The sequence below is a fragment of the Rissa tridactyla genome, chromosome Z, assembly GCF_028500815.1.
Source record: "Rissa tridactyla isolate bRisTri1 chromosome Z, bRisTri1.patW.cur.20221130, whole genome shotgun sequence".
NCBI lineage: Eukaryota > Metazoa > Chordata > Aves > Charadriiformes > Laridae > Rissa > Rissa tridactyla.
Window position 1 is genome coordinate 614,657 of NC_071497.1, and position 69,725 is coordinate 684,381.

Genomic DNA, 69,725 nt, shown 5'->3' on the forward strand with positions numbered 1-69,725 from the left:
GCTGGAGCCCCTCTGCTGTGAGGACAGGCTGAGAGAGTTGGGGGGGTTCAGCCTGGGGAAGAGAAGGCTCCGGGGAGACCTTGGAGCCCCTTCCAGTCCCTCAAGGGGCTCCAGGAAAGCTGGGGAGGGACTCTGGAGCAGGGAGGGGAGCCATGGGACAAGGGGGAATAGTTTTACACTGAAGGAGGGGAGATTTAGGTGAGATATTGGGAAGAAATTCTTTGGTGTGAGGGTGGTGAGCCCCTGGCCCAGGGTGCCCAGAGAAGCTGTGGCTGCCCCATCCCTGGAGGGGTTCAAGGCCAGGTTGGCCGGGGCTTGGAGCAACCTGGGCTGGTGGGAGGTGTCCCTGCCCAGGGCAGGGGGTTAGAACTAGATGATCTTTAAGATGATTTTCTAACCCAAACCATTCTATGATTTTATGACAGCCTCCTAAATGCAGCATACCATCTGATGTCACGACTGACTGATACACATGACTTTATAAAACCTGGCTGCTGCAAGAAGAGTAGTCTGAGTGCAGTAGTCTGAAACTCCCTGGCCCTACATCCTCTGCTTGGAACAACAACCCATGCTCCCTGTTATCCACACAGCTCCTTTCTCTGTTAACCCTTCGTTTTGCCTCGCTCAGAGTTCCACCTGAGATCAGCTGAAATAGACTTCCAGCAATCTCAGTAAAAAGAACTGCTGATAGTGTAGCAGCAGTTTGGTTTCAGAAAAGGCACAAATGAATCTTTCTTCTTGCCCGTTCTCTGATTCCTATCACCAGATGTCATTCATTCACAACAAGGAATATTAGCAAAAAAAGTCAGGACGGTAGCCTACAAAGAGGAACCCTATTTCACACATCAGAGCCTGTAAGACAACTTGAATCAATTATCTCCCAGTTGTTTTTAGCTTAAAAAGAGGGAAGGAACAAGACATTTTAATTACCGTTTGTCCTTTCATAACATCAGTCCTGTGACCATAGGGAGGAGACAGTTATTCACAGAGAATGTGCTTCTCAACAGCGGCAGTTCGGGTATTTCAGGATACTTCTGTAGTCACTCCTGAAATTAAAGCTCAAAGAATGCCAACGCAAGCCAGCGTTCCAATTCTTCAGCCCTTGGGCTTTGCAGTTGTGATTGGTGATCTAAAACACACATCATGGTACTCATTAGCTAGACTGTTATCAATATGCCTCGTTCAATCAGCCCTTCCATCTTCTACCTTTATTTTAATTCAGACCAAGTTCCAGGCAGAAGCCAAATTCTCAGGGAAAAGTTTGTATTCAAACAACAAGCAAGTGATCAAAAAGCCAGAGCTCGCACAACCCTGCAGCGCTGCTGATACGCATCAGCTACAGCCCTTGGCGGCACTGCCGGCAGGCTTAGACGATTTACAGCTGATGTTTAGCAGACTCAAATTTCAACATGCAAAAAACAAACTGGAGTCTAATATTGCAGCTAGAGGAGTCAGGCACAGGAAGTACTTAAGTGCAGATAGGAGGATTTAAGCACTAATTTGTTAGAACAATAGGTCAGGTGTGCCTTTCTCAACCCAAACCCTTAATTCATGTGCCGGTCACACACACTTTTAACACCTCCTGCAGTGTCTGCACATCACCACTTACATTTCTACATTGTCCGTGAAGGGATGTCAGGAGCGTGGCTGCCTCCTCCAGCACACACAGTTGTGGGTCCCCCTGGCATCCCTACCCGGAGCAGACAGCCTTCCCAAAACGAACATTAGCACGTTCCACGCACCCTCATCAATTAGCGTGACCAACCAGGTCTGCCTCTCATACCATCCGTCAGCCACATTTGTGTCATTCTATGTTCCTGATCATGTTGTCCCTCTTTTCTCACTATCCTGTTCTGCATCTGAAAGGTTCTTGACCAGCCACTTAAAGGAGCAGCAGCCCTCTCCTTCCACATACCCCCGCAAACACTTCTGCCATTTCTTGACATTCACTAAAAATTTCCCAATTCCTTTACCTGCCTAGAGAGCAGCAAAGGGACAACTTGGCACTGGCAAAAAACGAGGGACGTGTCTACCTTGACCAGTAACTACTTTAACAAAGAAATCCTAGTTACGTTATCCCTCTAGTTAAATTAAGGGATAGTGAGCAAGCAGTTTTAACTAGCAGAGGTGGGGGTCGGGCTCTTCTCCCAAGGAACAGGCGATAGGACAAGAGGAAACAGCCTCAAGCTGCACCACGGGAGGTTTAGGACAGATATTAGGAAAAGTTTCTTCATGGAAAGAGTTGTCAAGGATTGGAAGAGGCTGCCCAGGGCAATGGTGGAGTCGCCATCCCTGGAGGGGCAAACGTGGTGCTGAGGGACATGGCTTAGTGGTAACTTGGCAGTGCTGGGTCAATGGTTGGACTCGATGATCTAAAGGTCTCTTCCAACCAAAACGATTCTATGACTGTCACTGGAAGCTTCCAACACCCCACTGTCCACCTACCCAGCCCTCCCATGGGTGAGCTTTAGGCTTTAGTTAAGGGGCAATAATGTGGGGTTTTCACACAGCCTACGTCATAGTTGCCTTCATGTACCTTAAGATGAACGTGCAGCACATTATCAACTTATCTAGGTATTACCGGACACCTTTGCACAGAGAAAGACTTCAACATATCTTCCCACTGCCGCTGCTTGGATTTATCCCAGTATCCCCGGCTACTGAAGCACGGCTAAAGGCATGAATAGGACAGACACCACCAGCGCTTGGCAGACACACACCTCTTCCCAAGGGGAAACCCTAACACCCCAAACAACTCTTACGTGCACTTACTAGTCCTGTATATTTCAAATTGTACTTTTTGTTCTGCGCCCGGTACCGTAAAGGTATCCCTCTGAGCTCCTTGTAGACAGCCGGGGTTACAAATGGCTTCTCCACTGACAACAGTTCAAAGGTGCTCTGGTTCCTAACACGACGTTCTGATGATCACTTAACACAAGAGCATCAGAAAGTACACACACTTGTTAAGCATCAGTGAGGCTTTGTAATGAGACACAGTAACGCTTTATATGGGATCATAGTTTAAATCCTAGCCCTCTTGACTTCACATTTATTGAAGACAGTCCCATTTTGTACAACACTGAGCATATAGTGTAACTCTGGGAACCACAGCTGTGACTTAGTTAATGATCTCAATAAATCCTACTTAAGCAGAGACAAGAAGAGAATTATGCAAATGACTATTTCTGTACCACACGTACTTGATAACTGAAGACATACCAAAATAAGCTGCTTCAGCATACAAACACCAATACTTTTTTAACCCGCATATGTGAAAAATACGCAAGAGGGGGAACAGCTTACAGAATTTTATTTCAGAAGAGTTGCACAACATTATTACAAAGTAATGTAAACATACAAAAGCCTCAAGTACAAAACTGCTGCTTCGTCAGCACATGCATCAGCCAGTCACAGCTGGCAGCTGGACAAAACGTCTTCCACCAGTCTCTTGTAGGCCCAGGCATCACCTTTAAGCCGTTGTCGCCTGATACCCACCAGTTCAGTTTTACTGAGCTGACACACTTCTAACTCAAACTTCATAGTGACTTCGCCAAAATCCGACCGCATTTGACATTTCAGGGTATAACTGTACAAAACAAAGGGAAAACAGAGTAATCGCTTAACTGTTTAATGTTTGTTTTGCAATGCAATTCTGAATTAATAAAAGCACTTTACAGAAATTATCCCATTGCTATTCAGAATATTGGGAAACAACACAGAATTTAGTGAACCAAGGCTTTGAGTTTTCAGTCAATATATTCACCAACGACATGGATGAGGGTACAGTGTCCCCTCGGCACGTTTGCTGATGACACAAAGCTGGGAGGAGTGACTGACACAGCAGAAGGCCGTGCTGCCATTCAGCGAGACCTGGACAGGCCAGAGAGCTGGGCGCAGAGGAACCTCATGGAGTTCAAAAAGGGCAAGTGCAGGGTCCTGCCCCTGGGGAGGAATAACCCCCCGCACCAGGACAGGTTGGGGCTGACCTGCCGGAGGAAAAGCTGAGGGACTTGGGTCTTGTCAGTCTGGAAAAAAGACAGCTGAGGGGGGATCTCATCAACGCTTATAAATACTGAAAGGGGGGTGTCAGGAGGATGGGGCCAGGCTCTTTTCAGTGGTGCCCACCAACAGGACAAGAGGTAACAGGCACAAACTTGAGCGTAGGAAGTTCCACCTAAACGTGAGGAGGAACTTCTTTCCTTTGAGGGTGGCAGAGCCCTGGCACAGGCTGCCCAGAGAGGTGGGGGAGTCTCCGTCTCTGGGGACATTCCAAACCCGCCTGGACGCGTTCCTGTGCCACCTGCTCTGGGTGACCCTGCTCTGGCAGGGGTTGGACTGGGTGATCTCCAGAGGTCCCTGCCAACCCCCATCATTCTGTGATTCTGTGACATGTAGCACCAACGTCCCACCCAGCCACAGGCCCTCATTCTCCAAGTGCAGAGCTGGAAGTCTGGAGACGTTCCCACAATTTTTCGTAGACAAAACTGCTCTCCTCTCTGCAGAGTCATGGCTGCCAAGAGGCTGGTTACAGCTCAGCTGGTGTGACGAGTGGAGAAACTGAATCTGAAGTTTAAATCATTACAACGGGAGGAGGCGCCTCTGTGGAGTTCAGTATCCTTCCAGATTTTGAGCTTGGAAATGCATCAGAGGTTAAAGTGTACTCTGACATTCTACAATGCCTATCACTCACATATTCAAGAACTTTAGAAAATGCATATTCGTAAGTGAGCACAAGAAGATCAGAACTAGGAACCAATCCTAGTCTCAGTACCTTACTCTAGTTAGTAGATGCTACAAGTTACAATAAGGTTAGACAAAGGTGTAGATTCTGTGCAGCTTTTAAAATATACTGATCTCTTGGCTAAATGTTTATGTGTTTTACCTGCCAAGAATGAAGGTTAGAGGTACTCGCATTATCTCCCAAAATCATCTGTTTTGGTCATGTGACTGTACCATAACAAACCTTTTGTATTTACAATTTCACAAGAGAGATAAAATTGACATCAGCCTTTCAGAGCCACCTCACTATTCCCAGCTGTCAGCTGCCAAGCTCTATTAGAGCTCACTTAACATTGCTTTGCATCGGGTGGAGAAGTCTTACGGCATACCTTCATTTAGCGCTTTGTACACTTTCCATAAAATTATTATATTTTACACTGCGAGGCTGAGAAAGTTTAAATACCTCACTTTATCAAGGATTGGAGTACTGATTATTTAGACAAATACAAGTTGAAGTCATCATGTTTTACACTTACCCCTTCTGAACATATTCCACATGCTTCCTTGCAAGAATAGCAATTATTTCGTTCAACAGTTGGTCTGGATTCAGCAGCTGAGTGGTGGTAACATTATAGTGAGCCTAAAAGTAGTCAGATCTTTAAAATAAGAGTCAAGGGAAAAAAAAAAAAAAAAATCTTTCTCCTAAAACTGAAGAAATTACAAAAAATTTTCATAAAGCAAGCTTTGGAGTAGCAAACTTGTGAAAAATGCTTCAACTTCCCAATATTATCATAACTAACACATTGCAGTAGCAGCAAGAACAGTAAAAAATTAATATTAAATCATGCCTAAACTACAATCCACCATAAAATCCGAAGTGGCAGCGGAGGGCTGGGGCAGACTGAGAAGGCAGACACACGACTGTGCCTCGGGCGCCCTCCTGCACGCTCCACAGCCAGGAGATTGCTGATGGTGCATCACCGAGCTGAGACCGAGCACTTCTGATGTGCAAGGAACAGGCACGGCGCCACGAGGCTTTTGCAGGACTAAACCATCGCCATATTTAAAGAGAAAAATGTAACTTACTACTCATAACTTTACTGTTAATTCTTTTTAAGTAAGATTTTTTCCAGCAACCTTACCTTAAGTTTCCTTGGACAATCTCTAGCGCATCGTTTCTTTTTGCTTGGTGTAAGCATTGTGATCACTTTATCTAGGCCTCTTTCAAGACTTCCGAATACTTTGGCTTTTCTCTTCTTTTGGCTGTGATTCACATGAGCAACGTTGAGATCTAATTCCCCTGAGTGACACCTGTTACATGAACAAAATTAATTAGCTATTTTTCCTCGGTGTTCAGAAATTAGTCATTTTGGATACATCACTAAAATATTACCAGACCTGTTGGAATGAAGAAAACCAAAGCAAGTGCAGTGTATTATGAGAGTTTCTGTTCGAAAGTCACTTGAGATTTAAACCCTGAGATGTATATAGAAACTGCAGCTCTCTGGGGAACTAGAATAAGAAGGAACTTATATTATGGAAAATAATATATTCTGAAGATAATTGAGACATAGTTTTAAAACTTTTCTCTGCCTTCAGTGTTTTCCAGTGAATGTAGAAAGGGTTTTAGGAAGGTTCTTACCAAGAGAATGGAAATAACTACTTGCTGTTGTAACAAGGCTCCCTAGGCAGTACATGGATTAAGGTAGTCCTGCTTTAAATCAGAAGTGTACACAAATAACTGGACATTTACCTCCTTTTGGGAAGAACCTCAGCTGCTGTCAATTCATCTGTGTTTGTTGGGTTTGTGGGTTTCTTAATTGGGGTGACTGCAGTGAACTGTCTCTCTGAAAGAAAGAATCCAAGCCAAAGCAGGTATGTTTTTGCATAAAGGATTTTCTTTTCTTCAGCAAGGATTTCTCATGATTAATAATTTATTTCTAAAATCGCCCCCCCTTTTCTATCTCAGGTCTGTATCTTCAGAATGATAAAATACGTTTTTAATATAACAATACTACCCCTACTTTACAAAGAAAAACTGTGACTGATTTCCCCAGGGCTCTACAAGTCAAGCCTTAGAGCGACCAATGCAGTTCAATATCAGAAATTTGGAAAGGAAGAGGATTAGAATTTCTTTCTTGCTCTGCCACTAGTCCTAGAATAAATAGTGAGCAATTCACTGCGTCAAATAGTTATGTTCTTCACCAAGCCATTTCCCTTATAGGAAGGGTGTGAGCTTGTACAGCCACGTTTAATAATACACTCTACGTAACAGCCTAACAAGTTCTACTAATCACACATTGACAGAGTTCTGCAGAGCATGGTTTTGAATGTGCAGAAGCAAACACCAAGTGAAACAATGAGTTGCTAAAATTAAATCCAACTTCAGCATTTAAAGTTTCAGCTCTCTGGAGAATTGCACCTGGCCCCAGACAATGATGATGTCAAAATTTCCAACAGATACTTCCACTTTTCCACCTCTAAGAAAATATTAATACTAACTTTCCTGACCCAAAAGTCTTTCAATGAAACAAAGAATTAGCTTTTCATTGTTTAATCCTCAGAAATATCTCACTAAAATGAGCAGAAACAGTGTTTCTGCATTTCCCACTTCAGAAAGAGCATCTACTTTTGTGAAGTCAAACTTCACAAGTTCTTCACATACAACCTTAAGAGAAAAGAAATAAAACTCATATAAACAACTAGTCTTTGCAGCGCACTTGCTTAAATGCTTTACAAAGGATGTCACTGAACAGCAGCATGTCCAAGATCCCTTGTAACTTGAATCAGCCTACAAGTACTTACTGTTTCTGAACAATGTTCCTTAGCATCTGGAACAGAAGAGTCTCCTACTGGAAAGAGTCCTTGGCATTTCAAGGACAGAGTTAGCATTTACGGTATCAACACCAAAACTTTTATGTTAATGGTTGAAAGGAACGGTAATGTGTATACAGGATCCACCCATTTTCATAAGAATGGACTAGACAGGCTGAGGACAGAAATTTCTGGTAACTCGGAAAAGCTAACACAATTTAGCCCGATTTCTGTGGTCCATCACGTAACTGTAAGATCTATACATCGTTAACGCAAGTGTTTTCACTGCCACAGCGGACTGTTACTATGAAAACACTGATATGCAAACACACAAAAAATTCTCTAAGCAGCAGTAAAAGCAGATTTGACTAAAAGTACGCCTTTATTTTCCACTCAAAGTAATATCAAAGAAAAAACAGAGTATTGAGGAAATTGTGTTCTCAGCCTTCGTGGAAGGGTGGAACCAGATACAAGTTTTAGGAACACATCACTTGGCTCCCTGTCAGAGCGCACCAAAAGGCATGCGCGTGTGTTACCGTAAGCAGCAGTGACTTCTGTAATTAACATACAAGTAACCTGCCCCGATGTATGGTTAAACCTCCTTCAGCACCTTACCGATGTACTAGAAGAACCAGGCTGGTGAATACAGCAAAAAAGGTTAAGTCTTCCAGAAACAGATGTTTTGGATACACAAGTATTGTGATCGTATTTTAATTTACAATAATTTCTAAGCGACATGTATGTTCTAAGTTTTCATTAGTTACATTCAACGTACCTTTGAAGACAGGTGCCTGAAAGGGTATGGTTTGTACTTGCGTCTCAATCTGACTCTTCGCAGAAGAAGTCGTTGGAGCAGGAAGCGCAAAGGGCATTTCATTTCTTAAAGCTGACTCTGTATCAACATTCTCTTTGTTTTCATGCTTCTCTGATGCCACTTTTCTTGTCACTGGAGTTGACAGTGTGAATTCTGTATCGTACAGTTGAGCATCATGCCTTGAATGCTACAAGAGATGTAACAAAAAGAAGACATCCTTTGCTGTATTCTGATCACATTCAGGAGTGTTACAGACAAGGAAATTATAAAATTGAAGCAGCTTAAAAATACCATACAATGCTTGCCTATCGAGCGAAATAGTTAAAAACTCTTCAATACTTCTGATTCCATCTATAACTTGCTAATAAACATCTCAAGTCATTTGCCAATTCTTTATCTGCTCTTCCACATTCTTCAGCTTGCACGTTTAAGACTATTCCTCACCAGCTCATCTAAACACAGCTAAGAATTTTCATTTGGTTTGATTGTGTAATTGTAATTGCTTCATTGGATTTTCTCGTCCGATACAGACAGGTGGAACTTCTTCAAAGACTTGTCCAGCTCTAGCCTGGCTCTGAGGTCTTGTTTGCTGTACCTTATTGTTTTCCTGTCCATTTTAAAATCCTCACTGCCTCATTTACTCATTCTCAGTTGAGATTCCACTGCACTACTAATAGCAAGATTTCATCAGAGAATTGTCACAAAATCTTACTTCTTTCTAAGTTCTTAATTATGGCTAATAGCTCATGGAAGTTCGCATGACAGAGACCTAAGTTTTATATGATTTTAACATTGTCATTATGGATTTATCATTTGTATCAAAAGCAGATGGGAAATTATTCTCAAGCGTTACAAAGTCATCTTTCATGATCTGCATCAAGAAGAGAAGTGACTCACAAAAAATACCTTCCTTTGATTTCAACACAAGCTCTTTGTAACAAAAGTCAAATAATAAGCTGGAAAGAAACCCAAGAGAAGAATGCAGTAAAATCTGAAAGGGGGACGGATAAAGGTAACACATTACAACCAAAACCTGTGATTATGTAATCTGCAACAGTACTTGAACTGGCATTCAGAAGCCTTCATGTAATTGCTAGCTCCAAAAAAAGATGTCGTTTCTTAAATCACAGGATTCATAACTTCAGCCAAGACTGCTACCCTTCATGGCTCACACCACATACAATCAGATGCGTACCACAGTACCCTTAGTTTCTAACACCTTTTGCTATTTTCAGGAAACTCTTCCCAAGGACCTGTTTCATACCACTTCAGCGAAATTGCAGGTATTCCAAATTATCAGTCCTCGGTTGGAATGGATCCCATTTTAGGAAGCTTTGCTCTGCTGGCAGGTAAGTTTCTCTTGCTCTATGATGAAGGATATTGAAATGATCAGATCTCTCATTACTACTGGAAAAGAAACAGAACTTCCTGGTATGCTACCAGACCTACTACGATGACTTACTAAAAAGGCCTTACCGGGGGCTCCTAGTACAGCAAGCAAGCTAGCAGCCCAATACTGTAGTTGAAATCACGTCCCATTACAATACGAATACCTGAACAGGATTCCTTGGCTACCCTGCTCCAGATGAAATTCAGGCCATGGTGAATTTTTTTGGAATATCCTTCTACATCAAATTGCTTGAAACAAGGCAGTACCACGTACAAGCTTGTGCCACCAAATTCAGAAACTGGCTAAGTTAAAGGTTATGTTTGCTTGGTTGTCTTCACATTAGACCAGCTCTAGCTAGAGAACTTTGCCAGTTGGGCATTTCAGCAAATTCAAGTGATACTCACTCACAGTATCTACACGCAGGTAAGTTAAATATGTCCTGAGAGCTGTAGGAGGACTACTGGATTGTTGTATTGTGTAGACATGGTTTTCACAATCATCTGTGAAGGCATAATGCGTATGTTAAATAGTAGCATTAGCCAGATGAATTTACCTAGGGCACCACTAAAGATGAAGTAACTTCACAGCATCAGCGCTACTGAACCTAGAGAACCTCCGACTTCAAATCATCTGAGTGTGGAAGACTAACCCACCATGATCATGGAAAGCACATTATGCATATTCATCAACACTTATGATTCATGATCTGTTATGCAGCCCTGGTAATCTTAGAATTCTCATCTGCGTTTCAAAGCAGTTGTATGAGTGAACTGAAACGATTTACATGCAATTGAATCGGGTGCATAAGAAAGTATTTATTCTGAGTGCTTGTCTCTATGTAGAGAATAGCACATTCAGATAGCTAGTTAACAATTTTACACCAATGTCTACAGTTCAAGGGGGAATGGTTAATAGGAAGTCTGCAATTTTATTGAATGTTTTTGAGTTTGTCAAATACAGACGAGCATCACTGACATCACATATAGCTGCATATTATATATGACATTGCAAGCAATTTAGCAACTGTAGAGTGGTTATGAAGTGCCCTATCTGCAATTTGCTACCAAACCACAGGAACTGAAATTACTGTAAGATATACAAGCCCACATGAGAATGCAATTAATCAGAAAAACATCAGCAACATTTTTCCTTTATTAAAAATAAACAGAATCCTCTCTGGGACTGTGTTCTGAAAGGAAACAGATGAGGAAGGAATGGGTCTCTCTCCTTTGATCATCATCAGCTCATGTAGTGTTCGTGTCATCTCAAAGTAGGCTGCCCAGATGACGCGCCAGGATATTTCAAAAGACCTTCCTTGCTAAGCCATGCTAAACGCAACTAGCAAGGTACAAAAATATTTACACACAAGTGTGAAAAAGCAGAGTAAGAAGTTAGGCATCACAGAGGAAAATCTGGAATGATCACGTAGGCCAGACACTGGGCAACTTTAGTCCATTTCTGTGAGTAGCCAAGGGGACGTTCTGTGCAGTACACATAACACACCACGTCCCCGCAGACAGTTATTCCAGTAATACCAACTCAAGAAGCAGCCCTGCTTTCAAAAACATGTTAATGAGGAGATTGAGCTGTTTAATGACCAAGACTTTGGCTGACTGCACACATGGTCTCTTACTGACATTGTCATGGTTTAACCCAAGCTGGCGACTAGGACCATGCAGCCACTTGCTCACCCCTCCTTCCCCCAAAAATGTTGCAGGGAGAAGAGAGAGAAAAGGAGGGGAAAGGGAAAAGGAAGGCAAAAAAAACCAAAACAAAACCCACACTCGTGAGTTGAAGTAGAGTTAAATAGAACAATATCAGAAAAGAAAAAAAAATACCAAAAAGGATAATAATAATAATAACAACAACAACAACAGAAGCCACTCTCACACCCTGGTGAACTGGTACCACCCCGCGCAGTGATTGCGGATCCCCCCTCCCACCCAACCCCCACTTATACACTGAGCATGCCGTCTGTGGTAGAGAATATTCCATCAGCCATTCCCTTGTTCTGTCTGTATTCCCTTCTCAGCTTCCATGGGAAGCTGAAGAGAGTCCTTGAAAAGCATAAACATCGCCTAGCAACAACTAAAACAATATGTATTGTTGACGTTCCCTTCACAGCAATCACTAGAAAGGAAATTAACTCTTTCCCGGCTAAAACCAGGGTGTAAGTTTAGGGCACCAGTCTGTTTTTCTAGGCACAGCTTTGTTAATGCAGAGCAGCATTTTAATCAGTACTTTGTCCTGTTGAATTCAAAAAACTTACCTCGAGGCCTGCGGCTTGTGATGTACTAACATATTCTGTTAGACATGGAACACTTAAGCGAATACTCTTGCCACGAGCCTTCTTGGACTGAAGCATGAGATACGTTGCTGACATCTGGTCATATTTCCACTAGGGGGGAAAAAAAAAAAATTAATCTCCTCTTTGGAAACATTAGGAGAACAAAGCAAGCTCAGCCTTCTGAAAATTTCTGCAAGATTTTCTACCTGATGTGCACCCTAATGTTTGATGACATAAGTGTACTTTCAGACTTCAGTTGGTTCACAATACATGTCTGAGATCAAGAAACAGGCTATGGTTGTCGTTCTTTGCACGTTACTCTGTAGTATGCTCACTAGCATGAAAACCAGTCCTGGGGCCAGAATCTATCTACTGAATAAATGGCAAAGCTATTAATTCAGTTTAGCCAATATTTCAAGCAGAGTCTCAATTTTTTGGAAGTCCCTCCTCGTTCTTCCTCCACGAGTGGCACCAACTTTTTGCATGATTTTTGGCAACTCTGCTTGTGTGAGAAACACGGGTACAAAGCTTGACAGGTCTGCAGCATAGCACAACTAGTTGGAATTAGTTATAAGGGATTAGGAGTACTGCCATAAAGGACTGTGCAAATAACACAAACCTACTTGGAAGGACTTTTCCCCTTGTAGACAGATTATTTCCTATAACTGAAGAACAAGTAGCACTAACTCCACAAATGCATCTTAAGTATCACACATATTTTAAGTCCGTTTCTACTACAGTTATGTGGAAACCCTGACAGTTTTTCCAAAATGAAGAACTATGTCACTGTTACCATGTATAAAAAAGGAAAAAATTTAACTTCCAGGACGAATTTTCCGATTCAGGGTAAAGCTGGAGTATGCATCACGTTTTAAGTCCCCTCTACAGCTTGCCATGTCATTGCATCTGAACATTTGTGCAATTCTTCTAGAACTCAGTTCAACATTTGTCATTTTTATTCCACTTTTAAAACCTGCGAATAGTAACTCTCAAAAATGTATTTTATAGTCTGTCTGGGTGATGCTCTGATATTTTTTTTTCTTTCTTTTTTTTTTTTTTCTCCTCTTCCTTATTGAACCATTTCAAAGCAAAAGCTAGCCCAGGAAATGGCATCTGTTTTTCAACTACGAATTTCTTTAAGTCTATTTTGACTTTAAAAGATTATGAAGGATTTTACCATGCGTAGAAATAACAGTAAGGTTTAGGAACTATCACGAGCACAATTAGAGGAAAAGAAAAAAAAAAGTTTGAACTTCAGAACTGTAATTATAAGCTACAGTTAGATTCTGGAGTTCGGCACGGGCTCCTTAATTCTGGAAAGTATTAAAAATTTCATAATTGAGAATGAGTGAGCATTAGCCTGTTAATACAGTAAGTTTATTTACTGTATTACTGTGTTTAATTACTGTAAATTACCAATATATACTTCTTACCTCTGATATTAATTTTGATATAGTCTCCCTGCTCTGTTTATGAAACACAGAAAGCTCTGTTACGCAGTCTTCATCAAGACGTCTCAGCTGCAAGAACATGACAGATATTGAAGCATGAGGCTTTCAAGTCGTCTCATAATCCATATCTGACTGTGATACTGCCGTGAAACTCAGTGGGCAGCTCAATAATCAACTATGATTTTAGACCTTGTATTTTAAATAGGTAGCATCACAGCTAAATACTGTAGGGAATGGACTGAAAAAGTCATACAAGTTCAACAACTTCACAGTCTGGCCCCTCCTTGGTGAGAGGTTGTGAATTCAAATAAGCCTGACAGCAGATGAGATTTTTACTTGAATGGAAGCTACACTTTCATCTCTCCTTAAATATTCAAAGCTATCAGACATGCACATCTTTTCTACAGCCCTTCAGAACTGATGCTGCAAGCACAGTACGGCTGCTCTTTATCCAGAGAAACAGTGGCATCCAGTGGCCAAAGGGAGGCACCGGCTGCAAACATGCAGGAACTTCTCAGTACTTACTACTGACAGCTAGATTATTTTGGTTTTTCCCCTCTCCATACTACCTTAGTCTCTCACACAAGTAAAACAAGTGATAGACAGGATGAACATACTTTCAATGAGGTCGAATTTTTATTCAATCTAGAAATTTTCAGTGCGGACTAGACACAAGATAAACCATAATCATAATGAACATGCTCTTGAGAACATTTGCCTTTTGCCCGTAAAGTATTGACCAACCAGCCTGGAGAATCAACTGGTCACTCACACGCAGAAATACTTCACATTTTTATGAGAAGTCAGTTATTTTGCGAATTAAGCATCAGTTGCAGAATGCAATGAAAACACATTTGAAATTCCTCCTCAAGGGAAATTTAGAGAGAGTAGCAACATTTTGACAGCAAGAGGAATCAGAATGGAACTATGGCCATCTCAAAATTCGTCTTTGGAGAAACATCTTCCCACCCCTGTACTGTGAGGATGGTACTAAGCCAGTAAAGATCACGTTAAATACTTAATTAAATCAAGTATTCATCTGACAAGTGTACTTACTGTGTATTTACTTTGCCACTGAACAGCATCAGAATAACCTTGCATGAGCCAAGGGTGACTTAATAGATGTTTAACCGTAATCCGCTTCTTTGGGTCCACCTAGTGGGCAATAAATATTAAGCTGATGCTTAAGTCATTGAGAAGAACTGAAGAAACGGTTTGTCTTCTACTCAGAATTTTAGGGTGGTTACAAGCTCAAACAGAAACCAATACTGCTTTGTAGCTTGAGCAAAAGGAAGGTCAAACACGTGCGCTGTGAAGAGCAGTCACAGAACCTACAGTTACAATAAATATTCCAGGAATATTTAGCACTAGCTAGATTGCTTATGTAGCCCAAATACATATCCAGTATGTTTAGCTTCATTTATAAAACAGATTATTTATAAAACACAATTAAGAACAACCAAATGCAGGCTGCTTGAAGACTGTGTTTGATTATTTGAACTTTGCTTAGTTATTTCTATACCAAATCATTCAACTCAAAGAGTTTTCAGCAGAAGACAACATTCACCTTCTCTTCAAAAATTATAAAACTTCAGGTTTAAACACTGAATATTTTAAAAATATTTCATCGATGTAATGTTTTGACCTATGCAATAGTACTTTATAGACCTGTTGAATAGAAGCAATTCCTTTACCTGCAGCATTTGGTTAATTAGTAGTGTACTGCCAGGAGAGAGCCACTTTGGAATACTGTATTTTCCCCTCTGCAGAAAAGAAGACTGAGAATGAACCTTGAACAGCTAGCTCAAAACGAACTGCTACATTACTTGGATTGTACCAACATCTATATTCAGTCAAAAAGGAAGAACAGCAGGCACATGCAAATGTAGCTTTAAGAATAACTTGAATAAATTAATGGTAGTACCAAAATCCAGATGTGTTAGTAAGGAGAATGCTACGTTTGAATTATCAGATGCAGTTTTCACCCACTCAGCTTGTGTGATGTCCCTCTCAGCCCATTTTTGCAGCTAACCTCCTCCTTACCTACTGCATCATTTCATCATATCAAATATGATGAAATGAAGTTTTAGAAGCGCAAACAATGTTGGAGCATGAATGACTGATATTAGCACTTTGAAATTGTAATGTTCATTGAAATCACTACTTTTCAGAACTAAAAATAACACATCCTCAACATTTAGCTATCTTTTTTTGAATAGGTCACATCTAATGCTACAGTTTTGATCTCTGCTCGTACCGCAGACAGGGAAAAGGTTACAGATCTAACAGGTAAGTTTCTTTCAATCAAATTATTTACTGGGGGTTTTTTAATTCTTGATTAGAAGAAAAGTGAAAATGGCTTTCAGATTTGAGGTAAAACAACAGTACCTAAAAAACAAACGAATTCACGATCAAGGATCATTTACTTGTCAATGAAAACGGAGAAAAAAAATAAATTAAAATCAGTAAACATTGTGAAGCAACATAACTATCAGTTTTTCACAGCAGTTTTCTTCCTACAAATAAATGCCTCAATAACAAAACAGGTGGTATTATATGCAACGTACATTTCTAAGGAGAGCATGCATTACTTTGACATCACAGGTTAAAGAAGTTAAGTTACATCTTTACAGACTACACTAATGTGCTATTTATGAAGAGTCTGTAGCCTGTTTCACAACACAGCTTTACTCTGAAACTAAGCCAAGTCAAACAAAACGTGTAATCTGCATTTTGTTTTTATTTTATTATTATGTTCTGTACATTACATTACATACAGAACATTATTATGTTCTGTATTGCTACAGAACATGAGACAAGGAAAAACGAAATCAGCATCTACTTGACTGTGGGCAATGGTGGAAGGTAAATAGGTTGCAATAGCTACCAGATGCAGAAAATCACACCAGAAATTGGTTGGTTTGGGGGACTTTTCGTTTTTTTTGCTTGCTTGTTTTTTTGTTTTTTGTTTTTTGTTTTTTTTTTTTACCAGAAGTTCCATCACATGCTTGATTTTTTCACTCAAAAATTAAAGGAGTTTATTGACGTATTCTCAAATTAAAAGTTGTGGAACATTCCAGGGAAAGAAACATTGCACATAAGTCATACGATCCTAATTAGATTCAAGTAGCAGATTATTACATTGCCTTGAAACAAGAGTTATGGGTTGAGATTACAATAAATTTCAGGTTCTATAATGTGTGAAATTAAATTCCACAATGGTGCATAAGTGTCCTCATTTCAAGCGATTTTCAGTTCACAACCATGTAAAATTAAGACAAATTCAGAGTGGAAATAGCAAGCCTGCATCTTAACACCTGTGACATGATCAGTTTCCAACTGCACCCAGACTGAGTTTTAAAACTTGTCTCTCGGTTCACTTAAATACGTTTTCACTGGCCAACATTCTGTCAGTCCAAACCGCTCAGCTCCTAGTTCCCGTTAGACAATTGTAACTATGCAGAAACTGCCTTTGATGATCTTAAGATCTCTGCTCACGTTTCAACTACTGACAAGTTTAAGAGAACGAATGCCTTAAGCACACTGATCACTGACCAAGTTCTGCATCCCGGCATAACGACCAGCATAAAGGATTTTCTGTCATCCTACAGAAGTACACTTAGAAATGGATGAGTTCTCCATGTATAGTGACTCAACGGTTCAACAACACAGTTCACACCCGAAGCAAGAGGGAAAGGTAGCTAAAGGCTGTCTGACAACCTAGTTGATTCCCATTTATAGCGATTTTACTGAGAAATTGCAAGCGCTTGCCAACACTATCTGGATGGACAAAGCTCTTACTCACACCATTTTAGGTAATCCTGCGAGGAGCAGGGAGTTGGACTCAATGATCTTTATGGGTCCCTTCCTACTCAAGATATTCTAGATTATTCAAGTAGGAAAGTCATACCATTTCAATGGTGACTCATCTGAATATCGGCACCTTTACGCGATCTCTTTGGATCAGTCAGCTATTGTTTTTTGGTTTGCTTGGTTGTTGGGTTTTTTTACAGTTCTTTACAAAGACTCATACTGAACTTCCTATATATCTTCTGTCAAGGTACTCAAGTCCACTCCAATTCCAGGCTAAAAAGCCACGCCCTTTGATGAACTGATCCTGCACCTTGTAGAGCCCTGATTGTTATGCCCCCTGAAAACACTCCCTGTGTAGATCAGCTGTCAGTTGCCTTCTGCCACAGCAGTCCTTGGACGCTCTGCTCTCAAGGAACTTTGGGTTGGGTTTTTTTTTGTTTGTTGTTTGTTTTTTGTTTTTTTTTGTTGTTGTGTTTTTTTTTTTTAAAGACACATCAGACTCTGGGTGAGTCTGATCGCAGCTGAGAAGTGGTTGGCAGAGGTGTATGTATGATGTGGAACAGCAGCTGTTTAGCTGCATCAGGAGGAAAATACAGGGAAACAGAACCAATCACTGAATTCTATTACTTACTATTTATTCAACTTTCTGTTGATTATCATGTCCTACATTTCCTCCTCATTTTGGAGGAGGAAAGCTTAACAACAGATGCAGAACCCTGCTTTTGGTAGACATGAGAACGGTCTTCTTCCACTTGGAAGACCATGGCATCTGTCAGCCTTGCACCCACCAGTTCTGATGCAGCTTCCCAGATGGATCTCTCACAGGAACATCCTGCCACACAGACGTCTGGCTGCAGGGTGCGCCCTGCTCTTACACTGGTGGCAGACAGCAGTGGTGGACACACCTCTAGGAGATGTGCCCAGGTAGAGGAGCTCCTCTGCTTAGTGATGGAGCTCAGGGGGGAGGTAAGCAGGTTAAGGACCATCAGGGAATGTGAGAGGAGAGAGAGATGCTTGGAGTCGCTCCCTGCCTCCCATGGCAGAAACCAAGCAGGCAGACAGAACCCCTGCTGCAGAGAACTCTGTCCTCTCTCCGCCCGACAATGTGGTGACTTGAACAATGGGAGACAATGGCAAGAAGTTCCTGCCCGGTGCAACAGGCACCACAGTCACATCTGCCCAGCGACTATCCCACCTTCCCAGGTGTCATTTTATAACAGGTACAGTGCTCCGTAAGGGAAACTGGACAATGATGAGCATGATAGTTCTTCCAGCTTGGAGGTGTCAGCAAGGTCTAGCCACATCACCCCCCGCATCAAAACCTCTGCAGTGAAGAAGAAGAAGAGACAGGTCATTGTCATAGGCGACTCACTACTGAAGGGAGCGGAAGGAAGGCCTGATACACAGAGCAGACCTACTATATAGGGAGGTCTGCTGCCTCCCTGGGGCCCAGGTTAAGGATGTGAAGAAGCAGCTTCCCTCCCTCGTATGGCCCTCAGATTATTACCCCCTTTTGATCTTTCAGGTAGGCAATGACAAGGTAGCGAGCAGTCTGAGGGCAACGAAGGGAGATTGCAGGACCTTGGGACGACTGGTCAAGGGATTGGGAGCGCAAGTTGTGTCCTCCTTTACCCCCTCCAGTTGCGGGGAGTGATGACAGGGTAAATAGGAAAAGCCAGCAGATGAATGCCTGGCTCCGAGCCGGGTGCTATTGGCAGGACTTTGGATTCTTTGACCACAGCTTGATTTACAAGACACCAGGCCTGCTGGTGGGAATAGCTTATCTTGCAGGGGGAAACAGTCCTAGGACAAGAGTTATCAGGGCTCATTGAGAGAGCTTTAAACTAGATTCGAAGGACGGAGGGGGATGCAACTGGGCTTGTCAATGAGGCACCTGGGCGTAGTAGCTCAGCACTTGTGGGACAGCATGCCAGTATTTTTTAGAACCAGAAGGCCCACCACCCCTCAAGGGTGAAAACTACACACAAAACTCCCTCTCTGAAATGCTGATACACCAATGCACACAGCGTGAGGAATAAGCAGGAAGAGCTGGAGATCTGTGTGCGGTGGCAGGGCCACGATCTCACTGCAATTACTGAGACATGGTGGGACAGCTCGCCTGACTGGAATGCTGTCATGGATGGCTATGTCCTTTTCAGGAAAGACAGACCAGCGAGGCAGGGTGGTGGAGTTGCACTTTATGCGAGAGAGCAACTGGAATGCACTGAGCTCTCCCTGGGGGTGGATGAAGAGAGGGCTGAGAGCTTGTGGGTAAGGATTAAGGGGCAGGCAAATATGAGGGACAGTGTTGTGGGTGTTTATTACAGGCCACCTGATCAGGATGGGGAAGCTGATGAGGCTTTCTACAGACAGCTGAAGGTAGCCTTGCAATCACAGGCCTTGGTTCTCATGGGGGACTTCAATCACCCTGATATCTGCTGGGAAGACCACGCAGCCAGGCACGCACAGTCCAGGAGGCTCCTCCAGTGTATTGATGACAGCTTTTTGACTCAGGTCATACAGGAGCCAACAAGGAGAGAAGCCCTCTTGGACCTGATACTGACAAACACAGAGGGACTGGTGGAGGACATTAAGGTTGGGGGCAGACTTGGCTGTAGTGATCATGAGAAGATAGAGTTCGGGGTCATGGGTAGTATCCACAAAACAAGCAGGACTGCAACCTTGGACTTCAGGAGGGCTAACTTTGACCTCTTCAAGAAACTTGGAGAGATCCCGTGGGCTAGGGCTCTGGAAGGTAGGGGCAGCTCAAGAGAGCTGGCTGATATTAAAATACCACTTTCTCCAAGCTCAGGATTGGTGCATCCCTAAGAGCAAGAAATCAGGCAAGGGAAGCAGGAGACTTGCATGGTTGGGCAGTGAGCTTCTGAAAAAGCTCAAGTGGAAGAAGGAAGCTTACAGCACATGGAAGAAGGGACTGACTGCTTGGGAAGAGTACAAGAATGCCATCAAGAGTATGCAGGGATTAAACGAGGAAAGCTAAGGCCTCCTGGGAATTAAACCTGGCAAGGGATGTCAAAGTCAACAGCAAGGCTTTCTTCAAGTATATTGTAGGCAAAAGGAAAACTAGAGAAAATGCGGGCCTGCTGTTGAATTAGACAGGAGCCATGGTGACAGAGGATGCAGAGAAGGCTAAGTTAGTGAATGCCGCCTTTACTTCAGTCTTCACTGCACAGGCCAGCCCCCAAAAGTCCCAGACTTTGGAGGTAAGAGGGAAAGTCTGGACAAAGGAAGACTTCCCATTTGTTGAGGGGAATTAAGTTAGAGATCAATTAAGTAAACTGGATATCCACAAGTCCATGGGTCCCAATGGGATGCACCCGAGAGTACTTAGGGAGCTGGAAGAAGTCATTGCTGGGCTGCTCTCCATCATCTTTGAAAGGTCCTGCAGTACAGGTGAGGCCGCACCTGGAGTGCTGTGTCCAGTTCTGGGCTCCCCAGTTTAAGAAGGACGGGGAACTGCTGGAGAGGGGACAGCAAAGGGCTACCAAGATGCTGAGGGGACTGGAACAACTCTCTGATGAAGAAAGGCTGAGAGATTTGGGTCTCTTCAGTCTGGAAAAAAGACGGCTGAGGGGGGACCTTATCAACACTTACAAATACTAAAAGGGGGGGTGTCAGCAGGATGGGGCCAGGCTCTTCTCAGTGGGGCCCAGGGACAGGACAAGAGGTAACAGGCACAAACTTGAGCATGGGAAGTTCCATCTCAACATGAGGAGGAACCTCCTTACTTTGAGGGTGGCAGAGCCCTGGCACAGGCTGCCCAGAGAGGTGGTGGAGTCTCCGTCTCTGGAGACATTCCAAACCCGCCTGGACGCGTTCCTGTGCCACCTGCTCGGGGTGACCCTGCTCTGGCAGGGGGGTGGACGGGATGATCTCCAGAGGTCCCTGCCAACCCCTGCTATTCTGGGATTCTGTGATGAGAATAGCTGACGTGCAAGAACATTATTTTTGGCAAATCAAATTACATAGTTGCAATTCTATTCCATACAATAAAGGGAGAAGCCAGATCAAGGCTCAGACACAAAAATCCAGCCCACCAGCAAGACAATGCTTCTCCTGAAATTCAGTTTCCTACCTTCTTACAGGACCCAGCTAGAGTACTGCAAAGGACAACTGAAGACAGAAACAAACGCACAAAATATTGATAGGAAAAGTAGCACAGTGTAACAAAATGCAGCAGCTATGCCTTTTCGCACGAGGCACAGCTCAACAGGTTCTGCCATCAGGAAAGCAAAGACCTCTTGTAATGCTTAGCAATGTCTGTTCCCAGCGTATTCCAGCACCAATACCTACCGTGATCTTCCTGTAGACTGCCATGAGGCTGTTATCATCAAAGGGGAGAAAGCCACACAGCAGAGCATACAGCAGGACTCCCATGCTCCAAATATCCGCCTACAAAATAAACGCAAGTGGAAGTTGCGAACATGATCTATCCAAAACAGGGTAGACAGGTAATATTGTCCCCCTTTGGCAAAGCCCACATACAGCTCATGTGAAGTAGGCTCCTTAATTCTGGACAGAATGCTTACATTCCAAGTGTGAGCGCGCAACCCAAACTCCATTTTCCATTCACTCAAGCTAGAGCACCAGTAAAACAAGTATCCTCCCCTCAGGTCACTAAATTGCTGCATTACCTTCAATCTACAAGGATTTCGCTGGCAAAAATGAAATCCAACTAGGAATCGCACGGGATTTCCTATGGTAACGTATTACGGATGACAGCCGCCGCCAGCACAGGTGCCATCAACCTGAAAGCCCTGCTGCTTCTTCTCTGCTCGTAGAGGCACGACAAGGTCCACATGCCTCATACCGCCTCATACTGTAATCCCCACTTAGACCATAGGTAAGGAGGCTCGCAAAGCACCAGACTTCACGCAAAACAAGAAAGAAAGCAGGAGTGAGAGGCTGAGGACAGTGGTGCAAACGTATGCAAAAGGAAAAAAGACCGACTCCATCCCACGGCCCAACAATTTAGGAAGTTTGAAGGGATTGCAACGACAACAGTTTGGATAGATGAACAAAGGCGAGTACCACGTTCTAGACATGGAATCAAAGCTGGATAAACTCCACGGTTTTTCTCTCTCAAATTTTACTACGCTGCACAGTATGAAGAGAGCAAGTTTCCATACACGAATTTCAAGCCAAAGACAGACCTGGTAAAGCACACAAAATACTGAAACTGCATAAAACTTGGCCACAAGAGCTGGATAATTAACAGAATAAATCACTGCTCCACAGAACGTGCAGCAGAAGGAAGGCATTTAAGTTACTGTTTTGTAGGGCACTAAAATACAGAGCAACAAATGGCGATAGCGAAGGACTAGTCAGAGACAAACCAGCCAGTGACACGACCTGCGGCCAAAAGCACTACGTGCTGTTCCAGGCTGTGACTGTTGAGGCCAGACACACAGCTTCCGAAAACGATCCAGGCAATGTTATCCAGTAGTAGTTGAGAGAGAAACCAAGTGAGCACAACTGAACTTCACCACCTTTAAATACTTAAATACCCGGCAGGGGGGCAGGGGGAGGTGGCGGAACCCCCCTAACCCAAACCGGTGCTCCATACCTCTGAGCCAATATAGGCTTTGCCCTGGATCAGCTCCGGTGCTGCATAAGCTGGGCTTCCGCAGGACGTGTTCAGACGGTTGTCAAGGCCACCCTAGAAGAACGCAGAAAAGCCATCACACAGAAGCATCGGCTTTAACACAGCGTAAGTCTTCCACCCATGCCATATTAGAGGCCTCAGAGGCTTCATCTTCCTCTGCCATGCATCTGCATCCACCTGACGTTCGCTTTGGTGCAATATACGCTTCAATAGCAAAGTTGTCTAAGAGCACGAGGACCCTATAATCATTCAGATCCCAAGCTGCTCATTCACCTATTATCCTAGCAGCCTTTTCCGCAGCTCCTCCTCTGGTAAGAATACTTTCCTTTGCAACTGCGGAGAGAAGAGAGATGGAACTTGGGAAGAAGTGATCCAAGAGCTACTGGGCATGAGGCCAGCTGGTTATTTATACCAATATTTAAGACAATAACTTCACGAAGAACAACTAAGACGACTTCCTTGTCAAAACCACATTATTACTTTGCCTGGGCTGTGTTCCAAGCAAGTCAGAATAAGATGACATGAGACCACCGAGATGGCGGTCTAACAGAGCATCTTGCAGGGAATCAAGACTAACTTGAGTTAAGTAACACGATCTGAGGACAAGCAACTGTCTTTGGATCTGTAAGACCTTCTTGCCACTAAACCATTGCTTAACAGCACCCAGCTTGCACGTTAAGCTGACAAATAGAAAGGCCTCCTAGAAACCGATTTTAAACTCGGGAAACTACTCAGCACAAGCACGTGGAACCAGAGGATTTGTAAGTGTAACTGGAATAAACTATTTGACTCGATCCACATCTCCATGTGCACACATATCTTTTGAAAAAGACATACACCGTTGAAACTCATTACAGAGAAATGCATGCCAACATCAGCTTTATATTATAGGTCTTTGCAGGGCACAGCAGTGCGATACGCACAAGATGATCTCTGCCTTAACTTATGATAAAATGGGAAATGTAAGAGGAGAAAATTATCTAACAGTTTGGTCGTAACACGCAGTTAACTGCTCTCTCACGCAGCTAGCGCCCTACCCCGTAATTAGTGACCGGACGACAACTACGCAAACAGCTTGAATTTAGGATCTTTGGGCGAGTCTCTGCATTGCCCTCTGAAGTCAAACGCGTGGTTTTTATGTGCGTGCAGCAGTTAATTTAGCTCTACTCTGTGAGAGCAACTGATACTCTTACCTTTGGCTTGGCACAAAGTCCGAAGTCTATCAGCTTCAAATTATGCTCCTTGTCAATCAGCAGATTTTCCTGGTAACAGAGAAAGCGGTAACGAATGCTTCTATAACCTAAGTATCCAAGGGAGCACGTTTTCTTTCACCTTATTGCTTCGTGTTGTTAGCAGCTAGAATTTACCTAAATCGCTCCTCTGGAGATTTTGATCGGTTGTTACCAAACATACCCCGTATTCCAGATGGGGAATCCCAGTTCCTACCTGCTGAGAAGGGTCTGGGGGGTGGGGCAGGGCTGATAGACAGCAACCTGGATGTGAGGCAGCAGCCTGCTCTGGCAGAAAAGGCAGTCGGCAATGTCACAGACTGTGTTCAAAGGAGCACAGCGAGTCGGCTGGCGGAGTCACTCCAGTCCTCCGTTCAGCACAGCGACAACAGCGCAACCAGCTTCTGCCCCCCGCGCAGGAAGGCCATACAACTGAAGTAAGCTCTGGGGATTGCCAGCAGTGTGCTCAGGGGGCTGGAGCGCTTGCTCAACGAGAGGCTGGGGGAAAGGTGTTCCTTCAGCCTGTAGACGAGCAAGCTTCAGCGGAGATGTCGTGGCAGCCTTTTAATACCTCCCCGGAGGGCAGGAAGACAGAACTCGCCTCTTCACAGCAGCGCACGGTGGGAGAATTGACAGACAACAGGCATGGAGAGAGGTTCAGACTGGAACTAAGGAAATGCCTTTCTCCTCATAAGGACAGTGAAGGGCTCAACAGATTGCCCAGAGAGATCGTGCTGCCTCATCCTTGGGAGAGGTCGAAGATGTGACACGGATAAGGCCCAAGAAGCTTGGTCAGACACTGCTTTGAGCGGAAGGTTCCAACAGAAGCCTCTAGAAGCCACTTCCCACCCAAGTTATCACACAAGCCTATGAATCCGTCCGCTCGCCAACTGCAAAGCCAGCTCCTTCACAAAGGTACATACGATGCTTTGTTTGGGGAGAAGTTCTTCGGAGGCAAAGATTTCAGGAGCTCTCTAGGAAAACGCTTGTGCGCTAAAACAGTTGCTTTTCTCAGAGATGCCAGCATCTGTAAAAATGCAAATTTCTAACCCCGTCAAGGAGAAAGGGACTCAGGTCTTCCATTACCTACACTGATGCTTAGGGATGATGATGCCCTAAACCCTGCAATGACAGCAAAGCCAGAGGATGGGTCCAGTCACCTGCAGCTCCCCCTGCACCTTCTGTCTAACCACCGCTTGTTTAAATTATCCGTGTCACTTTTTCCTTTGGGCATGCACATACAGCGGTTTGCACAACAAAAGGCACAACAAAAGGCATAACAAAAAGCGGTGGCACCATAAAGTCTCTCTACAGGTACAAGCTGCAACGAAGGGGAGAACAAAAACGTCTAAGTAACATTCCAAGTCAGATTCCTCTCTCCGCTCCACTCACAGCTGAAGCATGTTGTTCTGCTTCCCTTTCAGAGGAAGCTGAGGGAAGCTCCTTCCTCAGATACAGACACATCCAGCTCAGCTGAGGAACACAGTAGCAAGCTGAAACAATGCTCTTTCAGAAGACGCTAGATAAAGAGCTCTAAGCACCAGAGAACAGAGAAGGCATAACTTACTCCAGCTCCTAATGGAGAAATGAAAGCGAGGGTTCGTTATCACTCATGCAAATCTAGCTACTCTTCAGGCTTACTGGTTTGAGGTCCCTGTGGGCATATCCCTGGCTGTGAACATAAGCAATCGCCGAAACAATCTGCCGAAAAAACACACGAGCTTCCTCTTCTGAAAGGCGATCCTTAGAAATGATGTAATCAAAGAGCTCTCCTCCAGGACAGTACTGCACAAAGACAGGAAAAAGAGAATACCTTGAGAATACAGTAAGGAAATCCAAACAGCAGTGCGAGGACGCTCTTCCATCCCTCTGCGTTATCATGGTAGCGCCCAGGTGTCCCCCAAACGTGCCCTCAGCCGGCATCGCAGCAGACCAGAGCAGCCGAGGAGCCTGACTATTGCCTGATGCGCTGCGACAGATACATCACACTAATGGCACAGCCATACAAACTGCCCAGGAGGTGACAACCACGCCAGAGTTCCAGGGCCCTACGTACCCTCCTGGTGCTCTTTTAAAATAACTGAAGCACAAGGTAGCAATTACAGTTATTTCACTTCTTGTCAACAGCAAAGAGCGGCTTTTACAGGAAGAGAGAACATGCACATCATTCAGGTAACTTCCTAAGAATTGTTTCGTTTGAACTCTGTTATCAGCTACTGCTACAGCGAAAACCAGGAACCTTTGCCACAGGAGAAACACCGTTGCTTACCTCTAGGACCATGAACATTTTCTCAGATGTCTCTATCACGTGATACAACTGGCAAATATGCTGGTGCCTTAAATTCTTCATGGCATCAATTTCTATTTTAACACGAGGCAAGTCATCCTAAGAGACCACAACAGCAAGCCATGAAATTGCCAGCTACTGGGAAGGCTTGTCCATCACAGTAAGCACCAGACTACCGTGCAATACAAAGTTCCACAGCGCGAAGACGACAGCACCCAATTCAAGTGCCCAAATTCAACCCAGCAGCAGCTCTGCCGTTACTCTCCTACAATTCCGGCACATTGATCAGCCGAACCCAGAGGGGCAGCCGAAAAACAGCTAGTATTCTCACCAGCGTTCTGTTCAAATTACTGTAATAATCTGTAACTTCCTCAATTTTACAGCCAGAGAATGTCGCCCTCCCCACAAGAGGCCACGAGATTAATATTCTTTCAAGACTACAGCATCCACCAATAGCCCAAAGGGCAGGCAGGCTGCCTTTTGACACGTCGCACCCCTGTGTTCTCAAGAACTCCGCAAGGGCAGCGGAAGGTCCCACCAACTTGTAAGTATCTCATGGCTTACCCCCAGAGCAAGTTTGTCCATGATTTTTATGGCAACCTTCTCACCAGTGAGGAGATGGCGTGCGAGTTTCACCTTTGCAAACCCACCTAGGATTGGAAAAAGAGACGTTGAAAGCTCAGCGTGAGGACACGTTTTCTTGCCTATAATCTCACAGGGGCAGCGGATGTGTCACACACACCGCAGGCAGCGTCTTCACTAGAGCAAGAAGCGATCACTGACGCCAACTTTCAGTGACACTGCCAGAGCTCTGCCACGCAAAACACACAACAGAAACGTGCCCCGTGCCTTCGACAGCAACAGTTAACGTGTGCTTAGGGAAGCACGAGAGCGGTCAGACAGGGCGCGCGCATCGGGTTGTGCCCACGGATCAGGCCTACCTGTTCCAATCGTTTCACGTAATTCGTAGCACTTGAGAATTTCCTCATAATCACCTAAAGCCATTCTGAGAGGAACGGGGACCTGGCAATTCTTCTCAGCCCCTGTGAGGAGAAACTGCAGCCGGCCTTTGGGCTTCTCCACGCTGAGCAGACTCTGGAACGGAAAACGCATTTACTGCAGCCCAGCGCGGGCCGGGGCGGGGGGCGACCTGCGCTGATGACCAAGCGCTACACCCCCAGCGGGAAATTCACCAGACGGGGCAGCCCGAGCGCCCGCAGGCCCCGGGCACAGGCGGCTACCGTCTAACGGGGGCTCCTGGCTAACGCTTGCCAGCGAGAGCGGGCGACTGCGCTGCCGAAGAGGCAAGGACGCCCGACCCGGCGGTATCCTCCGCGGGGCAACGAACGAGACCCAAGGAGACGCCGCGGCGGCAGCCTCCTTTCGCGGGCCCGCCCGCGCGGCCCGGCGAAAGGCGCCCAGCCCCCACAGAGCCCTGCCGCCAGCAGACCCGCCGGGAGCCGCTAACGGGCAGCGGGGCCCGGAGGCTACACTCACCGGCTCGGCAGCCGCGTCCCGGTGCGGCCGTTGCCGTTCAAATCTCTTGCCGCGGCGCCCGCTTCCGGGTAGGACGCCCGAGAGGCCAATCACCGCGCGGCGCTGGGCCGGAACAGGCGGAGACGCGCGGTGCATGACGGGAGGAAGGTCGAGGAGGAGCTGGGCGTGCGGGCGCCGCCATGGCGGGAGGGTCTGCGCTGCCCAGGCACCCGGTCCCGACAGGTGACGGGGAACGGCGCCCGCTCCCCCCGGGAATGCTGCCGCTCCCTACAGCCGGTGGGGGCTGGCGTGGGAGCCGCGCCGCCGGGCCTGCCGCCGCGCACAAGATGGCGCCCGGCCTACCGCCCCGGGGAGACTACGGCTCCCAGAGCGCTCCGCGGGCCCGCCGTTCCCTGAGGGGAGGCCCTTCCCGCCGCCAGGCCCGGCCCCGCCCGCTCCGCTCACGGCACCGCCCGGCGCCGGCCCCGCTTCACCCGGGAGCAGCGTTGGGCAGGCGGGGAAAGCGAACAGAAGGACGGGGGTTGCTCTGTTGAGTCCGGGCGGGGGCTGACGGTCTGCCTTGGCTGCGGGCGGCCATTCCCTTGCCAGGTCTCTGACGTCCCTGCGTACAGGCGTGTCGGCCTAAAGCCACAAGCGGAACAGGAAGAAGAAAAAAATAAAAGAAGCCTGGTGGAACATGTGACTTCTGTAGAACGTTTGTCCTTTGGAATCCTCCCGGACACATTGCCTGTTTCCTGAAGAAAGACCTACATTTCTAAAAGAAAGTTTCAGTTCTCTCCCGAATAACAAAGGCGAAGGCGGCTGTTTCGGGGACAGAGAGAATGGGGCCATTCTTTTCGGGCAAGACAAATGGTATCTCTTCTAGATGGGGCAGAGCCAGCGGTACCCATCGCAGAGCACTCAGTGCGATGCTTTTTCCCTCCCTCTCTCTCTCGGCTACTTGGGAGCCCCTTCTTCCCGTCGGAGATGAGCGACTTTGTCCTCACCATCTTGAAAAACATGGCGGACCCCAGGGTCTCTGACACCCTGCTGGTTGCCAGGGTGCTGGAGCTGGTCTTGAGAGGCTCGTGCTCGGGGCTATACGGGGTAGGCAGTGTGCAGCCAGGTTGCCCTGTGTGCGTGGCACAGCTAGGCAGGGCAGCGCGTGCTGCTCGGCCCCGCAGCACGCAGGCAGGCCACCTGTCCCGGCCCTGCTGCCCTCGGAGTCCCCGCTCCCTGCCCGCCGCCCCTGGCCAGCTCAGCAGTGGGGAAGCTGATTAAACTGAGAGGATGATTGAGAAAAAGGAGAAACTGTTTGAGAAACCGTCTAGTATGGAAGAAACATCCCGCTTGTCACCTGCACGGACCCATGTCGCAGCCGTTAGGAGAAGATGCCCTCCTACGAGACCCACTTGGAAGAAAAAGAAGACGCTACGAGATACGTTGTGGTTTTACCTCTGTGACTAGGAGAAGACGCGAGTAAGTGGGATGAAGGACCTACCTCGGCCCAACAGGCACTAGTTGCAAGGTAAAACAGATAGAAGAAAGAATCATGAAGTTTCTGTGAATTCTTCCAGGAGGGTGGCTGCTCCAGTGCCCAGGGAGCAGTTCTGTAGTCCGGGTCGGAACTCATCTGCTAACTGTAGGTGTTGTCCTCAACATTAGAGGTGCCCTGCCTCCAGCCAGGAGGAGGAGAGGGATAACCGAGTTTATTGGGCTCTATGGATTCGATGTCCTCGCGTATTAGAGCCACAAAAGCATAAAGACATGGTGGACACCGGTGCGCAGTGTACCCTGTTGCCATTGAATCATAAAGGAACAAAATCTGTTGCTGTTTCTGGTGTGACAGGTCTCAAGAACTGACTGTAGTTCGGCCAAAGTGAGCCGGCCTGGGAATAAATGGCAGATGCACCCCGTTGTGACTGGCCCAGGCGCTCCGCGCATCCTTGGCGTAAACTATCTCAAGAGAGGGTATTTCAAAGACCCAAAAGTGTATGGGTGGGCTTTTGGTATGGCAGCTGGAGGGACTGAGGACATGACACAGCTGCCTGCCTTATCTGGTCTTTCAGCTGACCCTTCTGTGGCGGGACTGCTGAAGGTTAAAGAACAGGTTAAAGGTTAAAGAAGGTTAAAGAACACCCAATGGCTGCTGCCAGGGTGACACCCTCGCTGGTGATACAGTAGCCTTGAACAGCACAAAAGGCTGGGGTGGAAAGCCCCTCAGGCCTCACTGATACCCGGTTGAAAAGAACATCTGGTTCCCTCCTTACTGGAATAATGTAGCTAAGTTTGAAACGCTTTGTAAGCGGATGGGTTAGACGTCTGCTGGGTTTAGTTGGATACAAGGAAGTCTTGAGACGTTGTATCCTTGAGGAGAGTAGATGGGAGAGATGCTAGAATAAGCTAGTTTGGTGAGAACTGGAGTTGCAAACTAAGCCGAAAGACGAACGGAGTGTGCGCGGGTGCAACTGTACCCGAGTTCAACCAGCAGACACGGTGAGGAAGACTATTGACGACCACCAGAGGACCCTGGAAGACCACCAACGGACACGGATGCGCATGCATCAGGGACATTTACATATTAATGAGTTGTAGGTGCTAATAGGAGTATGTTAGTCATTTCTGGGAAATGTAATTAATGTGTATATTCTGATTGCTTGTAGCCTTTGTAGTTGAGCAACTCGGCGCGCACTCTAGGCGGAGCGATCCCCTGTGCGCCCAGCGCTGCAATAAAGAATGCCTGCTTTGACACTCCAAAACCGAGTCTTAGAGAGTCCTTAATCACCGGCTCATGGTATCAGGGGTGCATCAGCGACAGTATCGCACCAGCCGAGAGTCCCCGATTCCCATCCGGAACCTGGTTCGTCGGCTGGAGACCCAAGGCGTGATCAGCAAGCCTTCCACCTGGAGAGGCATCCAGTACACCTGGAACTGACTGCCCCAGGGGTGCAAACACAGCCCTGCTGTTAGCAAAGCACATCCCTGAAATGTTATTAGTAGCTAGGGTTGGAAGGCCTTATGGGAGTTCTCACAAATAATGAAGATTCTATCCCCGACTTTATCAGGCATGAGCTAATTAAAAGAACTCCTCATCAAGGGAGGCAAGTCGTGCATCATTCTCCAGGAAGCACGTGGAGCGTAAGGACCTTGAGGATGGTACTAATCTACGTGTTTTGAGACGTTTAGCCGACTTGTCAGGAAAGTGAAAATTCTTAGTGTCCCAAGCTGAACTACCTTCATTAGAATACTAAAAATCACGCCCATAGGTCAAGACAACCCTTGCCCAGGTGAAGACCCTTCCCTTGAGCATGTGTGGTAGCTGTAACTTGACGGTGTAACTGTATGTGAGTTACTAACCAATCAAATAGGGGTGGGAGGTACTAACGTTATAGCGATGTTGTAAAACGTGTATAAAAATCACACGGAGAGTTCTGATGGCTGTGCATGACAGGAGGAGGTATCCCCCATGCACCCGGTGCTGTAAATAAACTAACGTCGGCTTTCTAAACCCCAGAGCTGGTTTAGAGAGCGATAATTTCGTTATGGATGTAGATAACCCACTATTTGCCATGGCCCGATCCAGACGGCACTGGGGAAGGGGGGAGCTGCAGAACACCGGCAGTACGTCGATGACATCATTGTGTGGGGTAATACAGCAGAAGAGGTTTTTAAGAAAGGTAAGAAGGTAGTCAAGATTATTTTGAAAGCAAGTTTTGCTACACAAAGAGCCTGAAGTAGCCAGTTCTTAGGAATCGGGTGGCAGGATGGGTGTCGCCAGATCCCAAGGGATGCGATTAACAAAATAACATCTATGTCCCCACCTACGAACAAAAAGGAAGCACAAGCCTTTTTAGGTGTGGTGGGTTTCTGGAGAATGCACATGCCAGGTTGTAGTCAGATTGTGAAACCTCTCTGTGAAGCGACTCGAAAGAAAAAGGAGTTTACGTGGGCTCCTGAGCAACGACAGGCCTTGGAGGCAAATTCAACAAGAGACTGTGCGTGCAGTAGCCCTTGGAGCACTCCAAACAGGATGGGATGTTAAAAATGTGCTCTGTACAACAGCCAGGAACAATGGCCCTGCCTGCAGCTTCTGGCAGAAAGCACCAGGGGAGACTGGAGGTCGACCCCTAGGATTCTGGAGTCGGGGATGCAGAGGATCCGAGGCCAACCGTACCCCAACTGAGGAAGAAGTCTTGGCGGCATATGAAGGAGTTGGAGCTGCTTGAGGGGTAACTGGTACCGCTCCTCCTGGTGCCCCGATGATCAGTGCTGGGCTGGATGTTCAAGGCTAAAGCTCCTTCTGCTCGTCAGGCCGCTGATGCTACCTGGAGTAAGTGGGTTGCCTTAATCGCTCAGCGAGCTTGAATAGGAAACCCAAATCGCCCAGGAATCGTAGAAGTGATCACAAACTGTCCCGAAGGCAGAGACTTTGGAATGCCACCAGAGGAGGTGGTGACCCGTGCTGAGGAAGCCCCACCGTACAATGCGCTCTCAGCTAATGAGAAGGCAAGTACGCCTTGTTCACTGATGGGTCTTGTGTATTGTAGGAAAGCATCGAAGGTGGAAAGCTGCTGTGCGGAGTCCTACACGACAAGTCGCAGGAGCTGCTGAAGGACAAGGTGAATGGAGTCAATTTGCAGAGGTAAAAGCCGTCCAGCTGGCCTTAGACATTGCTGAACGAGAAAAGTGGCCGACACTCTATCTCTATGCCGACCCATAGATGGTGGCCAGTGCTCTGTGGGGACGGCTGAAACAGTGGAAGCAGAGCAACTGGCGGCGCAGAGGTAAACCCCTCTGGGCTGCTGAAGTATGGCAAGATATTGCTGACCAGCTGGGGAAACTAGTGGTGAAGGTACGTCATGTAGATGCCCATGTACCCATGAGGCGAGCCACTGAAGAACATCGAAATAATCAGCAAGTGGATCAGGCTGCTAAGATTTTCCAGACACGTTTGGACTGGGAACGTAAAGGTGAACTGTTTTTAGCTCGGTGGGCCCATGACACTTCAGGTCACCAAGGGATGCAACATACAAATGGGCTCGTGACCGAGGGGTGGATTTAACCACGGATGCTATCGCGCAGGTTACCCCTGACTGCGAAACATGCGCTGACGTCAAGCAAGCTAAACGGTTGAAGCCTTGGGGGTGTGGGGGATGATGGGTGAAATATAAATACGGGGAGGCCTGGCAAATAGACTACATCACACTCCCTCAGACCCGTCAGGGTAAGCGTTACGTGCTTCCAATGGTGGAAGCAAGCACCAGATGGTTGGAAAGCTACGCCGTACGCCACGCCACTGCCCGCGATACCATCCTGGGCCTTGAAAGGCAAGTCTCGTGGCGACATGGTGCTCCAGAAGGAACCGAGTCAGCCAATGGGACTCATTTCAAACACAGTCTTATAAGTACTTGGGCCAAAGAACGTGGCGTTGAGTGGGTATGTCATATCCCCTGTCACGCACCAGCTTCCAGGGAAGTTGAGCGATACGATGGATTGTTAAAAACTACCTGAATGCAATGGGTGGTGGATCCTTTAAAAATTGGGACAAGCCTTTAGCACAAGCCACCTGGTTAGTTAACACCAGGGGATCCATCAATCGAGCTGCTCCAGCTCAATCAGGCCTTTTACGTATAGTAGAAGGGGATAAAGTCCCTGTGGTGCGTGAAAGGAATACGTTAGGGAAAACTGTTTGGGTTTTTCCTGCCTCAGGCCAAGGCAAACCTGTTTGTGGGACTCTTTTTGCTCAAGGACCTGGTTGCACTTGGTGGGTGATGCTGAAGAACGGAGAGGATCAATGTGTACCCCAAGGAAATTTGACCCCGGGTGGGAATACTTAATTCTGAATCGCATGATATTGTCATATGACACTAACGGTGTTCTATCAGTGTTTTTCAGGGTAACGTAGTAGTAATGAACCTGAACCAACTTCATCAAGTGTCATCCAGCAAAACTCTTTGAGATGGACATGCTACCCAGGGGCATGGCCCACAATGAATTTCATTCATCTTTCCTACCCTGAGAGTCTACTATGGTAGACGAAACGCTACAGTTATGAACTAAATGGACTCAGTGAACTTTTCTGTATAAAGTCAAGATATAACTGAGTAACCTCCGTCTGTCTGTCTGTCTGTCTGTCTATCGATCGATCTACGCGTGCGTGTAGGTTTGATAGATAAACGTATCAGTGATCTGAGCACGACGCAAATGGTATGGAATAAGGAGTGGAATGTCCTGGTTTGAGGTAAAACCAAACCAACTGTGCGTTCAGTCATTTTACTTCTGAGCTAGGCCTCTTCTCACTCTGAAATTAACAGCACGTTGTGCCGAAAACGGTTCGTTCTCGGTGCGATAAGACCAACGTTTGCAGCTTGTGCCGAGGAGCGGCACGCAGGGAGGCTCTTGCTTATACTTACTGCCGTAACACCCAAGCTCAGCTCATTTCGTTATTTGCCCCGTTGGAGGGTGGGAAGCGGAAAAGCGCAGAGGGGTCCCACCTGCGGGGAGGGGAGGAGCGGACGGGACAGGGGACCCCAAACTGGCCAACAGGGTATTCCAGCCCACCTGTCCCATGCTCAGTATGAAAGCTGAGGGATCAAAGGGTCAGCTCGCTCTCTTCAATGGGCAGCGTCCCAGCAGGGCCCTGTCTGTTCGTCGGCCTGGGATCCCCACCCGCGTGCTCCCGGCTCCGGCTCTGGAATCCAGCTCCCACCCGTCTCCGAGTCCAGTCTGGGACTTCCCCAGTGCCTGCCGGTGACGGCATCCTGGGAGCTTGGTACGGCTTTGTATATGCTGTGTCTATTTCATTATTTCCTTTTTATTTTATTATTAATATCACATTAAAGTGGTTTACTTTCTTCTAAACTCGTAAGTCTCTTTATGTCTCCTCCTCCTCTCCCTGTGCAAGACGTGGGGGGAGAGCATCTGTCGCCGGCCATCGGCCAATGTGGCCAAAACTGTGAGAGTTACCGACACCATTCCCATCCCAAACCCAAAGCACAGCGCTGCGCCAGCTGCCGCAAGAAGGTCGATTCCATCCCAAACGAAACCAGCACCCAGTAACTCGGGATATCAATAATAATAATCAGTAATTTTAATATCAGTAAACATCTAGGTATGCTCGGGTTCCTCAGGCAGTCTCGGACCTGATCCTCCCCAACGATGGGAAGGATTCATGCTCCTGGCAGAGGTCTGGACGTATTTCTGCAGGTGGGTGGTGGCAGGATGCCCTTTGACCACACAGCCGGGTTTCAGGCCTCAGGCCAAAGGGGCCGCAGAGTACTGCCTGCGGCAGGGGACGTGCGCAGAGGGACCGCAGGCTGCGGCCAGAGCCAGCGGTGGGCTGACTCCCCTGGGAGAGCCCAGGTCCCAGCGGGGGGCAGGATGGGCTGCCCCTCCCGGCAGGGGTGGCGGGTCACAATGGGCCCTTGGTGACCTACCCTTGTGACAGCTGGTGATGTCCAGCAGCATGCGCATGGCAGCCCCACAGTGTCCCGGACACTCGTGAAGAGTGGACATGGGTGATCCGGCACGTGCGAGAGTCCCTGTGCGCAGAACGCGTGTTTCCCTGCGACCCCTGCCACGTTCCCCCCCCAGGGCCAGGGTGTCCCGCAGCAGGTAGGAGTGCGGCTCTGGGCCGGGCCAGGGCCACAGGGACCCCAGGGCACCCGGGCCCAGCAGGCCCTTCCGCAGGGGCTGGGGGCAGGAGAGCCGGCGCCAGGGCCGGCTGGGCGAGGGGGGACTGCCCGCTGGAAAACGGCGTCCTGCAGGAGTTCCCCCCAGCCCTGCCCAGCCCCTGCCACCCACCACCTCCCTGCTCGGGCCAGGCCGCACCGCGCTGGGGCCGCTCGCCGTGGGCAGCCCCCTCCCCACCCTCAGCCCTCTCCTCTGTCCCGCAGGACGGCGAGCGGTTGCCCTCGGAGCAGCCCTGCACCTGAGGCGGCAGAGGACCAAAGGGCCGGGGTGGCCGCCGAGGACCATCAGCGGCCAGAAAGCCCCAGGCAACGCCGGGTGCAGAGCGAGGACTTGGGCTGCGCCAGCCTCCTCATGCTCCAAGCGGAGGAGGAGAAGAGCCCCGGCATCCCCGCCATGAGTGAGTAGCGAGAGGACCCCAGGGGACCACCTCCAGCCTCGGGGCAGAGAGCAGGGCAGGGAGAGGCCGCTGGGCCGGCGGGAGGCAGCGGTGCTGCCGGGCTGGGGCCTTTCCCGCCCTGCTGCCAGCACCATCCCGGGGGAGACGGGGCAGCAGCACCCCGGGCCAGGGCTCGCTGGGAGCAGGGCAGCGGGCGCAGGGCTGGAGAGGGGGCCCCTCTCTTCCCTCTGCCTCCTGCCGCGGCTACAGCTCTCCCCGCGCTTGTTCCTCATCAGGTGGAGCTGCTTCTGCCGCCAGCTGCTGGCTGAAGGGCGAGGAGAAGGAAGCCCACACCTACGTCTTGGCCTTCCTCGACGGCACCCAAAGGGTAACGGCAGCCTTTGCCAGGCAGGCTCTGCCCGCGGCTGCCGGCCGCGTGCTGCCGTGCCTGCTGCCTGCGCGCGGGCCCTAGGGGGACTGCTGGCTGTGCAGGGCTGCTCCCCCCCCGGCCCCCTGCGCCATCGCTGCACCCCTCGAGGCCCCGCTCCTGCTGGCCCTGCTCTGGCCCTCATCCTCCCTCTCTGTCTCTCTGCTCCCTGGCTGTCAGGAAGAGGCCTCCAAGGTGAGGTTCCTGGTCTCCATCCGCATGCTCTGCACAGCCTGGCTGCAGGGCAGGTACCGGCCCAACCTCAGATCAGTGCATGAGCTGGTGGAGAAAATGGAGGTGAGGGCACCCAGCGGGGCCGAGGGAGGGGGCAGCGCTGGCTGAGCGCTGGCTGAGCGCCAGCCCAGCGGTAAAGACAGCACACGTGCCCTTGGGCACAGGGGAGGGCGAGACGGGCCTCCCTGGGCACAGCCCTGCCTGCCACGGGGCCAGTGCCACGCGAGGGGCTGCCCTGGGGGCCAGTGCCCGCCCTGCAGACTGGTGCTGGCCGCTGGCAGCCCTGCTGCTCCATCCTGCCCGTGCTCTCCCTCTCCAGGCCCTTTGGAAAAAGGAGTCTCCTCACAGCACGGATGCCGTGATGTGGCAGGAAGCCATGCTTGCCATCGCCGCAATGAGGTACCTGCCCCAGACCCTGACCTGGCCAGGGCCCCCCACGGCGTGGGCCTGCTGGCAGCAGGCATCTCCCATCCCGGCAAGACCCTGGCACCACTGCCTTTGGGCCTCTGCTCTCCCTCACGCTTGGCCCCCCATGGGTGCGCCAGATGGGAGGGCAGAGGCTGCCCGGGGGCTCCCCGCTACCTCTTAGCTCTTCCCCAGAAGGGAGAGGCAGGAGGCGGAAAGGGGCTCGGGCTCCCCCGGCCAGGACCGCCCTCTGTCCCTGCCTCAGCGGCACCGGGGAAGGAGGACGTGCCTCCAGGCATCCCTTCCCCACCTCGTACGGGTACCACCCTGGGGACTGCCAGCCCCGACGCCTGCGACCACCTTCCCGACGTGGAAACCCCGGCATCCAACCGGCACCTTCTCTCCTTGCAGCGAAGACACTGAGGGCCTGGTGCACGAGAACTTCTGCCCCTGCATCCGTGACATCTGCTGTCTTGACCCAGCAGAGAACGGGGACGGCCAAGGCGCTTCCCTGGATGCTGCGGTAAGCCCGGGTTTGAGCTACGGGGAGATCCTGCCACTCAGTCCCCGCACACGTTTTCCTAGCCGCCTCTGGCTGCAGGAAGACAACAGGGGAAGAAGGAAGAGCAGGGAGAGCCTGAGGCCTCTCCCGGGCGCAGCGGGCAGCTGAAGCCCGCCTCGGGTGGAAGGCGTTCAAGCCAGCTCCCTGCAAGGAAGAAGGGCCAGGGCAAGCGTGCCACCTGCTCTGTCCTCTTGCAGATCCTGAAGACTCTGAACGGAGTGCTGGAGGTGGTGATGTCTGGTGCTTCGCCGAGTTCCACCCTGTTGAGATTGGAGATGATCTTGCAGGTGAGGCATTTGCCAAGAGCGGGGCTCTCGGGGTCCCTTCCTTGCCCTACCCGAAAGAGAGGTGGCCTTCTGGAGTGTGCACGGCCCAGCCTGGAACCGGAGCAGTAGAAGGAGTCCCAGCATCCTTCCCCGCTCCCCTGCTCTGGCAGCTGGCGCTGCTGAGCCACTGCCCTTGCCGCCCGCCCCGTGCCTGCTCTCCTCCCCAGAGGGCAGCAGGGCAGAGAGCTGCTGGGACGTGGCCTGGTGCGAGGGGAGTCCAGCCCTGAAGCTGCGGGGGCAGAGGTGCTGGCACCTGCCTGGGGCAGGCCCCCCTGGGGGTTCCTGTCCTCCCGCAGAGGGGACACGTGGCCATCTCTGGAGGGGCGTGTGGGAAGGGGCAGAGGTGGTTGGGAGGGTGGGATCCGGCTACCTCCCTGACTGCCGCAGGTCACCAGCTGTTGGCAATGGTCCCCGAGGCTGTGAGGTGGCCGGACCCTGATCCAGGCTTCCCCCTGTGCAGGGGAAGCCTCAGCAGCACATGGTGTTAACCCAGCAGGCGCGCGGCAGAGCCACCGCTCTGGCTCGTTTCCCAAGGATGACCGTCCGCTTTTGCCTTCCCAGGTCCTGATGCCCCTCATGACATCCCCGGAGGTGGCTAGGCGCCAGAGGGCTGTGCGGAGGATTGTCAACCTCACCCAGTTCCTGACACTCTCTTGCATGCGGGAGGTAAGGGGCCTGCAGTGCAGGCGACCTCTCGGCACCCCTCACCGCGTCCTGCTGCCCCAGCGTAGCCGGTAGCGCTGGGCTCCCCGCAAGGGAAGCCTGGCCTGAGGGCAGGGTATTTGGCAATGCTCAGCCCTGCGCCAGCATCTTTGCCCTTCCCTCTGGGAGCTGCTCCCTCCCGTGCCTTTTTTCCGGGAGCCAGCTCCGTCCCAGGGCGCAGAAGCGTTTTGCAGGCCCGGCCCTGGCAGCCCTCCCTGCCTCCCTGCCTCCCCTGGGCTTCTGCCCAGCACGCTGCTCGCCCTGAGACGGCTGCCGCAGGCTGGGTCTCCACGGGGCACAGCACAGGGCAGAGCCCTCCAAAGCTCTGGCTACTGCTCCGTCCTCTCTCCCACAGGACTTGCCCTGCGGAGACAGAAGGAGGTCCTTCTTCCATAGGAAGCCTCTGCCATTCCTGGGGCAGCTGATGGGGCTCCTCACCCTGTGCTGCGCTGAGGAGGACCAGGAGATCAGCGATGGGGCTGCGCAGGCGCTGCGTGCCTTCCACAGGTTCTTCCTGCTGCGAAATGGTAAGAGAGGCCGGGGCGGGCTGGGGCCTCCCAGCCACAAGGACCCAGGCATGGCGCCACACTGCCTCGGCGCACCCCCTCTGCTAGAGGAAGGGGCAGCGAACTCCTGCGAGGCTGGAGCAGGGCAGCAGCTGGGGGCCTGTCCCGAGAACCCTTGGGCTGGAGAGCCTGTGGCAGCGGCACGCCCGGCCTTCTCTCCTCCTCCCGAGCAGAACACCAGACCCCACGCTCCTGCCCTTCTGCAGCCTAAGAGGTGGTTTCCCCTCCTCCCCTGCCACCCCGGCACACCTCCGGCTCCCCACAGAATGGAGAGCCAGGCACAGAGCTCTCCTTCAGGCCCTCGCCTGCTGTCCCCAGCTCTGCCTTGTTCTGGCCACTCATGCTCTGTTTTGCCTCCTTCCCAGCCTACCAGGCAGGAAACCTGAGCCAGAACCTGGTGCTACACGTGGAGCAGGCAACTGATGTCGCCCGCTGGGCCCCGGAGCACGTTGCCAAGGTGGTAACAAGCTCCTTCCTTGCTGGGGGTCTTGGCTGTGGGGCTGGCGGGAGGCTTGGGATGAACCCGTGCATCAGCCGCGGCGAGGGATGGCACGGCCTCCTGCCCATCAGGCTGCAGGGAGCCACCACCTCTCCGCAGGGAGCAGTCCAAGGCTTTAGCCCAGCGTCAGTGCCGCAGCTCTGGCCATTCTGGCCACCGGCGAGCTCTGGTTGCTGGCAGAGCCCACGGTCCCTGCCGCCAGGGCAGTCGGTGTGACGCCTTTCCCCTCCCTCTCTCCCTCAGCTACTTCAGAGACGCTTCCTCCCATCTGAGAAGAGCGACTTTGTCCTCACCATCTTGAAAAACATGGCGGACCCCAGGGTCTCTGACACCCTGCTGGTTGCCAGGTTTCTGGAGCTGGTCTTGAGAGGCTCGTGTTTGGATCTACTCGGGGTAGGCAGTGTGCAGCCGGGTTGCCCTGTGCGCGTGCCCTGCGGGGGCCGTTCCTTCCGCCCCGAGGCCAGGGCTTGCCGTGCCTGACAGGCGTCCCTTGAGGCCAGCAAAGGGTGGCGGGAGGGAAGCAGGTCTTGGTGGCAGTGGGGGCCATGGCTGTGCTCCAGCCCGCTGTCTCCGGCAGGTGGACGACCTTGTGGAGATCATCTATAGGCACCTGGTCTGCGTCAGCAGGCTGCTGCTCCAGGAGATCTTGACGTTCACCCTTCTCCGGCTGGCCGACATCGACAGTTATGAGGTGGTCACTGGCCTGCTGAGGGTTTCCTGGCCCTGTGACAAGTATGTGGCCCATCAGCCTCGGGGGCAGCTCAGGACCTCTGAGGCCTGCCCAGGCAGAAGGGGTGGTGGCCAAGGTGGCTCCGCTGACAGTGTGCTCTGGCTCTGCAGCACTGCCAGGGCCATGTGGAGCACGCTGGCCCATGAGCCCAGCCTCGTGGCCGACCTGCTGAGGGTGCTGATAGAGGTCAGTCACCAATGCAGCAGGCAGTACAGCATCGGGCGACACTACAGCTGCCAAGAACTCCTGGCCGTGAGTGTCTGGACGAGGCTTGCCCCGTCCCACCCAGGGCTGCACGCCCCTCTCCAGCCCCTCCGGCCCACTCCACCCGCCCCCAAACCCGGCCCTCTCCAGGGCGTCTGGCCCAGGGCCCTCGGGCCACAGCCGGGCAGGGCAGCGCGTGCCGCTCGGCCCCGTGTTGCGCCGGCAGGCCGCCTGTCCCGGCCCTGCTGCCCGGACACCTCTGCAGTGAGAGCCGTCCCGGGCTGTTTCTGCAGGTGGCCAGTGCCATGCACGAGATCTTCCTGGTGCCCGACAGCCAACGCCACGTGCGGCTACTTTTTGAGGAGCTCTTCATGGCAGTGCTCTTCCAGATCTCCTGCAGCCTGAACAGCTCACGGAAGGGCTGCTGCTGCATTGTCAGTGGGAGCGGGACACATCCTTCAGTGCTCAGGTGCTCCGGCACTCCTCCGGTGCCCCGACCCTGTCCCTGGTCTCTCCCCGGGCCCAGAGCCGGGACGGGGCTCCACGTGTGACCGCGCTTTGCTCTGCCCGCAGGAGCGCAGTGAGCACCATGCAAGCGCTCTTCCAGTGCCTGGGCGGTGCCTCCCTGGTTGAAGTCATCGGGAGTCAGGGGGCCTGGGACATGCTCGAGAGTGCTGAGACCTACCACAGCGGTGTCGCCATGCTGACGAGGTGAGAGCCTGCTCAGCCGCCCTTGCCTGCCCGGGCGTTTCTCCCCTGGTTGGGAAGGGCCTCCTGCACGATCCCCGTCCTCATGGGCAGTGGGACGCCCACCTCTCAGCGCGGTCCCAGAGAGGTTGGCCTGCCCAGCTCGGTGCCACCAATGCCTTCTTCCCCGGGCCAGGGTGCTGCGGCATCAAGTACCGGACTGCTGCGCCACCTTGTCTGAGCAGGCGGTCAAAGGCCTCCTCCAGAGACGGGCCGTGCAGGACGTCGGCGCCATGGTGGTCTTCGTGGAGGTGGGCCTGCTGGCACGCGCTGCCTCTCTGAGGGCAGGCGGGGGGAAGGCAGGCTGCCTGCGTGCGGCAGAGGGCAGAGGGGAGGCGGCCAGGGCCCTCTGCGGACCCTGCTGCCTCCCGCCTGGGCTGTGTCCGGCCCTGGCGCCTTGCCCCGAGCCGTCCGGGAGCTCTGCTGGCTGTGCCGGGCTCTCACTCTGCTGCCGATTGCCTTTCAGCTCCTGGAGTACACCGACTTTGAGCACGTCAATGCCCGGGTCCTGTCCCTCCTCCAGGCCCACCTGAGCAGCGAGGAGGTGCTGCTGCGCAGGCTGGCAGTCAGCAGCCTCGTCACGCTGTCCGGGAGACCCAAGAAGGTGGGCAGGGGCCGCCGGGCACAGTGCGGGTGTCCGCCTGGGGCTGGGCTGCAGGCGCGGTGCGCGCAGCGGCTTGCTCGGGCTTTGCCAGGAATCGGGAGCGGCGGGAGCGCTGCCCGCTGTCCCTGCTGCCCCGTTCAGCGGCCCGTGAGCGCTTCAGGCCAGGCCCTGGGCTGCTCCGCACGCGCAGAGACCTCTGCCCGACTGGCCCCGCACCCTCCACACGCAGCGTGGGTCGGCCGGTGCGGTCCTCGATTGCGTCACACAACACAACCACAGAATCACCGAATGATAGGGGTTGGAAGGGACCTCTGGAGACCACGTAGGCCAACCCCCCTGCCAGAGCAGGTTCACCTAGAGTGAAACGGTGTGTTTCTCGTAGGCAGCGACACTGCAAGGCCTCCTGCCAGAGGTCACACAGCGACTGCAGGACGGTGACAGCGACATCACGACAGGGGCTCTGACTGTCCTCGGCAACATGGTCCGCGTGCTGGACAGGCAGACGGCTGGCCCCATCGCTCTGCAGCTGCTCAGGACGCTCCCGCCCCTCTTTGAAAACGTAAGGCGGCGGGAGAGCGGAGGCTTGGATAGCATGCCCGGGGGCGCACGTGTGCCTGGCCCGGGGTGGCGTGTCCCTCTGCGCGCATGCCCACTGGCCCGAGAGGTGTTCTCCTCACTGCAGAGGGAGAGCCACAAGCATTCGTCTCCTCACCGTGGGCTTGGAGGAGCGGGACTGAGGTCCTCCCCTCTTCCTTCTCTCCTCCTAGGAGTCCAGCGACGTGCGAGAGCACTCCATCCTCCTCTGCAGAGATGCGATGGGGGTGGCAGTCAGCAGCCACAAAAAGCAGACGAGGAAGGACGTGGGGAGGAGCCTGATGATGCCCCTGTTCTTCCACCTGCACGACAGGGACCAGAGCGTGGCTCAGGTGGGGATTTCTAAGCCCTTTGAACGTGCCGCACCTGGGGCCCTGAGGAGGGCTCCGACCCATCCCCGCCTGCAGCCGCAGAGCTGGCAGCAGCTGAGGAGGTGGGCAGGGACGTGTCCTACCCCTGCCCTGCTCGGTCCAGCGGAGCAGAGCAGCAGTGCGCGGCCACGAAGACCGAAGCACTGGAGCCCCCCTGGGCTTCCCAGGGGCGCCTGCAGGTGTCTGAGGCCAGGCCTTGGACCCCCAACCCTTGCCGCCCCCCTGTCCTGCCCAGGGACCCCCTGGCAGTCCTGTCCCCTGGGCGGCAGGGCCATCTCCCACTCTCTGCTGCTCTGCAGGCCTCTCGGGAAGCCCTGCTCGGAGCGGCCAAGCTCCTGAAGCGCAGGCAGCTCAGGAAGCTGCTGGAGACGGAGCAGCCATGGAGGCTCGGCGAGTGCCTGGTAAGGGCGGCCTCGAAGCCCCACAGCCAGACTGGAGAAGCCCCTCTCCCCCCACGCGTTGGAGCTCCCAGCTGGGCCCCTGCCCGCTGCGGCGTCCTGGGCGCGCGAGCAGGGGAAGGCAGGGAAGGCCAGCCCCGGGCGCAGGGGGAGGCTCTGGGCCAACCCTGTCCCCTCCTGCTCTCTCCAGCTGGCGGAAAGCAGCCGCGGCGCGGGGGATTACCTGCGGCAGAGCCTGCCGTACCTGCGGAGCCCACAGCAGCCCTTGCGCGAGGCGGCCGTCAGATTCATCGGTGAGCCACAACCCCGCGGCGGGTCCCTCCCTGCCCCGTGGCAGCTGAGCCCCAGCCACGGCTGCTGCCGAATGCACCGGGCGCCTGCAGAGCCCCGACTGCCCCACGCGGGGCCGGGCGCCCACGGGGCTCCCTGCCGCCCTCTCCCACCCCTGCCCACGCAGGGGCAGCTGCTGGCAGCCTTGCGGGGTCCCTGGCCGCCGCCTTGGGCTTCACCCTCAGGGCACCGGCCTGGGCTCAGCCGGGCCCGAGGGCAGGCGGGCGCGTGGCCAGGCCCGTGGGGTCGGTGGGGGGCAGTTGGGCTGCTGGGGCGGGCAGGCCAGCGGGGTCTGTGACGGGCTGTGTGTGCCTAGGGCTCGCCGGGCGGCAGCTGAGGGATGGGCGCCAGGAGGAGCTCCAGGTCATCTGCGACGGTGAGCGAGGGCAGTGGGGTGTCTGCCGGGGCTGGCGGGGAGCAGGAGAGCCCCTGGTAGGGAGCTCCGGTCCCTGCCCCGGCCAGGGAGGGCTCTGCTCCCTGTGCGGGCAGAGCACAGAGACATTTCGGGGGCACGTGGGGCGCTGGTGGCCAGCACCTTCTGGCGGATGCCAACGCCTCTGGCTCCCTCCTGGCCGTGGGAAGAGCCGGGGGGCCAAGGGGGGCCCTGGCCGGAGGGGTCCAGAGGTCTCTGTGCACCTGGGCTCTGACCTCGGCTCTCTTCCTTTCCACCCCAGCCCTTGAAGGCGCGGTGAACGACGGCAGCGCTTTCGTGTCTTCCCTGGCGGCTCAAACCCTGATGATTATGAAGGCAGTCGTGAGAGAGCCTCCCTCCAGGTTCCGCCTGCAAGCGCCGTGCTCCTGGCTCCGGAGGGCGTGGAGGAGGAGGAGCACAGCCGGCCTGCCTGCGTCTCCCAGCCATTAATAAAAAGACTGTGGAATTTCATGTGGTGTTTGGGCTCTTCTTCCCCGTCCCGCACTGCCCTGCTGCCCCCCAGGCACCCACGGGGACCTACTCTGCCGGGCCACCCCTGCACCGTGTGGAGCCCCAGCCCCGCCAAGAGCTGGAGGGGCCACATCGGGGGTGTCCAGGTATGGAATTGGCCATGCCGGAGCCCGTTGCTTCTCCACCACGTGCTGAGCAGAGCGGCAGTTCCTGGCCCAGGCACGCTCGGGGCGCCGGCAGGGGTGGAGAGTGGCCCCACCAGTGGTGGCAGCCCCACAGGAAGGCCAGAGGTGCTGGACGTGGCGACATCCACGTGTATGTGGGCTCGCGGGTCATGTCTCTATGGATTGGCCAAGCCTGAGATAGGAGGGTGTTAATTAAAGCTTCCGCGCTGCAGTGGAATTGCTTTCTCTGAATAGAGGAATGAAAGACAAGTAAGGCCTTGACGCGTTTTAGGTCTCCATGTTCTTGGCAAGGCTAGAGCAGCATGTCGTGGTTTCACCCCGGCCAGCGACCAGGACCACGCAGCCGCTCACTCACTCCCCCCTGCTGGGGTGGGGCCCAGAATCCCAGAATCCCAGACTGGCCGGGGTCGGCAGGGGCCTCTGGAGATCACCCAGTCCAACCCCTGCCAGAGCAGGGTCACCCAGAGCAGGTGGCACAGGAATGCTTCCAGGCGGGTTTGGAATTTCTCCAGAGACGGAGACTCCCCCACCTCTCTGGGCAGCCTGTGCCAGGGCTCTGCTACCCTCAAAGTGAAGAAGTTCCTCCTCACGTTTAGGTGGAACTTCCTACGCTCAAGTTTGTTTCCTTTACCTCTTGTCCTGTCCCTGGGCCCCACTGAGAAGAGCCTGGCCCCATCCTCCTGACACCCACCCTTTCAGTATTTGTAAGTGTTGATGAGATTCCCCCCTCAGCCGTCCTTTTTCCAGACTGAAGAGACCCAAATCCCTCAGCCTTCCTTCATCAGAGAGGTGTTCCAGTGCCCTCAGCATCTTGGTAGCCCTTTGCTGTCCCCTCTCCAGCAGTTCCCCGTCCTTCTTGAACCGGGGAGCCCAGAACTGGACACGGCGCTCCAGATGTGGCTTCACCAAGGCAGATTAGAGGGGAAGGATGACCTCCCTCCACCTGCTGGCCACACTCCTCTTGATGCATGAGCTGGGCCAAGCAGTCCCCGCCAAGAGCCCCAGGGCTTCTCCCGGCCTCACAGGGCCCCACGGAAGGCCCAGTGGGGCCTGGGGAGCCGCGGGGCTCCCTGGGGCTCCCCGCGGGGCCCGGCAGAGCCCCTCCAGCTGCCTGGGGAACAGCAGGGCTCCCCGGGGCCGCAAGCGGGATCCAATGCAGTCCCTCCAGCTGTCGGGGGCGGCGGGGCTCCGCAGGGGTGCGAGGGGGGGCCCGGCAGAGCAGGTCCCCTACGGGTGTCTCCGCCTCCAGCGCCTCTCAGCCTCTCCCCAGGCGGCTCCCGTTCAGTAACCGACCCGCAGCGCCTCAGCCACTCCCCTTCCCCGGCGGCGCCGGCATCAGCCACCCACGGCGGAGGCCGGGCCGGGGCGGGCAGCGCGGAGTGCCCGGCCCCCCGCTTTCGCTTTCGCTTTGCCTCCCGCCATCGCGACGGGCGGCAGCGGCGGCGCTGGGGGCCGGCGGCCGCGGCAGGCAGTCTGGGGGCTGCCGGGGCTGCGGCGCGGCGCGGTGCGGTGCGGCGCGGTGCGGTGCGGTGCCGCGCCACGCGCCCCAGGGCTGTGCCCAGCGGGGGAATTCCCGCCGTTCCTTCCCGGCTCCCTCAGGCGGCGGGTGTAAAATGGCGCCGCGGCGGCGGGCCGGGCCGCCCCCATGGCCGTCGTTGGCCGTGGCGGCGGGGCTGGTGGGGCTGCTGAGCGCGGCTCTGGCTCTCGGCGGTGACAGCACGCCCTTCCCCTGGCAGGGGGTGAGACTCCCCAAGGATGTTGTCCCACTGCGTTACCACCTCGTCATCCATCCCAACCTCACCACCCTGACCTTCGCCGGCAGCGCCGCCATCGAGGTTACAGTCACCTGGCAGACCAGTGCGGTAGTCCTGCACAGCAAGCACCTGGGGATCGCCAGGGCCACCGTCGAGGCTGGCCACGGCCGCCCGGAGCAGGAGGCGCGGGTGGTGGAGCACCAGGCCCTGGAGCAGGTGGCACTCCTCACCGCTGAGCCCCTGCGGGCTGGGCACAACTACACCCTCCGCATCCAGTACCGGGCAAATCTCTCCGAGTCCTTCCATGGCTTTTATAAAAGCACCTACAGGACCCGGGAAGGAGAACTCAGGTAACCCTTTTTGGAGGGCTGGAGCCCCTCTGCTGTGAGGACAGGCTGAGAGAGCTGGGGGGGTTCAGCCTGGAGAAGAGAAGGCTCCGGGGAGACCTTCCAGCCCCTTCCAGGCCCTAAAGGGGCTCCAGGAAAGCTGGGGAGGGACTCTGGAGCAGGGAGGGGAGCCGTGGGACAAGAAGGAGCAGGTTTAAACTGGAAGAGGGGAGATTTAGGTGAGATCTGAGGAAGAAGTTCTTGGCTGTGAAGGTGGTGAGCCCCTGGCCCAGGTTGCCCAGAGCAGCTGTGGCTGCCCCATCCCTGGAGGGGTTCAAGGCCAGGTTGGCCGGGGCTTGGAGCAACCTGGGCTGGTGGGAGGTGTCCCTGCCCAGGGCAGGGGGTGCCACTGGGTGGGCTTTAAGGTCCCCTCCAACTCTAAACATTCTGTGATTCTATGATTCTGTGATATGCAAAAGCTTTTGGTAGTACCTGTAGTTACTGTGTAAATGTGAAATTACTCTGTTTTCAGACATCGCTGTGTGTATGAAGGTGTTTGACCGTAACCCTTTTTTTTCCCCCCACTTAGAGTGCTTGCAGCAACACAGTTTGAGCCGACAGCTGCGCGAATGGCCTTCCCATGTTTTGATGAACCAGCCTTCAAAGCCAGGTTCTCAATTAAGATCAGGAGGGAACCAAAGCACCTTGCGCTGTCCAATATGCCAATTGTAGGTGGATACTTTTAATGATGTGCTGTTGACTGATGATCTTTGAAACACAAAAGCAAAAGGAGAACAGAATATTCAGGCAGTTGCTTTTATTGGGAATGATGACCTGAACATGTTTGGTGAGACACTGGCCCAGGTTGCCCAGGGGCGTGGTAGACACCCCATCCCTGGAGACATTCCAGGCCATGCTGGGCAGGGCTCTGAGCAACCTGACCTAGTTGAAGAGGTCCCTGCTCATGGCAGGGGGGTTGGACTAGATGGCCTTTAAAGGTCCTTTCCAAGCTTCCCTCCCCTCCCCTCCCCTCCCCTCCCCTTCCCATTAGCGTGTGTGTGCTATTGCTGGTAGTCTTGACACAAGGTTAAAACAGAATGAAGAAAATAATGCATCGTATGGGTTCCTGCTTCTCAGCAGAAGTGTGAGAATGATCAGCACAGCGCAGCCTCCAAAATCTTTCTTTTACTCACACAATGCTTTCCATGTTGATCTTAGATTTTAAGATGAATGATGAAATGTGTGTGAATAAGTACATGATGCATGTGTCTTAACTTAATTGTCAGATAAACAGGACTTTCTCTGTGAAAAAAAAAAATAACCTTTGGACTTCTAAAAAAACATCTCAGAGTGAGAGTGCTGTACATGTAGTAGCTACAGATATTGTTTGTGATTATAAATACGTATGCATATATGGGCTTAACTGTGTTTTGTACATTGGATCTTCCTTTGGGCGTAAGAGATTCTCCGTAAGTTCTTCTGTTCTATTAGTTGCTGGTTTGCAAGGAAACTAACCTTTATACGAGGGAACAGCACTTCCCACCCCTCACCCAAGTACCTTTCAAAAATGAAAAGTCTGGAAAGTTGGTGTAACAAAAATCAATTCTTTTGTAGAGAAACAGATAAAAAAATGACTAAGGAGTGAGTGCCAGTGTTACAGTTCAGTGGGGCTAAACGTGTTGCCGGTCAAGTTGGTCAGCTAGGGCTCTCTGTAACCAAGAGGGGAAATGGATACCTCCAACAGTGCCTCATTTTATGCGAAACCACACACCCGAGGTAGCTGAGTCACGATTTGGAGGAGCTCGCTTCTCTCGCGTGTAACAGCGGCTGCTGAGATTTATACAGCTGCTGATCAGCTAAAGTTGTGTGAGATTAATTCCCTCGGTGTGAGATTAATTAATTCCATCGGTGTGAGCAGAGATTAATTCCATCGGTGGGCTCAACAGCGTTTTTGTTTTTCTGGTTTTACCGGTGTAGAAGTAAGTAACGCTTCTGAATGGAAGTGCCCCTATGTCTATACGTATGCGCAGTTCCGTTCTCGCTGTGGGGAAGGGTGGGCACGGGGATGGCTTTTTTCCAGTATGTCTTTGTAAAGTAATGTAATATCTTTAAACTGTAACGTAGTATCTATCTTTAAAATGCAGTATCTGTAAAGTGAGAAGAAAGACAGCAACTGCTGGTGCCAGGGTCCTCGCAGGTAGTACACTGGGTGATGCGCTGTGCTCGTTTTTTAGGTGAAGTCTGTGAATCTAACTCCCTGGCTTGTTGAGGACCATTTTGATACCACTGTCAAGATGAGTACGTACCTCGTGGCCTTTATCGTTTCGGACTTTAAATCCGTCAGCAAAATAACCAGTCGCGGAGTTAAGGTAACTCTGTCTCATTTTCTAAGAGCTTTTTTGTATTTAAGTCTGTATGAATACATAATGTTTTACTTTGCAGTTAGATCATCTGATTTATATGTCTCGACGTTTTACAGGAGGGAAAAGAGAGAAAGGAATTGATTCTGTACTTGGGTGATCAATTTGCATTCTGGGCTTTGTGAGTTTCACGGGTTTTTGGTAACGGGCTTACTTCTTAGACAGTTACATGCATTGGTGACAGCTTGTTTCATCTAAGATTGTATAATTAAACACAAATGAACTCCAGTTTTCATGGAGTATCAGCACTAATGGAAACCTGTGTCAGTTGAGTGACTCTATCGTGGTAGGGCTGGAAATAGTCGAAGTCTTTGGAGGGGTGTGGTGGTTCTCGTGGGTGAGTTTTAACACTTGTTTTCCTAATTCCGATAATGTTTTTCTGCAAATGTTTCAGTAGCCCGTGTGCGAGACGTGATAGGCATGTGCTCTAGTGTCCCTTTTTATGGTCATCGAAGTAACTGTGGTAAAGAGCAACTTCTGTAAGCTTTTGATGTTGGGGTTGAAGTGCTGCCTGCTTGTCTGCCGTAGATTTCTGTGTATACGGTGCCAGACAAGATCAAGCAAGCTGATTACGCGTTGGATGCTGCGGTGAAACTTTTAGACTTCTATGAGGATTACTTCAGCATTCCATATCCTTTACCGAAACAAGGTAAGTGTTAAATAATTTCATGCATTCAAGAACATTATTAAGCACCGACAGTAAAATACCACAAAACCAGAAATTTAGAGTATTAAGACAGGGCCCAGATTGGCTCAGAGGCTTTTGGAGTAAGTGTCTGCTTGACAGCACTTGAGGAAAAGCTCCACTGGGAGCTGAAGATCCTTGTCTTCTGCGTAGAGCTTTTTTTGAAAGTATGTTTTTGCAATTACATTAAAGAGAGCCTTTAGAAGTGTGTGTGATACCTGTGCTTATGTGGGAGCAGTCATGAAGTGGGAGGAGCAGGTAAGCGAGTTCTTTATTGAGGAAAACGATACCAGTAGTATTTTAATGTTTTTTTCTAGATTTAGCAGCTCTTCCTGATTTTCAGTCTGGTGCTATGGAAAACTGGGGACTGACCACATACCGGGAATCCGCATTGTTGTATGACCCTGAAAAGTCCTCGGCGTCTTCTAAACTTCGGATTACTATGATAATAGCCCATGAGCTGGCTCATCAGGTGAGATCTGGGGAAGAATAAGGAGTTCAGAAGGGCCTGCAGAGGGGTCAGGGTTGATGGATGCTGTGCGGGGAGGAGGGTCTTGGAGCTGGAAGCTGAAAAAAGCGGCCTCTGCTTGAGGGCTCGTCTGTGAACGAGGAGGACTGCTTTTGGGGAAGGAGTGCTGGCAGGCTGCACCGACGCGCAGGGCTGGAGGTACAATTGCGTTCAGTCCAGCAGCTCCAGCACTGTGGGGCCTTTGCACCGTTGACAGCCCTTGAAATTAATTTTAGGCCGCCAAAATGGGAACATGGAAGTTTGGAAAGGTGCGCCATTTCGTACGTGGCTTCCCTGCCAAACGGGGTTTCTTTGCAAGGTTTCTTGTGAGTGGAATGTGAGTAGAAGCCCATGTTTTGCTGTATTACTGCTAAAAGGAGAATGCAATGGGAAGAGGCCAGAGCAAGCTGTATCACTAGCAAAAGGTTCCGTAGCGGTCAATAACATACCCTAAATGCAGCTTCATAAATCACAGAATCACAGAAACTTCAGAGTTGGACGGGACCTCTAGAGATCATCTAGTCCCACTCCCCTGCCAAAGCAGGATTGTCCAGAGCACATCCCTCAGGGCTGCATCCAGGCGGGTCTTGAAAATCTCCAGAGAAGGGGACTCCACACCCTCCCTGGGCAGCCTGTTCCAGTGCTCTGTCACCCTCACCGTAAAGAAGTTTTTCCGTGTATTTGAACGGAACTTCCTGTGTTCTAACTTGTGCCCGTTGCCCCTCGTGCTGTCACTGGGAACCAATGAAAAGAGGCTGGCACCATCCTCCTTCAACCCACCCTTTAGATACTTATATGCCATAATAAGGTCTCCCCTCGGCCTTCTCTTCTCCAGGCTAAAGAGTCCCAGCTCTCTCAGCCTTTCCTCATAAGGGAGATGCTCCAGTCCCTCAATCATCTTAGGTGCCCTGCGCTGGACCCGCTCCAGTAGTTCCCTGTCCCTCTTGAAGCGGGGAGCCCAAAACTGGACGCAGTATTCCAGCTGTGGCCTCACCAGTGCAGAGTAGAGGGGGAGAATGACCTCCTTCGACCCGCTGGCCACACTCTTCCCTATGTAGCCCAGGATTCCATTGGCCTTTTTGGCAACAAGGGCACATTGTTGGCTCGTGGATAATTTACTGTCTACCAGGACCCCCAGATCCTTCTCCTCAGAACTACTTCCCAGCAGGTCCACCCCTAACCTATACTGGTGCTTAGCATTCTTCCTCCCCAGGTGGAGGACCTTGCACTTGCTTTTGTTGAACCTCATTTGGTTCTTCTCTGCCCAGCTCTCCAGCCTGTCCAGGTCACGCTGGATGGCAGCACGGCCCTCCGGAGTGTCAGCCACCCCTCCCAGCTTGGTATCATCAGCAAACTTGCTGAGGATACACTCTGTCCCATCATCCAGGTCATTAGTGAATATACTGAACAAAACTGGACGGAGTATTGACCCCTGGGAGACACCACTGGTTACAGGCCTCCAACTGGACTCTGTGCCGCTGATCACAACCCTCTGAGCTCTGTCGCGCAGCCAGCTCTCGATCCACCTCACCATCACCTCATCTAGCCCATACTTCCTCAGCTTCCTAATGAGGATGTTGTGGGAGACAGTGTCAAAAGCCTTGCTAAAGTCAAGGTAGATGACATCTACGGCTCTCCCCTCATCCAGCCAACCCGTTATAACATCATAGAAAGCTATCAGATTGGTCAGGCATAATTTGCCCTTGGTAAATCCATGCTGACCACTTCCAATAACTTCCTGTTCCTCTATGTGTTTGGAGACGACATCCAGAATGAGTCGCTCCATTACCTTCCCGGGGACAGAGGTGAGACTAACCGGTCTGTAGTTCCCTGGCTCCTCCTTCTTGCCTTTTTTAAAGATTGGAGCGATGTCAGCCTTCCTCCAGTCCTCAGGCACCTCTCCTGTTCCCCACGACCTTTCAAAGACGATGGAGAGTGGTCTAGCAATAACATCTGCCAGCCCTCTCAATGCAATGCAACCTTTGTGAGAAATTGTGTATTTAATGTCAGAAGTCCTTTTTTTTTTCCCCCAGTGGTTTGGCAACCTTGTTACCATGGAGTGGTGGAATGACCTGTGGTTAAATGAAGGGTTTGCGAAGTTTATGGAGTTCGTCTCAGTCAGCGTTACCCATCCAGAACTGAGAGTTGTAAGCAGCTGTTACTGTATTTTTGTTTTATAACTGCCTTCTAAATCCACTACTGAGTAAGGACAAAGATGAAACAGATTAGTGCTGTGAACCACTTTTAAATTTCTGTTTGATAGGATGATCTGACGTTAACTGGGAAGGATAGGAATATGGATTTAACTATATGTAAATGTTTTCGTGAACTGATGACGGAAGTTAACGATTGCGGTGCAAACGTATTCTTTTTTTGAAGAGACTTAGACTTCCAAAAAAGTAAAGAAATTCTTTTGTCTGATTTCTTCCAAGAGGGTCAGATTTGAAAACACCAAAATCCTTCCACTAGCTCTAGCAGAGGCCCGATACGTGACATTTTCTGCCGAAGTCAGATGGACGGTGCATCTGGGCAGAATTTTGCCATAGCCTAAGTGGCTACGATAATAGGGAAATTCACATTTTTCCTTTTTTTTCTTTTTTTTTAATTGTTTTTTACGCTTACTGACCACTCTGTCATCAAACTGTTGGAATGTGCAGGTGTCTTTTTGGAGTTATTTTGAAGTCTCACTAGCTCAACTATTTAAGTTAGTTTAAAACACCAGAAGTCACTTGGCTGTCTGTTCTGCTGGTTGGAGGTTATTTTTATGCTCTGGAAGAAAAAGGAAGCTGAGTCGTCTTTTCTTTGTGTGGCTTAAAAGATCATGGGGAACGGACGGAGAAGTGAACGCGTAGGGATTCAGTAGTCACCGAGCAAAATTTAGTAGTAATATTTGGTTCTGCCTCCCATCAGGAAGACTATTTCTTACGGAGATGTTTTGATGCCATGGCAGTGGATGCCTTAAATTCCTCACACGCTATATCTACTTCTGTGGAAGATCCAGCTCAAATTTTAGAAATGTTTGATAGCGTTTCCTATGAGAAGGTAAAGTACATAACTGCTGCTGATTTCAGTTGTGCTGCTTGTACTAGTCAATTGTATTTTACTGATTTTACCCCTACATACAAGATGTCCCTGAGTCACGGTGTTAATTGTTTTATGACTGGAATAATGCCTTGTTGGAAACACCTGGGTGGATTCAAAGGGCAGTTGCGTTTTCGATTTCTCAAATGAGGAAGCCTTTGCTTCTTCTACCTCTTCTGTATCAATTTAGTCTTAAACCACTTTTTTAGGGTCTTAACCCAAGGAGTGTTTTTCACTGGAGCATCGTGTGGTGCTGGCATGTATAGTAATTAAAAAAACCAATAACATCACTTGCTCAATCGGTGATATTTTTAAGAGCAATCGTCACAAAAAGACCAAAGTACTGTTTCAATATGCATAAAACCTGGGTATTTTTTTATTCAGAGGGACGTAGAAAAGTGAACTGCTATGTAGATTAGTGGTATGCTGGAACTCTTCTGAAACAAGCACCTTGCCAGCTAAAGGGGTAGTTGTGTAAACACTTTGTGACTCTTTTTTTCAGGGATCTTGCGTATTAAATATGCTGAGGGACTACCTGACTGCTGATGTGTTTAAAGCTGGACTTGTCCAGTACCTGCAGAAATACAGCTATCAGAATACAAAAAATGAAGATTTGTGGAACAGCATGACAAATGCAAGTATTCCTTATTCTCTTTTTTTTTTTTCAAATTTCGTAACTTCTGGTGTTTTGTCTCTAATATATTACTGAGGACTGTGGCCAGTACTTACGATTATGACATCAAAGCGAGATGACCCAAAACTTTGGGGTTTTTTCCTTTCAGATTTGCCCTACAATAGGTAACGATAAAAATGGACTACAAGGTGATGGTTTTTGCAGAAGCAGCCAACAGTCATCTTCAAGTGCAGTAAGTATCTGGTTTTCCACCTGCCAGTGCTTAGGAGTTTGGCACGTGTCTGTGCCCTCTGATGTTACTGTTCCGTGCCGTGGCATTGATCCGTGCCCCTTCCAAAAGCATCCTTTACCGCTTGAGCACGGTCCTAGGGAGTGTAAAGTTTCCTCAGTTCCACGGGAGATCTGTTTTCTCTGACATCGGACAGAAATCCTACTCCTGTGCCCAGGGCTGATTGCAAAGCAGCAGAACTTAATGAGATGTCATTAACTATATGAGACCGCCCACAAAATAAACAGCTGGAGATGTCATCCAGTCTAACCGCACCTATGTAGAGCTTACCAATACCGAGGGCCTTTTAGAGTTCTGACATACCCGCTTCTGTTTCACTGTCAGTGTACTCCTGTCTTCTTCCTCTTCCTCCGTGTTGTCTTTTTCCCTCACTAAAAACCAGCACTGGACTAACAGAGAACCTCCTGACGTGAGGGCAATGATGGACACCTGGACACTGCAAAAAGGCTTTCCCCTGGTAACTGTCACAGTGAGAGGGAAGAACGTCCACCTGCAGCAGGAGCGCTACGTGAAGGGAGTAGACGCTGCCTTGTCCACAGGGTAAACAAAATGGGGCAATCTCAGCACACAAACCGAAATACTGTCCTATGGCAGACAGTGATGTCCAGTAAGAGCTCTTACAATTGCTTCTCGAGGAGCGCTCCCTGAGCTGTTTGGCTGGGAGGCTTTCCCGGTGTAGCTCGGGATCGGTAGCACTCCTGTCCTTGGACCCCGCACGCCTGGCCACGGTGGCAGAAGCTGCAGAGCTGCCGTGTCTGCGCCTCTGGGCGAGCCCACGCTGGAGACGTGCCAGCGGGACCAGGCTGGAAAGTTTGTAGTGTTGCGGCTTCAGTGTCAGTCATCCCCCAAGCAAACAAAACGAAAGCTGGCTAGGTGCCTCTGGCTCTGCGCTGAGCGCAGAGGTGCGAGTGCAGCGCGTTGCCGTTACCGCGCGGGCAAAGGTATTACTCAGCGGTTGGAGTGGGACAAGTTGGAGAAGCTTTTGTGAAGTTCTTTCATTAAACAAAGCACTTCTGTTTTGCAATAGGTACTCGTGGCACGTTCCTCTAACCTACATTACCAGTAAATCTGACACGGTGGAGAGATTTTTGATGACAACTAAAGCAGGTAATTTCTTTGACGAAATAGGAGATTAATGTATTCAACGTTTGTTTGCAAGCCTTTTAGTTTTGCACAGTTTTTTTCGGACCGGGGAACTGGAACTACTGGTACCGGAGAAGCAATTTTTTGTCAGCCCCGTAATACCACGACGTCAATCTGTTCATGTATTTAGAAACCGTGTTCCTGTGTTCTTTAAATGCCTGAAATGAGAATAACACTGTCATTGGGTGTAGTACGAGGATGTGTTTGAATCAATAAGAAAAAAAAAAGGAGTTCCATTTTCGTTTCCAGATGTCATTATCCTCCCGGAAGAGGTGGAGTGGGTTAAATTCAACGTGGACATGAATGGGTATTACATTGTGCACTACGAAGATGACGGATGGGATCGCCTGATTAACCTTTTGAAAGAGAACCACACAGCAATTAGCAGCAACGACAGAGCCAGTCTGGTTAACAACGTATTCCAGCTCGTGAGGTATGGCCGCCTGCCCAAGTCTGAAGAAAATACAAACTCTGTGTTTCTGCATATATACCACTGGGGAAGGAAGTGCCGATAAGTACGTAGTATTCCTTAAATCTGTTAAGAAGGTGGAGAGCGTATTCTTTTCCTGCTTACAGCAGTGTAAGCCCAGGATTTTTCTTGGTTGCAGTGGATTTATCTAACCCTATTTAGCGAAACATGTTGTGTTCAATATTTGTTGTTGGCTAAGGGAAGGATGCCAGTGTGAAGCGTGAAGCGTGAAGGACTAGGATAATGTTTTTGCACCTGGAAAGATCCCGGTGCCATTTGTTGTTTAGAAACAAGGCTGTTACAGTCATAAAGACGTGATGTGATTCTGATCGGGCTTAATCTTGGTTCCCGGGGATGCATTAGGAAAGGCTGTGTCCTAGAGGCGCTTTCCCAACGTTTGTGCGCAGCTCAGAGAACTAAGGAACCGGCCGAAGTAATTCCCGGTCTGAGCTCCCGGTGTTTGAGAAAGAGGGCAGTGGCAGGGAGATGGGCGATAATTAAGATCGTATGAATTTGAGCTGGCAGCTGAAGGGGATGTCAGCAGGCCTAGTTGCGATGTTCATTTGGACAGCAGAGGAAAGGTCTTTCTCGTTTGGAAAGAGGAGAGTGAAGCGAGATTTTCAGCACGTTCGAGGAGCTTCGAGAGCGAAGGAGGAAGGGACAGCTAGAGATGCAAATTGAGTTAAGCAGAGTTCATTTTGTGATGCGGGACTAGAGCATACTTGTATTTTGAGGCAGAAGAGACGGGTGAATAAGGACAAAATGAGAACGTGTGCAGGGAGCTGACATGGAAAGGAGTCCGAAGAAAAGGATTCACAGAAGGATGAACAAACGAGCAGGGGGAGTGAGCAAAGACCTCTTGGGTGTTCTCTATTTGCTCTTGGAAGAAACCGTTGAGAGGTGTCTGGCAGGGGTAGGAGAGAGTTTGCCGAGTCAGGTAAAGACAGTGAAGGAGCAGTTGGCGTTGTAGCTTCGAGGCTTACTGCAGGCCAAATATCTACATGTTGAGCTGGAAGGGTGTTTTGCCGAGGAGGTCATCTCAGTGGTGGGATTCCTTCTGTACGTGTGTGGTTTGCAGAGCAAAAGCAATAGTGGGAGAGGGCAGGAGGGAGAGGCTCTGCTGGGATAACCTCGGCGCGTGAGAGAGGCGGGGAAAAAGTCGATCTTCCGAGGTCATTCTCTTACAGTCCATTTCTTAGTTCAAAGGTTAAATGTTAGGTTTCATAGCTTGGGTAGCTGCTGAGCAACATTTCACTTCCAAAAGCAGAGTTAAAAAGAGATTTGAAAATACTCTTAAGGCATTCCTATTTGTATAGTTTTCCGCAAAACATTTGACTTAGCTTTTGCTTTTAAGTTTTAATTATAACTTGTTTTATCCCCTGTCGTCTGCTTGCTTAGCGTAAACAAATTGTCGATTTCCAAAGCTTTTGATTTGAGTTTGTACCTGAAACACGAAAGACAAATCATGCCTGTACTCCAGGGTATGAGCGAGCTGATTCCTATATACAGGCTTGTGGAGAGGAGGGATACGGGTGGTACAGAGAAACAGTTAAAGGTAAGGTTTTAAAAATCGAGAATGTTCTAACTCTGCCTGTACCCTATAAAACGCACTTTAAAATATATCTGTGTTGTTTCCGTGTCTTAGGAGTATATAGTCAATCTGTTTAAAGACCTGATTGACAAGCAGTCTTGGAGCGATGAAGGCTCAGTGTCTGAGAGATTTCTTAGGCACTCGCTGCTGCTGTTCGCCTGCGTGCACAGGTACCAGCCGTGCGTGGACAAAGCCAAAGGATATTTTACAGAATGGCAGAAATCCAACGGGACCTTGAGGTCTGTTCTGTAACTATTACTGCCTTTTCTGATACTCTGTTTAATACCAGTAGAGTTAATTTACAAAAAGAGCTAAACTTCAGTCCTTTCCGTGCGCTGAAGTTGAGCCTTCGTGGTTTTCTAACTTAGACTTCACGTTCCCAGCGCCTTCGCAGTTTGGTGCATGATATGTGCCCAAACTAGCGCATACATCATGTGGAACTCCACAACTTGGCTTGGTAAAGATGTTCTGGAAAGCGAAGATAACATGTATTCCCCGATTTACATGTCTGAAGACTGACCTATAGCCGCTGTAAAACCAGTTCCCTACTGTTCATGAACTTCACCTGATGTTTGTTTCTCCTCATGGTGGAAGAACTCCCTAAAACACCCTCCAAAGTACCTCTGAGAGATTGTCCTGGGCAGGCCAAAGGGGACCGTATCGGTATCTCACTGGCCATAGCCATGAAAGGAGCATACAAAAATAAAGGACAAAAAAAAAAATGATGAGTCCAGAATTTCTGGGAGTTGTTTCCAAGGCAGGAGCAACACTGAGATACAGCCTGATACGCTTAAGTGTTTCACAGCGGCAGGGGTCCCTGTCTGATACCCCCCAGGGACCAGTATTTTTGAATAAGTTGTCCGCCGTGCGAGTGGACGTGCGACGGTGACGTGGTTATGTCTCTACCCGTGGTCCTAAATACGCCGTGGAGAGTAACGTGGTCTTCAACTCGTTGTAGCTTGCCAGCAGACGTGAAGGCAGCAGTGTATGCTGTCGGAGCGCAAACATCCGAAGGCTGGGATTTCCTGCTCAGTAAATACAGACTGCACTCCTTCAGCGTAGAGAGAGACGACATCGAATGGGCTCTCAGCCTCAGCAGAAGTAAGGACAAGCTTCAGTGGTAAGTAGTCACACAGGAAGAGCAAGGTGTTTGGAGAAACTTTACGACCATTGAAACGGGAAATAGAATTATTCAGAGTCTCGTTTCAGAGCTTTTGCATTTCATGGCGTATCAAATGCTTTGTAGAGGTAATATGGTCAGAGGAAGTGGCTGCACCTTTTCATTTCTGTGTTCTGGTGCCAGGAGTCAACGCGCTCAGAATTTGCAGCAGCAAATTAGGACAAAATGCAAGATACCTGATCTTTGCTTGATAGACACTTCTTCATTTACCTTACTAGTGACTGTGATTACAGGCACACATGCTGTACGTTTCTTATAAAAATTTGAGGTTTCCTGCTTTTAAGCGAGCTGAGCACCACTGAGGTTTTCAGGGGTTAACTGCAAACCACGCGTTTTGTGACTTCCGCCGTTTGATGGGGGTGACAGCATGCGACACCGATGGAGCTGTGTCCCCGTATCACTGGAGACGTGCTTTAGCTCTTCTGTAATGTCATTATTTATTCTCTGCATTGCATTGCTGTTCGGGCACTTGCAGGTCCGAATTTTCCACTGGCACGTAGTGTAGAACAAATACCTTTCTTTCAGGGGGCGGATGGACTGTCATTAATTTGGAGATTTTGAGTAGGAGCAAACTGTAGCCCCGATTTTATGCTTGGTATTTAGAATACAGGTCTGCCAAGTAGCTGTAACTGTGAAAATAACAGCGATGGGAAAGATGGATGTGGCCGAGGAGTTTGTTGTGAGAAGTCGGAAGTGACCCGGCAGAAATGACGCGTCAGGACCTTTAGAAAAAGGAACTTCCAACCAAAAACTCGGTACCAAATGAGTAATTTGCCAGGTTTATCTCCTGGTCTAAACAACTTCCGTCTCTGCTATTGATTCTTAGGTTAATGGATCAAGGTCTGCGTGGTGACATCGTAAGAACTCAGGATCTTCCACATATTATTGTATTTGTTTCCAAAAACCCAGCCGGCTATCATCTGGCTTGGACGTTTTTGAAAGCAAATTGGGAGAAATTCGTAGAAAAGTAAGGAACAGAAGTTGTTTTACTGCTCTCTCTATCCAATGATACTTTAAAACTCTACTGGCTCCAAAAATAGGCATTTTCTGAGTATCGGTGGTTCTTTTTGCCAGATTTGAACTTGGTTCGAATTCCATAGCCACCATCGTCACTGGAGTGACAAGTCGGTACTCTACAAGGTCACAGCTTGCACAGGTGAGCCATTCAGATTCTGGTTTTAAAACATAGCTGTAGTATAGCTGAAATTAAAATTGGGATTAAATCTTAACATGGTAAAAGCACGGCCAGTTATGAAGCGTCAGGGTAAGACCCTGCGTTTTCCTTGCGAAACGATGGTGTTGGTGATGAGTTAGGTTACTGAAGGAAGAGCATTAAGCCAATGCCCAGGAGGAGGATGTTCTTTGTTTAAGCAGCGGGCCTGGGTGCAGCGTGTCAACGTTTGTCTGCCGTTCGTGCTTTACCTGCCTCTGTTTTTTCTGCCGACTCTGGAGAACAGTGAGAAAAAACCGTTAGGTCTGTTCACTGATTGTACAGAAGACAAATGCTGAAGGCCAGTGAGAAATACACCGCTGTTCTGTATCCTCTATTCTGGGGAAAATTCTCCACGCTCCTGGGTGTCACAGAGGATAATGATTTTGTCGACTTAATCCACAATCCCTGTCGATGGTAAAAAACCCAGACTGGCCCACGTGCAGATATAATGGCATTCCTGACAATGCCTTTTCAGAAGCTGCAATTTTTGTTGCCAGTTTAGACTTTTCTGCTTTACGGCAAAACACAGGCCTAAGTAATGCAACCATATTAAATATAAAAGGAGAGAATATAGAATACGGTCTTCAGTCTTCATTTTAAATCTGAGCGGACTCTCCCAGTCTGTCACGAGCAGCATCTTGGCCAGTGGCAGGGGCTGCAGGGACATTTCCGTGTCCTACCCAGAAATGTGGCTGTGTCTCCCTGGGGATCCGTGGGACTCAGGCACGAGTCTCTGAATCCAGGCAAAGTCACTCTGAGGCTGAGGGAGAAAATCCAGCAGCTCCCTTCCTTGTATCCTATTTGTGTCTCTGTGGTACTTTGTACAAGTATTTGCGTCTTGTATCACACTCATCAAGGTAAATTATCAGAAAATGATGTCTTTAATTTGTACAGTATGTACAGTCACTGTATCTTTTAAAAGCGTCTGCCATTAACGCCAGCTCAAGCCTGAGCCTTGTGATCAGGACTGCCTCCTTGGGGAAAAAAACAAGAGAAAAAAAAAAAGAAAAAAAGTGAAAGAGGCAGCTGCCAATACTTGCAGCAGCCGCGGGGAATGCAGTGAATTCAAGGAGCAGAAGCAGCCTCCAGGTTTCCAGTGGCTGCCTTCCCAAGTGCTTCAAGGGTGAGAGCAGCGGCTTCCCCAAGCACTGGAGGAGGTTGGAGGGTTTTTTTTAGAAAAATGAAAGGAGGTGCAGACGTCCCTGTGTAGGGAAAACTTCCGAAAGTGCTTTGCCATCAACACTTACGCTTCTGCTGCGCCTCCAAATGGTCTGGAGCTGCCGGCAGGCAAAGGTCAGTGGCTCTCCTTGAGCCACTCTAGTAACAGCCGCACGGTCTCTTGTCTGTCCCACACCGTTGTCCCGCCCGTACCAGCAGGAGCACCCGGCCGAGCTTCGGGGGAAGGTGTGTTCGGGAGCAGAGCAGCCACCGGGCAGAGCAGGGGACGCTCAGTCTCCCCGGTGACGTCTGCGCTGAAACACTGCAGCTGCCACGGCTGAAACGGCCACACGGGTTTATTGAACGAGCAGGAACCAGACGACAGCTCCTGCAGCTGCGTTTTTTTATGGTCGAATTTGAAATGTGATCTTGCCGGGCTTGTGAGATCGAGCCGCTACGAAACCGTTTCAAAAAACTCTTCTTGGGATGGCGGGCCGGGGAGCAGGGAGGAAGGGAGGCGGGGCAGAGCCAAGGCCAGGTTCGAGGATCACAAGTTTCTTCTGGTCTTCCTGCGCAACGGAGAGGTGGCCGCCTCTTCATCGACTGTTCTTTCACATTTTTGTCAACAGGTGAAAGAATTCTTCAGTTCTCTGGATGAAAGAAGCGCACAGCTTCGCTGTGTCCAGCAAGCTATCGAAACCATTGAAGACAACATACAATGGATGGATAGAAATTTGGAGAAAGTCAAGACATGGCTGCAAAACAACCATCTGTAAATTAAGGCACCTTGCTTATTTTTGTCAGAAGTAACTGAAAAGGCATGAAAAAGGAGGGCTGGAGGGACAGCTCAATTGGATAGATTTGTTTGGGAGGCACTGTAAGGCGGGCTAATGCTGCTGCTGCTCAGGATTTGTCTGTCTCACGGTTGCGGCTTGCTGGGAACAGACCCGGTCCTTTCGCTGGTGTCTCCCCAGGTGACACTTCTGAGAGAAGGGGGATGCTGTGGCGTGAATTAAGGCGGGGGGGGCGGGGGTTGTGTGACTGCTAGAAATGCGAAATGCATTGCTTCTGAAAAAGCCGAAGGTACTGTGAGATGAACAACCCAGAGGAACTTCCCACCTGCAGGTGCTGACCCTTCGCTGTCGTTCCTGCAAAGGTACAATGGGCCGCGCTACTCGACACTGACACGCGCTACAGCCCTGCCGCGTTGCGGACGCGTCTTTATCCTTAGGGTTTGTGTTCCCAGGGGAGTAATTTTGACAAGCCTGTACCTTGGATCAAGCGTCAGGTAATTAAAAAACCCCCAAGTACCAAGTGTAGTTAAAATTGCCTCAATCAAAGTAAATACGACGAGGCCCATCCCTGCGAGCTCTCTGGCGGTGTCTCAGGGCTGGGGACATTGCGGTGGCTGCACGCTGCCGAGGTGCCCGTAACGCCACCCTCTCGCCGAGTCCTGCCCGGCTCCTCCTGCTGCCGGTGTGGATGCTTTGCCCGCACTGGAAATATTCTTGTGCTTTTAGGTAACAAGTACGTACATTTTCTGTGCAAAAATAAAAAAAAACCAGTTGGTGGATTATACTTCAGATGATTAACCAGCAGTTTGTTTCAGCAGGAATTTTTGCTTTTCATTATCCCTTTTTCACCTAATCGAAATGCAACTGTTGTCACACGTACCCATTGACACTCAACAGGACAGACGGGCATTGCGCTCCTTACGTCTTGCCTGTAGGTCATGATCCCCTGCCCTCTTGTCACCAGGCAGAAGGAGGGGAACTAGGAGAGGAGGGCGGGGAATGGAGGCGGGGAATGGAAGCGGGTACTTGCTGGGGGCAGCAGGAGGTCCCCTCCAGACCCCCCATGCCCCCCCAGCTGCCCGTACAGAACACATACGGGCCTCTGGAGACGGACCATGAGGGAACTAAGGATGCTGATAGAGCCCCATCCGGGGAGTCGCCAAAGCAGCCAGCTCCACGCATTAAGACTGCTGCTGTGAAGAGCAGGAGGAGGGCAACAGTCGTAGGGGGGTCCATTCTGAGGGGAACGGAGGGTCCCGTATGCAGGCCGGACCCTTCCCACAGGGAGGTCTGCTGCCTCCCTGGGGCCCGTGTTAGGGATACCGCCGGGAAGCTTCCTGGCCTGAAACGTCCCTCCGATTATTACCCTCTTTTGATCGTACAGGCAGACGGTGAGGAGCTGGAGAGCAGAAGTCCGAGGGCAATGGAGAAAGATCTCAGGGCCTTGGGACGGCTTGTCAAGGGTTCGGGAGCACAAACTGTGTTCTCCTCTGTCCCTCCTGTTTGGGGACTGACGAATGGGTAAACAAGAAAATCGGACAGATCAACACCTGGCTCCGAAACTGGTGCTACGAGCAGGGCTTTGGGTTCTGTGATCGTAGTTTGATCTGCAGGACGCCGGGCCTGCTCGCTAAGAATGGGAAAAGCCGATCCCGAAAGGGGAAAAGGGCACTAGGCTGAGAGTTAGCAAGGCTCATGGACGGGGCTTTAAACTAGAAACGAAGGGGGAAGGGGATAAAACCAGGCCCGCTAGTAACGAGCCTAGGGATAAAGGGCCAAGGGTGGGGGTGAAGTCGGTAGCCCAGCTCAAGTGCGCCTACACGAATGCACGCAGCATGGGCAACAAACGGGATGAGCTGGAAGCCGTTGTGCAGCAGGACAGCTATGAGGTAGCGGCCATCACGGAAACGTGGTGGGATGACTGTCACGACTGGAATGCTGCGATGGATGGCTATAAGCTCTTCAGAAGGGCCAGGCAAGGAGGGAGAGGCGGGGGTGTGGCTCTGTGCATTAGGGAATGTTTTGATTGTATGGAGCTAGATTCCAGCGATGGTAAAGTCGAGTGTTTATGGGTAAGGACGAAGGGGAAGGCAAATAAGGGAGATGTTGTGCTGGGAGTATGCTACAGACCACCCAACGAGCATGAGGAGACAGATGAAGTCTTCTGTAAGCAGCTGGCTGAAGTCTCGCCATCACCAGCCCTTGTTCTGGTTGGGGACCTCAACCTGCCGGGTATCTGCTGGAAATACAACACAGCAGAGAGCAGGCAGGCTCGGAGGTTCCTCGAGTGCATGGAAGAGAACTTCCTGACACAACTGGTAGGGGAGTCTCCCAGGGGAGGTGTCTCGCTAGACCTACTGCTCACAAAGAGAGAAGGACTAGTGGGAGATGTGGTGGTCGGAGGTCGTCTGGGGTTTAGTGATCATGAAATGGTCACGTTTTCAATTCGTAGCGATGTAAGGAGGGGGGTTAGCAAAACCTCCACCTTGGACTTCCGGAGGGCGGACTTTGACTTGTTCAGGACACTGGTTGAGAGAGTCCCTTGGGGGACTCAGGACTTTGTCCTGAAGGGCAAAGGGGTCCAGGAAGGCTGGACGCTCTTCAAGAAGGAAATCTTAAAGGCCCAGGAGCAGGCTGTCCCCAAGTGTCACAAGTCTAAAGGGGGGGGAAAATGGCCAGCCTGGATGAATAAGGAACTTCTGCTGGGACTTAGGAATAAAAGGAGGGTTTACCACCTTTGGAAGAAGGGACAGGCAACTCAGGAGGACCACGGAGATCTCATTAGGTTATACAGAGAGAAAATTAGGAAGGCAAAAGCCCAGCTGGAGCTCAACTTGGCCACTACCATTAAGGACAACAAAAAAAGCTTTTATAAATACATCAACAAAAAGAAAGCCAGGGAGAATCTCCATTCCTTACTGGATGCGGGGAGGGGGGGGGAGAAGTTGCAACCAAGGACGAGGAGAAGGCTGAGATCCTTAATGGCTTCTTTGCCTCCGTCTTCAACAGTCAGACCAGCTATCCCCAGGGTGCTCAGCCTCCTGAGCTGGGAGATAAGGATGGGGAGCAGAACAGCCCACCCATAATCCAGGAGGAAGCAGTCAGTGATCTGCTTCTGCACCTAGACGCACACAAGTCGATGGGGCTGGATGGGCTTCACCCAAGAGTACTCAGGGAGCTGGCGGGAGAGCTCACCAAGCCCCTCTCCATCAGTTATCAACAGTCTTGGTCAACAGGGGAGGTACCAGATGACTGGAGGGTGGCTAATGGGACACCCATCTACAAGAAGGGTCGGAAGGAGGATCCGGGGAACTACAGGCCTGTCGGCCTGACCTCAGTACCAGGGAAGATCATGGAGAGGATCATCTTGAGTGAGCTCTCACGGCAAGTGCAGGGCAGCCAAGGGGTCAGGGCCAGCCAGCATGGCTCTAGGAAAGGGAGGTCCTGCTGAACCAGCCTGATCTCTTCCTATGACCATGTGACCCACCTTCTGGACGCGGGGAAGGCTGTGGACGTTGTCTATCTGGACTTTGGTAAGGCCTTTGACACCGTTCCCCCACAGCATTCTCCTGGAGAAGCTGGCGAATCATGGCACAGACAAGCGTACTCTTCGCTGGGTTAAAAACTGGCTGGATGGCCGTGCCCAGAGAGTTGGGATTAATGGGGTGAAATCCTCTCAGCGGCCGCTCACCAGTGGTGTCCCTCAGGGCTCAGTTTTGGGGCTGGTTTTGTTTAATATCGTTATCAATGATCTGGATGAGGGGATTGAGTGCACCCTCAGTCAGTTTGCAGATGACACCAAACTAGCTGGGAGCGTTGATCTGCTGGAGGGTAGGAAGGCTCTACAGAGGGACCTGGACAGGCTGGATCCATGGGCCAAGGCCAACCGTATGAGGTTTAATAAGGCCACGTGCCGGGTCCTGCATTTCGGTCACAACAACCCCAAGCAACGCTACAGGCTTGGGGCAGAGTGGCTGGAAAGCTGCCCGGCAGAAAAGGACCTGGGGGTGCTGGTGGAGCCAGCTTAACACGAGCCAGCAGTGTGCCCAGGTGGCCAAGAAGGCCAACAGCATTCTGGCTTGTATCAGGAATAGCGTGGCCAGCAGGAGCAGGGAAGCGATGGTACCTCTGTACTTGGCACTGGTGAGGCCTCACCTCGAGTGCTGTGTTCAGTTCTGGGCCCTGCTGTACAAGAGGGACATTGAGGTGCTGGAGCGTGTCCAGAGGAGAGCGACCAGGCTGGTGAGGGGTCTGGAGACCAGGGCATCTGAGGAGAGGCTGAGGGAGCTGGGCATGTTTAGCTTGGAGAAGAGGAGGCTGAGGGGAGACCTCATTGCCCTCTACAACTCCCTGAAAGGAGGGTGCAGAGAGGTGGGTGTTGGCCTCTTCTCCCAGGTGAATAACGACAGGACCAGAGGAAATGGTCTGAGGTTGCGGCAGGGGAGGTTTAGATTAGAGATTAGGAAGAATTGCTTTACCGAAAGAGCGGTCAGGCACTGGAACAGCCTGCCCAGGGAGGGGGTTGAGTCACCATCCCTAGAGGTGTTTAAGAAACGACCAGATGTGGCACTTCAGGGCATGCTCTAGTGGCAGAGACTGTAGGGGTTTTTTCTGTGTATATGGTTGGACTCGATGATCTCAAAGGTCCTTTCCAACCATGAAGATTCTGTGATCCTATGATTCTATGCTAAGCAGCGTAAGCCAGTTGCTCTAAGGAGAGAAATTATTACTACTGTGTGCTCAGAAGGGACAGTTAGTCAAGAAAGCGAAGCTGAAATCTTGGAGGTGGGTGGTTTTCTGGTGGAGGGTTGTTTTTAACAGGAAGTTGGGAATGGCCTTCTCTGTTTACCTGCAGGAAACTCTTATTTCTGTGCTAAACTTTAAAAAGAAAAAATATTCAACTAATTACCACGTGTCTTTAAATACACTTGATTTCTTTGCTCTTGCAACTGTGCCCTTGCCGTGATTCCACGGTGTTTGTTTCCTCTGCAGCTCTGAGCTGTCTGTTTCCTCACGAACACGCTGAAGCAGACAGAAACTTTACAGAGATAAAAACTTGGGGGGGAAAAATGCATAACCTGGGACTCATCATGAACTTTTGACCGTGCCTTGCTTGCTCTTCTCTCAGCTAGAAATTAGACCTGCCCAAGCAGTTGAAACTTCCTTCATCAGAGCTCAGAAACGCTGCCGAGTTCTGCTGTTGAGGGCAAAAAGCTGTGTCACAATGCTACAGAAAATACCATTCCTCTCACTCACCTTATATAGAGGGTACCCCTTTATGTACCCAGCACCTTTTGCCTCTGGGCTCATTGAAGGAAACGGGGATTCTGAGCAGGCTGTGCATCGCACGTACATTTCCTGCTGTTATTTCAGGTATCGTTGACTGTTGCTCGCTTTAAAATGTTTTCAGAGCTGAAAAGGTAATTTAATAATAAATAAAATTTGTTGACGTGAGCCTAGATAAAGTACCTCATTAGTGTCATTTTGCACATTCCTTTCTTTTCCTGTTGTAAGCAGCAATTTGTGTTTCTGGTTTCTGCCTTTACTGCTTCATCTTCAGTTTCTCAACTGCGGGGAAATCAAGTTCTATTCCTCATCTACCACAGCCCCTTCTTGCTCTAACACACACACACACCCCCCTGGCTTTTTTTTTTTTTTTTAATTGAGGAACCATCTCTTAGCCCGTGTGTATCCAGATGCATTGCAACGTGCATCTGGATGCAATGCAAGACAGAGCTCAGAGGGTTGTGATTAGGGGCACAGAGTCTAGTTGGAGGTCAGTGACGAGTGGTGGTCCCCAGGGGTCACTTCAATACATTCATCAGTAACCTGGAGGAGGGGACAGAGGGCACCCTCAGCGGGTTTGCTGACGACACAAAGCTGGGGGGGGTGGCTGACACACCGGAAGGCCGTGCCGCCATCCAGAGAGACCTGGCCAGGCTGGAGAGTTGGGCAGAGCGTGGCCAGCAGGTGGAGGGAGGTCATCCTCCCCCTCTGCTCTGCCCTGGGGAGGCTGCACCTGGAGTGCTGGGTCCAGTTCTGGGCTCCCTGGTTCAAGAACAACGTGCTGGAGAGGGGACAGCAAAGGGCTACCAAGATGCTGAGGGGACTGGAACATCTCTCTGATGAGGAAAGGCTGAGGGATTTGGGTCTCTTCAGTCTGGAAAAAGGACGGCTGAGGGGGGACCTTATCAACACTTACAAATACTAAAAGGGGGGGTGTCAGGAGGATGGGGCCAGGCTCTTCTCAGTGGTGCCCGGGGACAGGACAAGAGGTAACGGGCACAGACTTGAGCATGGGAAGTTCCATCTCAACATGAGGAGGAACCTCCTTACTTTGAGGGTGGCAGAGCCCTGGCACAGGCTGCCCAGAGAGGTGGGGGAGTCTCTGCTCCGGAGACACTCCAAACCCGCCTGGAGACGCCATCCTGTGCCACCTGCTGTGGGTGACCCTGCTCTGGCAGGGGTTGGACTGGGTGATCTCCAGAGGCCCCTGCCGACCCCGGCCAGTCTGGGATTCTGGGATTCTGGGCCCCACCCCAGCAGGGGGGAGTGAGTGAGCGGCTGCGTGGTCCTGGTCGCTGGCCGGGGTGAAACCACGACATGCTGCTCTAGCCTTGCCAAGAACATGGAGACCTAAAACGCGTCAAGGCCTTACTTGTCTTTCATTCCTCTATTCAGAGAAAGCAATTCCACTGCAGCGCGGAAGCTTTAATTAACACCCTCCTATCTCAGGCTTGGCCAATCCATAGAGACATGACCCGCGAGCCCACATACACGTGGATGTCGCCACGTCCAGCACCTCTGGCCTTCCTGTGGGGCTGCCACCACTGGTGGGGCCACTCTCCACCCCTGCCGGCGCCCCGAGCGTGCCTGGGCCAGGAACTGCCGCTCTGCTCAGCATGTGGTGGAGAAGCAACGGGCTCCGCCATGGCCAATTCCATACCTGGACACCCCCGATGTGGCCCCTCCAGCTCTTGGCGGGGCTGGGGCTCCACACGGTGCAGGGGTGGCCCGGCAGAGTAGGTCCCCGTGGGTGTCTGGGGGGCAGCAGGGTAGTGCGGGACGGGGAAGAAGAGCCCAAACACCACATGAAATTCCACAGTCTTTTTATTAATGGCTGGGAGACGCAGGCAGGCTGGCTGTGCTCCTCCTCCTCCATGCCCTCCAGAGCCAGGAGCACGGCGCTTGCAGGCGGAACCTGGAGGGAGGCTCTCTCACGACTGCCTTCATAATCATCAGGGTTTGAGCCGCCAGGGAAGACACGAAAGCGCTGCCGTCGTTCACCGCGCCTTCAAGGGCTGGGGTGGAAAGGAAGAGAGCCGAAGTCAGAGCCCAGGTGCACAGAGACCTCTGGACCCCTCCGGCCAGGGCCCCCCTTGGCCCCCCGGCTCTTCCCACGGCCAGGAGGGAGCCAGAGGCGTTGGCATCAGCCAGAAGGTGCTGGACACCAGCGCCCCACGTGCCCCCAAAATGTCTCTGTGCTCTGCCCGCACAGGGAGCAGAGCCCTCCCCGGCCGGGGCAGGGACCGGAGCTCCCTACCAGGGGCTCTCCTGCTCCCCGCCAGCCCCGGCAGACACCCCACTGCCCTCGCTCACCGTCGCAGATGACCTGGAGCTCCTCCTGGCGCCCATCCCTCAGCTGCCGCCCGGCGAGCCCTAGGCACACACAGCCCGTCACAGACCCCGCTGGCCTGCCCGCCCCAGCAGCCCAACTGCCCCCCACCGACCCCACGGGC

At 50.8% G+C, this 69,725-nt stretch overlaps 2 protein-coding genes across 4 annotated transcripts; one reads left to right on the forward strand and one right to left on the reverse strand.

Moving 5' to 3' along the window:
- Nucleotides 1–3,245: 3,245 nt before the first annotated feature.
- On the reverse strand, nucleotides 3,246–28,081 carry MELK (maternal embryonic leucine zipper kinase). 3 transcript variants are annotated; one of them, XM_054186675.1, is made up of 17 exons: nucleotides 27,928–28,081; nucleotides 27,372–27,525; nucleotides 26,995–27,080; nucleotides 26,413–26,529; nucleotides 25,785–25,928; nucleotides 24,108–24,176; nucleotides 22,876–22,968; nucleotides 21,603–21,701; nucleotides 15,170–15,238; nucleotides 14,532–14,630; nucleotides 13,458–13,544; nucleotides 12,007–12,135; nucleotides 8,309–8,534; nucleotides 6,473–6,566; nucleotides 5,862–6,030; nucleotides 5,256–5,359; nucleotides 3,246–3,586 (listed from the first exon to the last, which is right to left on the reverse strand). In XM_054186675.1, the coding sequence occupies exons 1-17, from the start codon at nucleotides 28,060–28,062 to the stop codon at nucleotides 3,409–3,411; spliced, it is 2,052 nt and encodes a 683-aa protein (XP_054042650.1). In that variant the 5' UTR covers nucleotides 28,063–28,081; the 3' UTR covers nucleotides 3,246–3,408. The 3 variants fall into 3 exon arrangements, with proteins under 3 accessions (XP_054042650.1, XP_054042651.1, XP_054042652.1); XM_054186676.1 differs by lacking the exon at nucleotides 15,170–15,238 and having other exon boundaries at nucleotides 3,251–3,586; nucleotides 27,928–28,075; XM_054186677.1 differs by lacking the exon at nucleotides 26,413–26,529 and having other exon boundaries at nucleotides 3,252–3,586; nucleotides 27,928–28,074.
- Nucleotides 28,082–46,208: 18,127 nt separating this feature from the next.
- Nucleotides 46,209–62,770, forward strand: LOC128902694 (endoplasmic reticulum aminopeptidase 1-like). Its single transcript, XM_054186113.1, has 18 exons — nucleotides 46,209–46,845; nucleotides 47,411–47,549; nucleotides 49,056–49,190; nucleotides 49,770–49,890; nucleotides 50,244–50,398; nucleotides 52,468–52,581; nucleotides 53,345–53,476; nucleotides 54,018–54,149; nucleotides 54,298–54,381; nucleotides 54,821–54,978; nucleotides 55,466–55,545; nucleotides 55,831–56,014; nucleotides 57,449–57,605; nucleotides 57,696–57,880; nucleotides 58,600–58,761; nucleotides 59,648–59,788; nucleotides 59,896–59,977; nucleotides 61,822–62,770. Exons 1-18 carry the CDS (start codon nucleotides 46,355–46,357, stop codon nucleotides 61,966–61,968), a joined length of 2,799 nt encoding a protein of 932 aa, XP_054042088.1. The 5' UTR covers nucleotides 46,209–46,354; the 3' UTR covers nucleotides 61,969–62,770.
- The last annotated feature ends 6,955 nt before the right edge of the window (nucleotides 62,771–69,725 follow it).

Coding starts and splice junctions, on each gene's coding strand:
- MELK (XM_054186675.1), bottom strand. CDS start 28,062: ATGCACCGCGCGTCTCCGCCTGTTCCGGCCCAGCGCCGCGCGGTGATT. Junction 27,526..27,927: donor GGGACGCGGCTGCCGAGCCG/GTGAGTGTAGCC, acceptor TTTCCGTTCCAG/AGTCTGCTCAGCGTGGAGAA. Junction 8,535..12,006: donor CACAAGCCGCAGGCCTCGAG/GTAAGTTTTTTG, acceptor CATCTCTTGTAG/CATTCAAGGCATGATGCTCA.
- LOC128902694 (XM_054186113.1), top strand. CDS start 46,355: ATGGCGCCGCGGCGGCGGGCCGGGCCGCCCCCATGGCCGTCGTTGGCC. Junction 46,846..47,410: donor ACCCGGGAAGGAGAACTCAG/GTAACCCTTTTT, acceptor CCCCCCACTTAG/AGTGCTTGCAGCAACACAGT. Junction 57,606..57,695: donor GTACAGAGAAACAGTTAAAG/GTAAGGTTTTAA, acceptor TCCGTGTCTTAG/GAGTATATAGTCAATCTGTT.